We start from the raw sequence: 72,089 nt of genomic DNA, 5'->3' as shown, positions 1-72,089 counted from the left end.
CAAAATAATGCCTCCACTACATTGACTGCTTAGTGTATCACCAGGTCAATGGCCCTCAGTACCAAAAACACTCTGAAAAGTAATTTTCTTCTGCAGGAAGGCCAGAAACTGTGCTGTTACCAGGAAGCAAGCAGTGATGAAGAGAGTAAACAAATCAATATGCATACAATGACAACACCCGAAATTGGCAGGAATGCAAGGCTTAAATTCAGTGTTTAAAGATAACATGACAAACAACAAACTGAGAAGCCCCTGTAATAAAAAACATGTTTGACAACCTATTATTAGGCAAAGAGTGAGACAGAGTGAGAGACATTCTAAATTCATAGCCAAACATCTCCTGAAGGAAAATGGCTGTGGAGGGTGTAAAATGATATGAATCATCTACTGTTCTACAACTACTGGTTGTCCTAGTTGCCAAACATGATTCCATGTACTTGATGAAATAGTAAAGGTGTTGCACTGTATATACTATTATTAATGTGGGCTTTGATGCCTTTACTCTTTTCCACTGCGGTGGGCAATGGACTAGATTCCCAGCTCTCCAATCCTGTCTTTTGTGGCACCCCCAAGATTGCAGTTCATGAACCTTGATGGTGGTGGTGGTGGTTGCTGCTGCTGCTGCTGTCATAGCACAGAAATATATGTGGCACTTTACAACAAATGAGAGTACAGACCACCGGCCACGAGGAGCTCACCATGGACAAACAGGCACAAGCAAACAGAAGAAGCAAGTGGCAACAGGGAAAACAGGTGTCGAATAGGTGATTATTTTGGTACTAGGGTATTTGTGTCCTGGACGATTGAGTTCCTGGTCAAATGCATTCCAGTCATTGGTGTCTCTGGACATTTATGACTGGGTTTTTTTGTGTCCCATTATTTGTGTTCCACTATAACTGGGCAACAAACCAACTATTACTGGGGAACAAACACCATGTTATATATGCTAAGCTTCTGATCCCAGCCGGGTAGATGGGACTCGGGTAGATGGGAACGGGTAGATGGGACTCTACCATCTGGGAAGGCAGCTCATCTGAGAGAAGGAAAACTCTGATCCCAAACCTCCACTGCCTTGTGGCTACATCCAGTTATGGAAAAGGCTTCAGGAGTCAACCTCGAGGCAAAATCCGGAGCCGGAGTCCCTGAGGCAGTTCATGGCTGAACACAGTCATGTTCTGGCAACTCCTGCGATGCCGCTGGAACCAACCGTATTGGCCTCTGCCTTTCCATTGGACCATTTCAGTGACGTGGAGAGGGGGGATTTGCTGCATGGGAAACAGTCTATCCTCCATATCTACTTTACCCAGGCTTTGCGCACTGGAGAGGACACTCTGTTCCAGAACCACCATTCAGAGCGCGATACCATAGTCTTCCAAGACTGAAGGATGCCAACCATTGATCCCAGCCCTAACCCTAAACCCATTTTAAAACCCATTGTGTTTTAAAAATTAAAAAGTATATCTAATACAAATAAATGTATATTGGGACACAAATGTCTGGGGTGCAAAAAATCCAGGATGCAAATGTCCAAGGATGCAATGACCAGGATTCATTTGGCTGGGACACAATTGTCCAGGATGCAATGGTCCTGTCACTTATGCTGCATTATTTCATGAACATGTATTGCTTAGTTGCAGCAGGAGATAAATTTATGCCAAAGGATTCAAGATAAAGTTGGGTTTTGAGGAAATAAGAGAGAAGACATTAGGGGCGCAATCCTAACCCTTTATGTCAGTACTTTCCAGCACTGGCATAGCGGTGCCAATGGGGTGTGTGCTGCATCCTGCAGTTGGATGTCACTCACAGAAGCCTCCTCAAAGTAAGGGAATGTTTGTTCCCTTACCTCAGAGCTGCATTGCCCTTATGTCAGTGCTTTCCAGCACTGACATAAGGGGTTAGGATTGCGCCCTAGGTTGGTGATAATAATAATAATAATATACAGTATTTATATACCGCCTTTCTTGGTCTTTATTCAAGACTTTATTCAAGGCGGTTTACACAGGCAGGCTTATTAAATCCACGCAGGGATTTTTACAAATTGAAAGAAGGTTCTCTCTTTCAAGAACCACCACATTCAAGATGTTACGCTCCGATCTGGTTTAACATTCTGGCCTCCATCCTCCCACGCTCCGAGCAGATGGAACAGCTCAGCTGCAGCTTGCCAGCTGCTTCAAGGTCGCACGGTGCCGGTGGCCTCGAACTGCCGACCTTGTGGATGTTAATCTTCAGGCAAATGGAGGCTCTACCCTCTAGACCAGACCTCCTGCCCTGATCTGGGAAGACATCCAGGCATAAGAGAGAGCAAGAGAACATAGTGGAGTCATGCATGGTCCCTCTGCCATGTTCTATCCAAACTAAGCACTTTTAAGTCCTGATCCAACAGGAGACCTTAGGCATGAGCTGAATCTCATTCTTTGTTTTCAGCATATGTGAATCAATAGTAATTCCCTCCCCCTCCCCCAAAATCAGAGATTTCCCAGTAATTATTCATTATCTGACTTTTCTACTACTTGCAAGTGGTTGGGAAGTGGTGGTTTTTAAGTAGCCCTCAGGAACTCTGGGGCAGCCCTCAGTGGTGGTTTTTAAATAGCCCTTAGGAACTCTGGGCAAAGTAAGGAGCCCTTAGGGTTAAGCCTCAGTTTGGGTGATGAGAAAGAACAAAGTAGGGGGACGGGTGTAGAGATGGGACATTTCTTTTTCATGCATCTTGCGACAATATGGTGTTCTGTGGAGCGCAGAGCACTTGTAATATAAGTCAGATGAACTATCTAGTGGAGTCTAATTGAGTAAACAAGGAAAGAAGGAAAGGAAACACTAGCTTAGAAAGTGGCAGATGATGTCTGTCTGGGGATATTATCAAAGGTTTCCTTTGAAGAGCTGGATTGAATCAGATGCTTGATGGGGCTTGGAGAAAGGAGCAGAAGACACATCACCCAGGCTTAAAGCTGAAGCTAAGAACGTAAGCCCTGTAAACTGTTTGGATAAGAGACCACCTGAGAACAATAGGTAACCACACTCAACATTTGAGAGAAAGAGTAGGGCACAAATATGATAAAAGGAAGTTAACAATTACAAAGTGACTATTGGATAGTCACTATCACAGAATGTCAGTGTATTTTTGTGCGATAGATCTATCCATGCTGGCCTTCAGCAACCTTCTGAGCCAGTATGTTGAGGACGAGCAACTTCCCTCACTCTTTTATCAGTCATTTCTAGCCATATACTAGCAGAGCAAAGAGTTATGCCATTCCAATATTATGAAATCATTTCTATGTCACATTGCACTTCACAAAATACTGACTTTTTTCTTTTGCCCATATAAGACTTCATATTGGGGTTTTCATCTCCCCCCCCCCCCCAGATGCCTAGAGAGCAGCAAAGGTAATTCCAACGAATGATTTTTTTAAGTGCAAGTGCATATCAGAATTGCCATATTTTCTAACACGATAGCTTAATTTGTGTGTTTTCCAGGTACTGGATCAAGTCTCAGTACTGCGGTTAACCAACCCAAATCTCTTCACCAGGAAGTTGAACATGTGTCATCATTAATTCTATTAGTGGATTGCTAATTCCGCTGCTGTAAGTTCCCAGCAGGATTGGTGCAAAATAGATTCATCCAGAAGGACTGAGGGAGGGAAGTGAGATTTACATGCAGAAACTGGGTGTAAACAGAGAGCATTATTCTGATGTTACCCCATTCCCCTCTGATTTTCCGTTCATTGATGGTGCTTATATGTACATGTTTTCTTTTAAAATGAAACCCTAGGATCCCAACCCTGTTCCGATATGTGCCCTGCACTTTCAGAAATGCAGAGAATTTAACTGATAATGGAGACAAAGTTTAGAATCATATAATTTAATTATCAAATTGTTTTGAGAATCAGGAAGAAGTGAACAAAGTGTCTGTGCTGCAGTTGCAGTGCCTGACTGAGCCCTGAGGATAATTCTGGAGAACTAGTGCCAATCTCAGGGTGTGTCTGGAGAGGAAAAATGGATAGTGTGCTGCTCCACTCCACAGGAGTAGGCAATGAAGCCGAACCCTTTAATTAAAACATGCCTTTCTTTCTAATATTTTCCCTAAACACTCTGACTACAAACACACACGTTTTCCTTATCTTAAAATGCAGTGGTGTAACTGAGCTGAATTTTGATTAGTGCTGGAACATCAGTGAGATCTAATACAGCTTTCTGGGTGTTCCTGATTTTTTAGTATCTTAGGGCATGATCCACCAAGAAATTCTCCATACAAGTCCCATTGAAATGAATTGGAAGGGGATTGGAGAATGGGAAAGGCCAGTGCCACTGATATCCTAAACTTCTTCCTGGGCCCGATCCTGCAGCATGGGTCAATGCGGACTTGCATCAGCAAAATAGCTGGTCTGAGTAGATCTCTCCATGCCATCGAGGCTTACCTTTGGGTAAGGGAAAAAATGTTCCCTTACCTAGAAGAGACCTCTTCAACTTCCACCCCCCCCCCTTCCACCATAGGATTCAGCAATCATTTTGGCACTCCTGCCTTGATGGGGGTTGGAATGCATCAGATTGGGCTGTAACTCACTTTCACCAGTTAATGAAAAGTCAACTCATAAGCCACACCCATCTGGAGTATTTCTGTGCTTGGTACTTTACTTTCTGCTCTCTGGTTTATAAAATAGTCTCAGTACAGGCCTCAAATATTTCAATGTTATCCTTGACATCTCAGATGAAAAGCGCACACATGGTATCTTATTGCTGAATTAGTGGCTTAAAACTCAAGAATAATGCATCATAAAAGGGGCTGCAGTCATCTATGGGACAAATGCTCAGGATAAATTATTAAACATAATACTCTTTATCATACAAGTAAATGCGTAATGGTTGGTGAGGCAAAAAAGGTGACTCATATAATTTGTATGATTTCATTAAAACATTTTGGTGTAAAAGTGATCCCAGAGGTTGCACTTTTGAGAGCATGTTTAAGGGAGAGACTGCACATTTTGATATTTCCCTCCCCCCTCATAGGAGCTGCAAGGGGAGTCCAATACGGACAGCATGTGGTTGGGCACTTTAACTATTGCCCTGAAATGACCCCCCTCCCCACACAGAGTGGGTTGCCATTTGCCCCATGAGAGAAGCTTCTACTGATGCTAAAAGGAGCAAATAGTAACCATAAAGCTGGCAGGATTGATATGAATTTGGACTGTGTTGCAGACAAAGAGTGAATGCCTTGGTTCTGATTCATATCTGACCTTCTTGCTGCTGCTGCTGATTGGGGGGAAGGGAACAAATACAGCATGGCCTTGTCATGACATACAGCTTCTTCTTGGAACCCCCCCCCCCCATATATTCTGGTGGCAAAGCACATGCCTTTCATTTAGAATGTCCAGGTTTGATCTTGAGACAGTGCCTTGACTATTTAATTGCTACTGCTATTTTAAATCACCTGGAGGAGGACAAAAACTTGGTCTCACCCAGTCCTAGTGTGATTGCTCCAACACAATTCCAAGGGAGAAGCTAAATACTCAGCTGTTATTACTGAGGAAACAAATTGCCTCTGGTATGCTATTTAATGGAGATGCAGTTAAGATGACCCAGGTGCTAGAAATGGAAAGACTTTTGCCTGCCTAGACCCTGGATAGCTCCTGCAAGTCAGGTTAAACAATACTGAGGTCTGTACATTTCTTGTATTCCCTGTCAATTTGGGAATTTGCACATTCGGGCTGTATGAACCCCAGAGCTTGTGCAACTTGGACAAGTGGAGGGGGGCAGCTGGCTGAAGACTTGGAAGACATGTACAGATCTCCTGTTTGCAGGGCTATCCTGGTGTGATGCTTGTGCAGGAGAAGGGGACAAAACTGGCCTTTGTTGCACTTAAGGCATGTTCTTCAGACACTAATTGCACAGGAAAGATTATAAATCAAGCCTCTAATTCAAAGTAATATCCAATTTTGCATTTTAAAAAGGACTCTTAATGTTTTTTGCACATTCATATGATAATGTTTATTCAGTGTAATGGTTTTTCAAAATTGGGTGCTGGGAGAGTTAGGACAGACAAAAGAAAATATTTCTTTACTCAGCATGTGATTGGTCTGTGGAACTCCTTGCCACAGGATGTGGTGATGGTATCTGGCCTAGATGCCTTTAAAAGGGGATTGGACAAATTTCTGGAGGAAAAATCTATTATGGGTTCCAAGACATGATGTGTATGTGCAACCTCCTGATTTTAGGAATGGGCTATGTCAGAATGCCAATGCAAGGGAGGGCACCAGAATGAGGTCTCTTGTTATCTGGTGTGCTCCCTGGGGCATTTGGTGGGCCGCTGTGAGATACAGGAAGCTGGACTAGATGGGTCTGTGGCCTGATCCAGTGGGGCTGTTCTTATGTTCTTATGAGTTACATGGTCCAAGGGACTTGTGGTGTGGGGGCAGCAGGTGAGGAAGAACCACTCCATTGGAGCCCTTTGAAAAATGCCACCACTGCTGCCGCCATGTGAGGTATGCAAGTTTTCAGAACCCATATACTCTGAACAGTGGCTGGAGTGTGTGGGTTGTGGGTAGCTTGCACAATCATAGCCACAGTGGTGGCACTTTTTGAAGGACTCCAGGGGGCAATTCTGCCTCACCTGCTGCCCCCACACTGCACATCCCTGGGTGCTAAGTCCCAGTGAGTTCACTGGAACGTCTCTCCAGCGGAAATCAGTGTATCTTGACTCAATTATGCTTCGTAAGAACAGTGGCAAGCTGCTCAGTATTACTGAAGTCTATCCAGACATGAAACTACAGGTTTCAGTGGGAGTCACTTCTAAAGTGAAGTGGGTGGGCCACTGTGAGATACAGGAAGCTGGGTGGGCCTTTGGCCTGATCCAGTGGGGCTCTTTTTATGTTCTTTGTTGAATAAGACTTCCAGCCAGATGAAGCCCTCTTCAATGGAAGGTAATGGACATTTTGACTCATGTGTTCTAGGTCTAGAGTGATCATTAAAACACATCTCACAGGGGCTGGTTGCCAGAAGCAATATATATGATTCATCCAAGCTTCTTCAAGCACATGGTTTTAGATGGTTATAAAATGCCTCATTTCATTTACATTGCCTGTTCGCGTTGTGGGGAATAAGAGTAAGAAGTTCAAGAATTTTCCACCCATGTTAATGACAACCTGCTTAAGTAAACCATATGGAGCATGTAATTAGGGGTTTCTACATATAATGGCGGCCAACTTCTTGGTGTGCCACAAATCAGGTCTTGATGCAGGAGAATGCCACTCCAGCACAATGCTCCAGTACATGTGCATCGTTCCCCATCTACCCCCTCCAGAATTCTATGCTGTAGTTTTGCTTCAAGTATCCTGAACTGGGAAGCAGTTTGGGAGAATGAGAAAAGGGTACCGCCCACCTTGCCAGGGCCACAGTTCTCCTTTTCTTGTACAGGAGACTTCCACAAATTACAGCCGCCTATGCCACTTGTGGTATCCATGCCATAACTGGCCAGTCACCTGTTTACTAAATAATCTCCATTCCAACATCAGTGAGATGACCTCTCTGGTTATCTCTGGTCACCTGGCCTGACTCTCTATTGCAGCATGGAGTATACTTCTCTGACTTTTGTCCACACCCCACTGAAATGAATAAGACTTGCTAAAGGGCTTCCTGTTTTGATCTCAGTGATGAATCTTTCCTTGTAAGGAAGTTGTCCAAATCAAGCAGCCAATTCTGGAACACAATAGAACAGTGCACATGTATACTGTATGATATTGTTTCTACAGGGCAAGAGGAGATGTGCATGTACCAGAACAAGTAACCCCTTTCAGAGGCAGAGGGCATTTATGACAGGTAGGGGAAGCAGTGGTGTCCCACTCTTCTTCTGGCAGTGTCCCCAGTCCTCAAATTTTTCAGGCCACATGGGGGTTTGAAGTAGTTTACCTCAGTGCATGCACAGAATACCTTGCACAGTCCTTGGATCCCCGTCATTATGCACTATTTTCATGCCAAATGCTTCTCACGCTCTATCTGAGGTCCAACTGAAACGTGAAAGCTGGTATGCCCTCTTCCTTTCTCTCTGACATGGTGGTTTTCTATGGAGAGAAAGCATCTTTTATTCTCACACATGAAGGATCAGTGACACACAGTGGTGCATGCGTTGAGTTTTGCCTCTTGATGGAACTGAACAGTCTGCATAATCATTCATTGTCAGGAGAAGAGAGATTCTTTTTTTTGTTCGTTTGATCTTAAGGTTTTGTATAACATTGCTGAGTAAACTCATATTCAGAGATGACAATCAAGGCTGAGTGAGTGGCTGTGGCCTTCATACCTGCCAGTGGCTACGCACTGAGGACAGCTCTGTTCAGTCTGTTCAAAAATCTGCTTCTCTGGGTTATGAGTTGGTCCATCACTGGTTTAGAATTAACTCAGATGCTTTGCTAATGCAAAGCACTTTAAACTAATTCTGGAAACCTAGTATCTGAGAAAAGGCAGGGTATTTTGTATGAAATCCAGTAACAAGAGTAGAATTTTAATGTGTTAATTATTCATCCTCAGCTGGTGTTCGTTGAATGTCTTCCTGTACGGCACATGTATTATGAATGGCTTCTTCTATACATAGAAGGGCCTGGGAGGCCACTGCTTCAATTACCTGTCATAAATTAGCTGCCTACTGCCTTGGAGAGGGATTACCCTCACTGTGGAGGAAACATATGGACAGTGTGGAGCGACGGCCTCCAAAACAGAAGCACTTTTTAAGTGCCAAAGTCAGATTAGACATTAAAAGTAAGTTTGTGTGAAGATATGAAAAGCTTTTAGGTCTCATATGTTGCGTGCCTCTTATTATGAGACACCTAAGCTAAGATGTGTCAACAGGAATTAAAAAAACACAGTAAAGATCTGTGGCTTTTTTTCTCTGTCAGATATCCAGCACTGGATTTATCTGACAACCATTTTTCTCCATCATGGATTTGGAGTTGTGGTGGCCAGGGCACTGGTGGACTCAGGCATCAGTCAAGTAAGAGGACATAGGATGAGTCAAGAGTGAAGATGGTGATTCATCATAGAATCTGTGAAGAGACAGAGGTGGGCTGAGTAGGTCCTCTTTGCAATACAGTTGTATGGCTCTGCACTGGAGCACTTGTTTATTTTTTTGTCTTTTTAGACATTTACAGCCCAAATCCATTAAAAAAAAATAACATCAACAACAACTGGGTATTTAAATACTGCCTTTCTGGTCATCGGATTACTCCTCTGACTTTATTCAAGGCAGTTTAGATAGGCAGGCTGTTTCTAAATCCCCGAGGGGATTTTTACAATCAGAGAAAGGTTCTGTCTTGCAAGAACCACACAACATTTCAGATGGGTCTTTCTGATCTGGTATCACTTCTGGCCTCCAGTTGCCTCCCACGCAGGCTGACAAGCAGCTCCTTCATCTGTCAGTTGAAGGGCAGCCAAGCTCGGCTTGTCAGCTGCTTCAAGGTCTCGCCATTCCCGGAGCTGCCAGTGGCCTCGAACTGGCGACCTTCCAATGTTATCTTCAGGCTAACGGAGGCTCTACCCTCTAGACCAGACCTCCTGCCTGGTCCTCCTGCCTATTTTTTTTAGCCTCCTGGAGTTAAAAAATAACTCCATTCATGCGGACATGCCACTGGAGAGCAGGCTGCATCCTGTGGAGGGCGTGCAAAGCAGCACATCCCCCTGAAACACCTAAACAAGAGGGCAGGGGTGCTTGGATAGTAAGGCAAATTACTGAGAAGGACAGATATTTCAATTGATTTGGCCAGCTGTTTGCCTAGCCAATAGGCTGTGTTCTGCACAACATCTAGCACAATGATGATGCAGAGTTGTGGAGTTGCCCATGCACAGCACATGCAGCCAAGATGCTCACTTGGAAAATGAAGGGATTATCCTTAGGGATGCCAGTGAATCTATACATGACCAGAGAGGAACACTCTTCTGGATTCTGTACTGTACTATGCCGAATAGAGAGGTTCAATTCATTCTCCGATTGTGTACAGCACCACATGATTTACGGATCATCCCCTAGCATCCCCGTGACAGTGCAAGTGAACACCTTGCCAATCATGCTATGCAGTGCAGCTGCTTTGGCTGTCAAAAGAGCCCTGGGCCATTGCTGCTAAGCAGATGTTGAAATGGCAGTAATCATAGGGGGAGTGCCTTCTGTCAAGGAGACATTCTTTCATTCTGAGTCCCAACCTCGTGAAATCATACAGGACCCGAGGGGTCAAGCTGGCACTTGATACAGCATTAGCCTAAAAATTAAACATGTCAATAAAAGAGAGGTGCTGGATTTTCCCGGCTCTCCAGGGTTCCACACCCTATTCGTGACCCTGTGACACACTTTACCGCTGCCTGTATGTCAAGCCAAGAGTTCATGCCAGGTAAACACCCTGAATGTCCATCTGCCAGTTTGCCTGAGCATCAATGGGTCTATATAGTTTACATGTCCAAAAACGATATTTGAAGAGGGGAAATTTGTTTCTCTATTATTCTTCGAGTGATGTTACAGAAGTCAATGTTGCAAGCTACATGACATCAACATGTAACATGTTATAGGAGATGGATACAGTAAGCAGAGAGCAGCGTGCATTAGAAATGAAAATCAAGCTATTGGATATTTTTATCCCATTTGAAAAATAAAAGAAATAGAGAACCAAATATAGTAGAGATGCATGAATCCCAGCCAGGGGAACAAGGGCGTTTTGTATCCTGAAAACCTTGGAATTGGGAAAACAAACACTTGGCCTAGACAATGGCCTACCCAATGGCCTCCAGACCCCTCTCTCCTCACCTCCATCCTCCTCCATGAGAGTATGAAAAATGGGGATAATGCAAGCCAGCCCTATCTCGCAATTATCTCCTTTCGGTGAACTGTATATTCCATAAGTATTTAGACGATTGGTTCCCAACCTGTGGTCTGTTGGACCCTGAGAAGTGGTCCACAAGGTCTCAGAAAAAAAAGCCTTCCATCACTTCCAGTGTCTTGCAGAGGTAGCACTCCTTCATGGACCATCATAAAGGGCAGAGAACAGACTGCCCACAGCTGGCAACAAAAGCAGCAACCCACATATCTCCTCTATAATGAAGAAATTGAATAAATCGCTAATAAATTTTCTCTAATTATTACAAATTTAATTGTATTTTTTTGTGTGCTGTGGGTGGGGGTTACATGGGGACCACGGCAATTCCAATTTTTACTTCAGTGGTCCACGGGCTCCGAAAGGTTGGGAACCACTGTAATACAAAAGGGGAGAAAGGAAAAATCTCTTTCACACACATGTCTTCTTGCTAGCCATAAATTAACCCTGCTTCACACGTTCATTTGTCAATCCAAAAGAGCACCTGGGAGTGAGATTTCTTGGAACACATCAGATAACTGCCTTGCAATGAGAATTGCTCCTTCATTGTTAACCTTCCCGAGAGCCCTGAAGACGTTTTTATTCCAGCAAGCCATTGATGTCTGATGGCTCCTTTTAATTGTTTTTACTGCTGATTTTATTGCTGCTGGTTGTTTTTTATCTACTTTATTGCTGTTGTTTTAATGTATTTTATGACTTTTAAATGTTGTTAGCTGCCTTGAGTGCCCTCCGGGGAGAAAGGCGGATTACAAATCAAATCAAATCAAATCAATCAATAAATAATCATAGGAGATACCTTATCTGAAAGGGGGATAAAAACAAGCGTGTGCTCACTGTTTTACACACTCATGCAAACTCATCTTTTACGGTCTAAGGACCCAAACTGATCCCCCACCAGCTCACTGCATGAAGAGCTGTTAAAGGAGCATGCAGTGGGGGAGACAAGAAAGCTTAGGAGAGGTAAGTAAAAATCTTTGTTACTTACCTTCCCATAGGCCACCTGACTGCCAATAGATCTCCCTGGACCTTGGTCAGCTATTTAGCTGATGTAAGTCCAAGGAGTCTCAGGGCCCAATCCTATCCAACCTTCCAGTGCCAATGCAGCCACAAATGCAGGCCCAAACTGTTGTTCCCTTACTTTGAGGAGGCCTAAGTGATTACCCCCCACTACAGGATGCAGTGCACATCCCATTGGCACTGATGCATCAGTGCTGGAAAGTTGGATTGGCCCCTCAAGGGAAGGTTTGAAAGGGGGAAAGTGCTCTTGGCATGCATGACTGCAGCTGAGATCCTCCCCTTCCTGGCCTCCATTTAGCACATTCCCTGCCCTTAACTGCCCCAATCCTTTCCCAAACTGCCCCTGCTGCCAATCTACTTCTCTGGCAGGGCACGTGTGAGCCACTGTTGCACTAGTGGGGCCTTTGGCCATTTGGGCTGGTATCCTTCGTGATTTTCTCTGTAAACTGCTTTGTGAACTTTTGTTGAAAAGTGGTATATAAATATTGTTGTTCATCATCATCATCATCATCATCATCATCATCATCATCCCTAGTGTGCATGAAAGTGGCACAGCTATCATGCCATCGGACCAGAATTTATGGTGCTGGATTGCTGCCACTGTAAACCCTGGATAAGATTGGGATGTTAGTTGTCTGGAAGGCTTGACCTGCTGTAGCCAATTAGAAAGTGGAAAGTGAGGAGGGGGGAGGGAGGGAGCAATGTTGGCTGGAATTTGTTCTGGAAGAGGATGCAATTATAAACAAAGAAAGTCTCGTCGCCATCATTACCTCTGTATCAGTCTCATTTGCAGGATGTTCTGTGTGGCTCCTGCCTTTGGTGCTAAGAATCTAATTCATCAACTCCACTGCAGATGGTGTCATCCACGGGGAGCTCAGCTGGTGCCATCATTAACACCAGCATCTTCACTTGAAGAGGTGTGGAGGGGAGGGGAAGTGAATGCAAGCTTTCCACGTGGTCTGGCCTCCAGACAGAGGGAGTCCCTTTGCTTGTCCCTTCTTATGGAATTGATCACCCAGAGTGCTGCCACGTTTAAGGCCACATTTGAAAGCAAAACATTTTGGGGCAGGCAAAACATTTACAATCTGGTACCTGTCTCATTAAGAAAGGGAAGAAGAGACACCTCCAGTTATGGCAGGAGGGTGAGCCAGTAGGGTAGCAAGTGGATGCAGCTGCCTCTGCTTTCCTAATGCCTTCCCATCATTCCTCAGTAGCCATGGCAGCATGACGCAGCACAGTCTTAATTAAGCAGAAACCTGCGAGAGAGAAGCTTGCAGGACATGCCTTAGGTTTGTGAGAAGGGCTGTGGTGAAACCTCCTTTTCCCAGGCAACTTAATTCCTTAGGGGAGGAGGGCAGATTTTTGCTTTCTCCTTGCTGACTGGTATGTCAAATATCCTGCAACTATCTTCAGGAAAGGCCCTGCACATTTCTTGCACAGAAGCAAAGCCTGTGGCGAACCAGAATTGATGTTGGTGGGGAGGAATGAAGACAACAGGGCAGTATTGGGAGGTGTACGCAATATACTAGAAGCATCTAGGATTTGTGGCCTCATAGTTCAAATCTATGCATTTTCTAAGTCGAAAGGCAGATGCATAATTTGAAGTTCTTTCCCCAATTCAGATGAATGAATTCTTTGAATAGGGGTATATCAGCTTCCAGTTCCTTTGGAATTGTCTTTGCCGCACTACTTGTTTGCTACTCAACCATGATGAACTATTTTCTCATTGAATATTAAACAGGTATGTCTCCTTTCTCCTGAGAAATGTCGGAGGAAATGCCTGGGCTTGAGAAGACGAGTTTAAAATTAATGGAAAGTGCAAACCTTCATTTTCCAAATCTACTGAATCTTTATAAAAAGTATGAAAGAATGACTCAAACGCGTGATGAGAATGACCCCTTTTGCCCAAGTCCTCCTTCATGTAGGGCCAACAGCTGCCCAATGGTTTACTGATCCAACTGGTAAAATTGGATTATGGATGATAATCCATACTGGGGTCTGAACAACCAGTGAAGTTCATAACTGGCCCAAGAATGATTTTGGGGTTAGAAAATAGCTTACTTTCAACATGAAAACATGATTGCACTCCTTCTATCACTAAGAACCCCAGGCAACTGAATCAGGCTGTGGCAGTTGAAACCAGCAGTATGCCTTTTGAACCTGGAGCTTCCACAATACTGATGGCTCCTGAACTTGTTTATTTCTTGAACCTATTTTCATGTGTTGGTATAATATATATGAAATGTTTCATAGTCTCATAATTTACAAAGCTCTACAGCTGGCAGCTCTAGGAGTTAAGCACAGTAATGCACTTTTATGAAGGACAAAAAAAAAGGCACACATCAAAAATCCCAAATTTGTAGTGAACTGTGTAAAAATTGTGGTAGATAAGGTGGTTCATTTTAGTATGAAAGAAAGAAGAATGAGAGAAAAGAATCCTTATCTTTCTGCACTCAATTTTTTTTTTTTTTTGATAAATCAAATGTTACTGGAAGTGCTTCCTTTCCTAAAAGGACTATAAGCATGTTGATCAAAGATTAAAGCACTTTTAAGAAATGAAACGATAACCTCTTTTGTCCCTTGCTCAAAAGCATCTGTTTGGCTGACTGTTCAGCATCTGTCTCGTGACAAGGGGGCCCCGGGTCATCCACTGACACAGAGTGGAAGGGGGGCGGGAGGAGATGGGATGGACATATGAAGCAAGATACAGGATAAAGTTGTTTTTTCAATGTATCACAGCTGGTGCTCTCCATATCACATGATACACTAAAAAGCTCTGTGTTTTCTTCCTAGTCAAGCCTTTTAGATATATGAGCACTTTATGGAATTTACACATCTGTTCAGTGCATAAAATTTGGTCTGTGTCAGTATACAAGGAAGGGTGCATAATAAACCCAATTGAACTTGTGCACAGACATAACGGGCACAATCCTAACCCCTTATGTCAGTGCTTTCCAGCACTGGCATAGTGGTGCCAATGGGACATGTGCTGCATCCTGCACTTGGGGGTCACTCACAGGCCTCCTCAAAGTCAGAGAATATTTGTTCCCTTACCTCAGAGTTGCATTGCCCTTATATCAATGCTGGAAAGCACTGACATAAGGGGTTAGGATTGCGCCCTACATTGAACAAAGTCAAGGAACTGGAATAAGGATGCGAAAGACTACGTAACTGTAACTACAGGGAAGTACACTTCAGCTGGACATATCGAGATCTGCCTGGTACTAGAACTATCTGCCTCATGTCGTGGTGGGCCCTTCCAGGCAGAGACTGGACCACCAACTGCCAGGGATGCTTTAGCAGTTGCTTACACTAAGCAGGGGGTTGGGCTAGATGACCTCAAAGTTACCTTCTAATTATAACATTCTATGATTCATACATGTAATTTTAGCACGTAAGTGAAGTACACATCATGGTTATCAATCCACAAAGAACTAACAGGCATAAATAGGCAAACTGACTCAGATACATGCACTGCTTCCTGGGTTGCTGCCTTGCTTAACCTGCATTATGATTAAATTGGGCTTCCAATCACCTCTGTGCAGGTAAACATGTGGGAACAAATGTATCATCTTTACTTGCATTCAACTGCAATGTTTCTAGTTATCACTTAAGTTGCTGAAAACCTTTGTGATCATTTCTTTTATGAATTTTTGAATTTGGGATGGTGTCAGGAGTTGGCCTGATTGGACACTAGGCAAGGACTCAAACCACCAGGGGGGTGTTACCCAGTTGGGCTGACCCCATATCAGTCATTGCCAATGGTACCACTAGGGTCCAATGCTCAGTCCAAGGGTGGGGAGGGATTCCATGCAGGGCTTTGCTCCCTATTGTTCGCCCTACCTCTGAAGTGTCACTTTCTGTATGCTTTGCTTTGATCCATGGATTGTCTTCAACTGCTTACCTTATACACACATTTAGCAGTTTGTGTGAATGGTCTGCCTGCGTGATCAGTGATCAGTACTGCAACTGCTGATATTCTGTGAGCAGGAAGTAGTTGTGTCTATGGATGAATGTGCCCTGCTGTTGCTTTGAGGGGCTTTGAGACCCATTTTAGCCACCCAGGTTATTGATTCTAAGGACTAGCTCCTGCTTCTCTTTTCCCTGCTCACATCTTTCAGAGATGCAGAAAGAAATCAGGGAAAAACAGGCTGAAAACCCAAGCTTTTGAGATGTGAGAATGGTGAGATGCAAGTGTGATGCATACAGATGGCAAAGCGTCTCTGGACCACTGGTTGCATGTGGCAGATTGTGATCAGCTTGAAATATCCCACCATGATGCAATCTGGGCTCCTGGACCACTTCCTCCCAGCTTTTCCGCACATGTTTCAAAGACGCAAACAGAAAGAAGCCAGGTCAAAGACACCCTCAGGAACAGACTCCTGGCGGAAAACGGAATGTGCCTCTGTAAAGCATATAGTTTGGGCCATGATCGTTGCCACAATCTTAAGCTCTTTTTTCTACAACAAAAAAGCAGTAAAACAGTTCAGGAACACCAGAAGAATTTATGCTATGCATGTAGGTGTCCCCTGGCTTTGCGCCAGCCACTTTCCTTATTTGTGGAACTGGAGGTCAGCGCCTGCAGAAACATGACATGAATTTGGACTTATCTCACAAAGGAGCTATGAAGGAAAAGCACACTGCCGTGCTTGAATGACTAGAGCAGCACCGCCCTCCCCTTTGCAATAATGCAACATTAGACACTTGCAACCAATTGCCTTCATATTCCATAGGGCTGCTCATCCATAATGTTGAAATTCTGAGATATGCTCTACTGCAGTGATTTTCAACCTTTTACATCTCAGGGCACACTGACAAGGCACTAAAATGGTCAAGGCACACCACCAGGTTTTTGACAATTGACAAGGCACACCATGCTGCCAGTGGGGGCTCACATCTCCCATTGGCCCTATTAATAAATGACCTCCCCAAATTCCTGTGGCACACCTGTGGACCACTCGTGGCACACCAGTGTGCCATGGCACAGTGGTTGGAAATGGCTGCTCTACTGTTTTTGAGTGAGTCATGGAGTATGAAGCAGAAGAAATAAAGCAGCAAGAGAAATTAGAGAAATGATAGGCTATATAGTATCTCCTGTAAAATACAGCATACCTACATCGCTCCTTAGGTAAAGGGAAACAAGCTTGCATGTCACATCTCTCTTCAAAACACAATTATTTATTTATGCATTTATGCATGATTGTATTCAGAAGCAGGAGGCAAACATCACGGAAATCATACAGTATTGCCCCAATTCATCAAGGGAAATTCTGTAATGCAGCTGACGCAGACGTGCCCTTCTGATGTTCTGGTCCCCATGGAACTCTATGGATGCCTCTGAGATGAATGGGGAAGCTGGTCTCCATTCGAGGCCATTAGGATGAAGTTGCTGCATAATATTGGACCAATGGAGTTGAGGAAAACGGGATTTTTGAAACAGCATTTATTTTGAGTCAAATCTTCAGGAAATTTGTATGAGTTCCCTCACATACTACAGATAACACAAGCATCTGTGGACACACACACAGCACACAAGTTTCTCTTTGGTATGTCCGTGCACAGTAAAAATGTCCTCTCCTGACATTTCATACGAATGGATGCAGCTACTTCTGTTTCCTAAAAAGGGCATTGTCCAGCCTTCCAAAGTGAAGAGAAGAGCAGTCCTGCAAAATGTTGTCTGCATTCCCACAGTGAGGGATTGTAGCACAGTGGCCAAGGCTGACCCATAACCTTCTGACACCTGAGGAGGCATGCCAAATACTGTCTCCTACCTGATGATGCCCCAAGCTCTGCCCTTCTCACTCTCCAATGTTCTCACTTGGTGCTTCCTTCCCCTTCACGGTTCCTCCCCCCCTTCCACTCTTTCTTTTCCAGTCATGGGAGCAGAAAGAAACAGAGGAGCAATGGAGGCATGTTGGTGGACAGAGATGGGCACCACCCACCAATCTGCTGCCTGACAGTGGCAGAGCACTTTGCATGCAGAAGACCCCACATTCTTGGCACCTCCTGATAGATTTGGAAAAGGCTCCATCTGAAACCCTGGAGATCCATGGTGAACTCTCATTCTGAAAGTCAGCAGAGATGATACTGACCTAGAGGGACTAATGATGGGACACGGCTCCCTGTGTCATTCTTTGGAGCCCGTCCTCCAGGAGCATATTTAGAAGTGACTCCCTACATTTTGGGGCATGTGAAAGGCCACTTCTTTTCTGTTTTGGCGGGTTAAGACACCAATAGCAAAACAGCTGTCTGTCTTCTGTTACGGGCACAAATCACACTTTTGTTCTTCACACCCCAACACACACTATGGATCTTTGTGGCATCATGCTGATCATAGCTCACGCAGTCAGCATCACTATAACCCTTCAAAATGTTGGTTGCCTGAAGTTGCTTAGCTGGCATATCTTTCCCCCTTTTCTACATCAATTTGTCACAGATTTGTCCATGAGATGGTCGGTGGGCAAAACTGCTGGCAACCACTGTGGAGAGACTGGCGGGTACAAGGAATTCCAGCCTGTACCTTTCAGCGCCAGGAAATGGAAGCAGCGGTGGGGGAAGGATTGCTGCGGGCAGCACCATAATAATACATGGCTATTGGCTGGATAGGCACCCCAGCCAACGTGCCTGTCCTTGGGCACCAATTCAATAGAAACCATGCTCCAGGCCCAAATGAAATGGTGGGAAGTCTCTGCCTCCCTCAGTTGCCACTTGGGAGCTGTCTATGCTTTTGCCTAGCAACCCACCTCACCAGTCACCACTGACCACATTGTCTCTACTAACTGCAATTAACTTGCAGACCTAAACTCATAACCATTGGAGCATAGGGCAGCCATGGAGACAAGCCTGCCCATGCTGACCATCAGCTACTCCTAGCCCACAGAAAGCCATTCATGTACACTTCTGGTCATACACGGCTTCAGCTTTTAGTACATCATCCTTAACCCACATTAGTGTGGCTTGTGTTTGCATGACAGAAGTGAAATCCTGCCGGTCACCATGAGTGCACATAGCCAACATGCCAGGAATGGGAGCGGCTTAGGTCAACATGAGCAGGCCTTGGTTGAGAAAATAGGCCTGTAGTTGGCCCCTGGTGTTCACTAACAAGAGACTCAAGGTCGGGGAGACTGAAGGAAGCAACTGCCTGCAGACTGGAGCTGACAGTGGTGGACTGCATGGACTCAATATAAAAGAGCATTATTATCATTCATAAGGTTTGGAACTGATAATAACATCTGAATATTCACTGAAACCAAACTGAAGTTTTGTTTATCACCAGCACACTGTTTACTAATTCAATTTTCCTTTGCTGTTACTTCTGTTCTGTTTTTCTACTTTGGCACCAAAACCAGTCGCCTTCTGTATAGAAATTGGCAGTGAGGCAAGACTATCCTGAGCATCTCAAAAGCAGCTGCAGAAGAACATCCATAAACTAGCTGCAGGCTGAGGAATGTGGGGCTTCTTTGGGTGCCCATTTGAGCTGTCACTGATGCTTTCATAATGTAAAAGTCCTCCAATATATTTCCATGCTGCATTCCTAATCATTTACAATCTTCTTCACTTATCTGCTCAGACACCTGAAGTCTCCATGTGCTGTCTTTTGCCAGATTAAAAAGCAAGTGACCCTCAGAAAGGGAAAAGAACTCACTGAGCTGTAAACAAGCTTCGGTTTGATGACACTAATTTGGGAGCAGAGAAAGAGAAAAAACAGTGTTTGACCTACATTTCTCCTGAAAATCAAATTTTTCAATGACAAAATAGATGACGGTAATTTTCTTACTTTCAGTATTGAAAATATTTGTTGTAGCAACTGGTTTTTCCAGGGAATCATGAGTTTCTACAGGTCCCTAATTGGGTGTTCTCAAAGAGAAAAAGACTCATGGTGGACAAGCACCCCTGCAAGATAGCTTGCCCAGTACTCCTGATTTTGTGTGTAGCACAGATGAGGGCAGGGCTTGTTCTACCTGCACTTTTCTAGCACGCAAGGCAATAGTAAAGCCCCACAGTCTGACTATGACATTGTAGCCTGTTCTGATTGCAGTCCTGAGAAGACTAGCAACACAAGGGGACCAAAGACATAGTGTGATCGTAGTCAATTACCGCCAAGGATTCAGGAACTTCTGCAGGTACTAAAAGTCTGGCCTATATGCCTTTAAAAGGGAACAAATTTCTGGAGGATAAGTCCATCACTGGTTACAAGCCATGATGTGTATGTGCAACCTCCTGATTTTAGAAATAGGCTATGCCAGAATGCCAGATGCAAGGGAGGCACCAGGATGCAGGTCTCTTGTTGTCTTGGGTGCTCCCTGGAGCATTTGGTGGGCCACTGTGAGATACAGGAAGCTGGACTAGATGGGCCTATGGCCTGATCCAGCGGGGCTGTTCTTAAAAGTCAGAGCCACAGAACAGACTGAACCAAACATGGCATTCAAGACAGACTCAGATGTAGTTCTAGTAGAGGTATGAGGGCGACTGAGAGATCATATAGCTACTGAAGAATTGAAGGCATTTAGTTCTGCACCTACTCCTGGGGAATCTGTTGTGGCTTAAAGGGCTCCTGCCTGATTTCCCAAGCATCAACTCCTACGGGGAAACTCTGACCCCCTTTCAGGTTCTTTCTAGAAGTCCTCTGAATCTGAGGACAGGCGTGGGTCTTCTGGCAAAGCAAAAAAAGAATGCAATATTACTATAATAGCCAGAGAGAGAGAGAGAGAGAGAGAGAGAGAGAGAGAGAGAGAGAGAGGCCACCTAACATAACCTGGGAAGGTCTGAGCAAGCAAGGATGTTCTTGAAGAATGCTGAAAAAATGAGGAACAGAATATAATGAACCTCCTGGGGAAGTAAATATGTTGTCACATCTGTGTCCACCACAGTTTTTTCTGGTTCTATCACTGCTTCCAAGCTCCATCTACACCCTACTTTGCTTCTAGGCTGGCTGCTACAATGGGCAGGTGGGACCATTGCAGGGATTTGACTCAAGGTATAGACTGTACTATTAGTCCTCTAGCCCCAAATTCAGAAGGTAAGCTTCTGTCAGTGCAGTATCATGGTGAGACGGCTGCACGTAGCTATCTGGTTACAGGCAGGGAGTCGGCACACACAGGCTTGTCAAGAAGCCACAACATACCCAATGGTCATGTGAACCAGCTCGAAATCAAACTGGGCAGAATGCCACCTGCATTCACCTTTTAGAAAAAAAAAAGAAAAGGAAGACCATATAGAAGGTGTTAAACATTCTGCCCATGTTTCTTATTTCTTAAGCCTTCACTCTGTTATCATCCTGAAGGATAAGTCCCTACGAGACGAGACTAGAGATGTCCATGCTGTGTGTGGTGGCTGAACTTTTTTCAAACATGAACACGCATTTCTGTTGCTGCAGTTTCTTGTCATCTGCTATGCCCAAAGCAAGCCGAGAGTTGTATTTACAGTAATGTAACGTTTCACCATTGTCTCCAGCTTACAGGGCATTTCCATTCCGCATGACCAACAAAACAAGAGCAGAATCAATGTAGGATCCCCCTTTTGTATGTGTGTAGCTGCACACTTGTTTCCTTTCTCTTTTAAAAAATTTCGCCCACTTGAAGGGAAATACTGTGATTTTGTTCCAGAAAATCCTTTGTGCTGAGCTGACACTGTACATTTAAATACCCACTGCTTCCTCTATCATTTGCATGTTAATGTTCCAAACCAATAATCAGGAAGCCTTCCATGGAGATGTGAAATAATATGAACAGGAAGATTTTGGGAAGCTCCCTTAAAATTATGCTTTAGCGATGGCAGCCAGTTAATAGACACTTCTAGAGGATGTTTAAATTAACAGGGCGCTTTTGGGAAGTGCCTGGATGACGTCAGGGATGTCTCAAGCATTCCTTTTCATCTGCAGTGCTGGTTCAAGGGCCGGGAGCATGTTCTTCCTGCAGATTTTTGCCCGATAGTACTATTTTTATAATCAAATTCTTTTTTGAATTTAGTGGTGGTAGGCTAGGCACAGGAAAACAATGCATACTGCCTAATCTTTCAGTGCTGACTTCTCTGAAAGCTGAAGGAGAGCTAAGGCAGGGAAGCTGATGCAAATGGGCAAAACCATTTTGCTCTGGTTTTGTTATTTTTCTGGGGGAAACAGGGAGACTCTCTGAGGTAAAACAAGAATTTGCAAATATTAAAATAAGGGCACAATCCTAACTTGTGCTGGAACAGGCAGGCTGAGTTGCCTGCACTGACTCTAGCACAAGGTAGGTGCGGGCCGGTGTGCAACTCAGAGTAAGGGGATTTTATTCCTCTTACCCTGTGTCATGTGTCCGCCAGTGGCCACAAATCTAAGCGGCCGTGTAACACTGGCCAGGTTGGGGTTAGGATCTGGCCTGCGCTGCCATGGCCTTAATGTTTGTTCTCCTTCCTGAGTGCTGCATTGTGCCTGCCTCGATCCTGGAAAGTTGGAAGAGATTGGGCCCTGGGATAATACATTTATCCAACTGCTTTTATTCCTTGAACAAAGGAAACCGTATTGTCTGACAAGATCCGAGATCATAAATGCAATTATACTGTAAAGACTGTAATGATCACAATGACTACTACTATACTTATGTTTAACTTTGTAATGGCTGATATGCCTGCAGGTACACTAGTAGTATAGGTAGACTACCCCTAATCCAGACATCTGAAATCCAGACTATTCCAAAATCCAGATATTCTTGTCCAAGACTTATTTTCTGTAGCGTGAACACTAGAAGGTCCTGTGCTCATTCTTATGTACCATGCAGGTCAGTTCTATTATCTGTTCTGTGATGTGTACCTGTACAGACATTGTTGAAAAATGTTAAACAGGCCAGCAGGCATCCATATGGATAACAGTGAAAAGAGCAAGAGGAAGCATTTCTCTTTCTATTTATGCAATTATTCCAAAATCCAGACAAATCCGAAATCCAGATACCTTCCCATCCCAAGTTGTCCAGATAAGGGTACTCAGTCCCAGATAAGGGGTATCATAGTAGCAGAAACAGCAGTAGTCTCTATTGTTTAAATTTGAGATCATGTCTTTAAAATATCAGACAATGGGATTTATCTGAGGATTTTATAACCTAATGAACTGAAGGTCAGTCCATATTTGGAAGTAGGTAAGACACTATCCATAGAAACAGATGCAGATATTTTTCTTTTGAATCCCATTAGTGCTGGTTATTTTCCTGTGGGATCGTGGATGGTAGTAACATTTAGCATTTATATAGCACTCTCTGCGGCCCAAATGCTAACCCACTTTCCAGCACTGACATAGCTGTGCCAATGGGTCCTGCAGTTGGGGGGCACTTAGGGAGGCCTCCTCAAAGTAAGGGAATATTTGTTTCCTTACCTAGGAGCTGCATTGTCCTTATGTTGGTGCTGGAAAGTGGGTTAGGATTGTGCCCTGAGTGTCCAGTGAGGTTCATAAGAACATAGGAAGAGCCCTGATGGATCAGGCCAAAGGCCCATCTAGTCCAGCTTCCCGTATCTCACAGTGGACCACCAAATGCTTCAGGGAGCACACAAGACAACACATGTGTATGATTGTGTTGTAATCATACTTACAACCCTATAAGGTGACGAACAGTACAAGCCTTTGTATGTTTATGCTGAAGTAAACCCCACTATATTCAGTTGGACTTACTCTTAGGTAAGTGTGTATTGAATTCAGGTTCAGCTGTTACCCTGCACATGCCTAATCTTGTCTGATCTTGGAAGCTAAGCAGGGTCAGGCCTGGTTAGTACTTGAATGGGAGACTGCCTAGGAATACCAGGTGCTGTAGGCTTATACCATAGTCTTTCGAGACTGAAGGTTGCCAACCATTCATTATTAGCAGCTTCATATTACAGTTGAGGAGCCGAGAGAGAATGACTTCAAAAGACTACCTAGTGGGATCATGGCAGAGGTGAAATTTGACCCAGGGAAATCCTGATTCATAGATTCTTGGCCACTACGTGATGTTAGCTTTAAACCTAGTCCTGGATAAGCAACCATTTTGCTTTATATGTGGCTTTACCATTGCTGCTTCTAAATGCACTGGCCATATCCTACCTCAGCTTCAGTAGATCTTTCCCCAATCCTACGACAACTGTGTTATAATCTCCTTCCCATCTCAGTGATTAGAAATGTGGAAGATGAGAAAAATTCATGTCTGCAAGGGACTGGAACTACCATTCCTATCATTAGCGCTTCATTCCAAGGCTCCTTCTGTGCCCTAAATAAATGGTAGGACCAGTCCTTTGGAAGATGAATTTTTCTCGTCTTCCACAAGGACTTGTATGCCACATGCATGCCATGATGCTAAGTTGACATTTGAGAAGCATGCTCTCATTTTGAAGAGATAAATTGTGTTGTAGGTGTCGGTTATTGTGGCAGATGGGAATGCTAGCTGATTTAGTATTGTAAAACAAAGTAAAAAAACTGCCTAGAAAAAATATTAAAAATCCAAGCAAAAATATAAATGCACACAATTGACAGTTTGCCCAAGGAAACTACAATAGCAAGGAATCCAGTATTCTCCATTGGGACCTCCACTCAGCTCTGGACCCTCTTGCAACACCCCAGGACCCCAGGATCAGTGGTGATGATAAATGCACACTGAAGCTTAGATTCAGGGACATATTTTCCATTTGGCCTCCCTGCTGTTTGGAGAGGATATGCACGTCACTTGTCTGCTCCAGGTTAGGTCTCTGAGCAAATCACATCCACTATGAAACCATCAGACCCTAACTGCTCAGGGCTGGTGCAGCGGCTCTGTGGGCAAAGCTCCTTACCATAGGGGGTTGCTCTGGCATTTTGGATTCTACTGTACTGCTTGTCCAGGCTTTCTGGTCAAGACCATGTTTTCCCTGTGTAGTTCCAGCCCCTGGCTTGTCCCAGACTCCTGCTCAGTTCTTGCTACTTATGATTTCTGCACTAGTCAGGGTTGGTGGAAATAGACACTGTGGCAGAAGTGCCACAGACGTTCTCCCACATCCATGTTTAACAAACTATCTACCAAATCAGATGACCATTGCACCAGCTCAGGTCTGGTGCAGGTTGGCCATTGTGAATTAATGAGCAAACTTAATGTGTGCTAGAAACTAGAACTGGGATCAAATTCTCTAACTGAATGCATCAAGCATGGTTGTCTCTTCTCATTAGAGAAGGCATCTGTTTAAAATAAAAATAAATAAGAGTAAGAGGAGAGAACACTGGGAAGCTCGTGGAGGGACAGAGTCATGTGAAGATTACAACCAGGCAGTCAGCAGGTGAGGAAGAACAGGCAGGTGGGCAAAACAGCAGGTGGTTTGAATGTCTGAGTTGCAGTAACTCACATTTGCATTTCAGTCACACATTTGATATTGTTTCCAGCTGCAGGGAATCTGGTTCTAAGGAACTGATTTTATTTTTTCATCCTAGATGCCTCTATTTCTCTCCCTCCCTATAGACTGCAAAGGTCAGAACCTGAGAGTTCTGCCTTTGCTAATACGTTTCTGAGATGGAGTATGCTTCTCAGTCTGCCTTTTGTACACAGGCATCTGCAAAGGACAGAACGATTAGCTTGTCTGCAGATGGGATTTGGGAGAAACGGCTGTGATGTCAGAGGCAGTTGGGGCTCTGATATTCAGCAGATTGATCGAGGTACAGTATATTCAAGGGCACGTTGACATATCCTCCAATTCCTGACAGGTTTTTAAGCAAGAAGAAATGCTTGAGGAGGTTAGAAGGGAAGCAGGGATACATCCTTTGGACGAAGCGGGATGGCAGCTCATTGCTTCGGCAGGCTGTCATTCATTACTAGCTACAGGCTACAACACCAGGAGGTCAGCACTGCAAATATCAGTTTATTAAAATTGCACCACCATAAACAACTGGGTAGAAATAAATCCTTTTTGGGGGAGGGGGGAATGTTCCTTGGAATAATAAGCAGGATGTGAATGCCTTCGTAAAGTTAAGACAAATCGATGATAAGGCCACACTTGGAGTATTGTGTCCAGTTCTGGTCGCCGCATCTCAAAAAGGATATAGTGGAGATGGAAGAGGTGCAAAAGAGAGCAACCAAAATGATTACTGGGCTGGGGCACCTTCCCTATGAGGAAAGGCTACAACGTGTGGCCCTCTTCAGTCGAGAAAAGAGGCGGCTGAGGAAGGACATGACTGAGACATACAAAATCATGCAGGGGATCCACACAGAGTGGATAGAGAGATGCTCTTTTCCCTCTCACATAACACCAGAACCAGGGGACATCCACGAAAGTTGAGTGTTGGGAGAGTTAGGACAGATAGAAGAGAATATTTCTTTACCTAGCATGTAATTAGTTTGTGGAACTCCTTGCCATAGGATGTAGTGTTGGCATCTTGCCTGGATGCTTTTAAGAGGGGATTGGACAAATTTCTAGAGGAAAAGTTCATTACAGGTTACAAGTCATAGTAGGTATGTGTAAGCTCTTGGTTTTAGAAGTAGGCTACCTCTGATTGCCAGATGCAGGGGAGGGCAGGATGTAGCTTGTGTCTATTGTCTTGTGAGCTCCCTGGGGCATTTGGTGGGCCACTGTGAGATACAGGAAGCTGGACTAGACTGGCCCTTGGCCTGATCCAGCGGGGCTCTTCTTGTGTTCTTATGAGGCAGTGGTCCAGATGCTCCTCTGCCTTTCTCTGGCACTCACCTGCATATAGCTGCATTGTAGCAAATGGGGTGTCAGTGGTGTAGCTAAAAGAAGAGCCCCAAAGTTCCTGATTCAAATCTTGCCTCCTTCAGCCACCAACCTGCCAACTGACCTTAAGGCAGGCCTCAAGCTACCTTGAGACCTCAACTGGCCTCAAGCCTGCCCTCTCAGCCTTAGCCCAACAGCTGTAATATGAGGGTAATCAGACCATCACACCTTACAGACAGTTGTCAAGGTTACTGAGAATTATGGGTTGGATTAATCCTTCCATGACTTAATGGTATCTTCAAGTCACAGGAGGTTAGAAGACTACACCAAAAAAAGTTGAGTAAAACTCAAAGATAGGCTTATGTATGTGCACGTAGATTGCGCAACCTCTTGAACAAGCTAAGCATGAAAATGGCTATGGAGTCTAACATTTACAACATAGCATGAATCTGGTCCAAGCTCTTGTGTTGGATTTAAGGGAGTTTTGACTATATGTGATTTTGACTTTATGTACTAACCCTCAAACGTAACGCTCACGCAAGGCACAGGCCATCTGTATATAATGGCTCATGCAGTTCATGTTTACTTAAAAGTAAGCCCCACTTTGTCGTGTTCAATGAAACTTATTCTCAAGGATGCTGAAGACTGCAATCTCAAAGTAGAAAACAGTATCAAAAAATACTCCCTGCGTAATATTCTACCTTAGCTAAATGTTCATATGAAATTGTACCCAGTGTTGGTAGTTTTCATACATTTGTGCTGAGAAAAGGGGGAATTCAGAAGATGAATGTATGGCTTCAACATGGTAGTGTTGGTGGCATTAGATCAGGGAATGCAGTGGGGCAAAAAGCAGCTTGACTACCCCTGTGTCACAATTCAAAGTCACTAACAGTGGAAGCTCTCCGCCAGTGCAGATGTGCTTGTAGTACACTTTCTGTGACCATGCAGGGTGAACCAATACAGTCTAGGAACCACTAGTGAGACTTCTCCACATATGCAACACCAAAACCCAGGCCAGCTGCTGAATGTAGCTGCTGTTGCTGGGTGAGCACCACAAACCACAAATAAAAGATATCCATATTCCTTCCTGAAATATCCAGGAGTCAAGACTGTATATTGTTTTTGAAACATCTTTCAATGAACTAGGCTTTTTGAAATCATGCCTATAATGGCCATGATTTATAGTCAGAAAATCCTATGTCACATCAGGATATTAGCCCAGAGATAAATCATTAGGAGGAAATAATTAAGCTTTGCATTCCAGCAAGCAATTTAAATCTCTCAGGTATGTATTGATAAATAATGTGTAATTGTAACAGGTTTTTCTACAAGCGAGAGGCCATTATTCATTCTTATTTGCCAGAATATGTAAAAAACCAGTCATTGGGAATGTGCAAGAGACCAGCCCAAACAAAATGGAATAGTCATTGTCTCCCACTGACAATGTTTTCACAGAAATATCCATTATTTTTAAGTGCAGTTTTTTGTTGCAGAATCTCCACAAAGCACATTTCTCAGCCATAGTGGACTGATTGGCATACTGGGACATAACAAAGCTTATACATTCCCCACTTCCAAGGCTGCAAAATTATCTTAGCAACAGATTCCTTAACTCTACCTTTGTTTTCAGCATGTGCCTTTGTTTTGATCACTGTCTTTGTGCTACTTTCAGTATTTTTCTGTTCCAGTACATTCTGTCGGGTTTTCTTTTTTCAGTCTCTATTCAGACATTTTCAGATCTAGGTAGAGAAATGTCACCCTATTTAAACTGACCAAAAGGAGATATTGTAGGACTGAAACTGAAATGTGGCACCCCCCTCCCCAGTTAAGCCACATGTGATTAAATGGCTACTTGTGACTTCCGTGTTTTGTATTTAAAATAACAGTCATGGTGGAAGAGCTCATAAGGGGTGCAGGGTGTAAATTGTACCTGGGCCCAGGGTCAGAAAGAGGGCCCAGGAGCCAAAGGAGGGGGCCCGAAAATTTCCTGGGATTTTACATGTTCCATTCTACACAGATGCAGACTGTGTGCAAGATGGAATGGTGTGTTACACTATTGTGCCGCTGCAATAAGGAAAATTATAGCTTTCGGAGACAAGCAATAATTATATTAGCTGCAGTTAACAGCATCAGTCCCTTTGTAAATCTACATCTTTAAATCATGTCCTTGTTATTTCAGTAGCTTTCTTAGAATTATCACAAGCTATAATTGTATTAACACTTAATATGTCTTCCAAAATTTTTGATGACTGAGAGCCCAATCCTGAGCTGCCCAGGGTGCGTGGCTGCAGCACTGAAAGCACATGGCAGCTGCGGGTGGCACCTCGGGAGAAGGGGACTTTTGTTCCCTTCCCCTGGGTAAAGGGAGTAGCCTTTAATCAGGTAAAAGCCTTTTACAATGGCAAAAGCCTCTGTGATGGCAGCCTCCCTCCTGCCACATTCCCTCCTGGGCCTGAACCACTCACCCCCAACCCTGTGCCACCCTCTCCCCTTCCCATTTCCCCCTTTTCCCACCCTCCCTGGCCCTCTTCCTGCCCCCAAATGCCTACCCACTGCTAGATGGGGAACTTACTGTAATCTGTGCCTGCTGACACTGCCGCCGGCATGAAGGCTCAGCCCCCACCCATGCTAGCCTCTGCACTAACATCTGCTTTTGCTAGGCTGCCACAATGTGCTTTACGGCACTTTTGCAACAGCCATTGCCAGGGCAGTGCACTGGGACCAGCACTGCAGCCCTGGAGGATGGGGCTGCCCATGACAGCTGCATTGTTCTTGCAGTTAGGTATACTGAATAAGACTCAGTTCACCAATATTTGTTTTGCATAAGAAAGATGGGGAGCATTGTCTGTTCTTGCACAGATCTATTTGTTTCCTAAGAACATGTGCAGGAGATCTTCCTGATGGCTTTCTTTCACAGATCTCCCTTTCACTCTACTTTATCCTTCAGAGGATGCCGAGGGGAAATGCCATCACAGTTAATGAAGCTAACTAGGAGCAAGAGGGTAAAATGCATAACTGCCAGCCTCCGGCTACTCAGCACATTCAAGCAGAGAGAAAGATGTGTCTCTGGTCTCCTAAGAAGCTGACAGTTCCTAGTCCCTCAAGCACAGACCTGGTTTCTGAGCATAGAGGTTCTGAATACAAGTTGGTTTTCACAAAGTAGCTATTTTCTCTTTCCTGTGCACATGTAACTATTCCATGCACTGATTCTGCCTGCTGTATGAAGAATCTCCAAAAAGGAGAGGCAGGCTGAGAGGCAATAAGTTCTCCATGTTTCAAAACTGACAGCACTTAGGCGTGACAAAGGATCCTAAAGGAAGAGATTTTTTAAAGACAACTCTGGATATATCTCCGGAGGAGCTACTTATTGCATTCCATATTTCAGCCACAGGTTGATTTCTCTGACTCACACCTGAGCACGGAAGGCAGATAGAGATCTTGTTGCTGAATAAGTAGCATGCGTCTTCAGACACCTGGGCCTCTTCAGGTGTCCTGCCACTTGTCGGTCTACCTGAGAGTCTGTGGCATATATTACTCTTTCAGACACCTGTGAATACATACCCAGGCAAAAGTGGGCCTCCTGAGAATCAACTCAAACATGAATATTTCACAAGAGACACAACAATGAGAATGAATTCTATGTGTTCTAGGAATAACTTTCAAAAAATGTAGCTCCAAAATGGATCTAAAGATCACCTAGTCAAGCCTCCTGCTACTTTCATTTGTAATGTTAATGTTAAAAAATTATTTAAAAAAAATTACCCCACCTTTTCCTCAATTTGCTACACAAAGGCACCTTACAACAGCATAAAATATACAACAGTGTAAAAATTTCGACACTCACAGCATGCTACACTGATTTAAAAAAAATATTGGTATTAGTAAATGAATTACTAAATGTAAGTAACTAGATAAATTTACTATCTAAGAGTGATCTTGCCTTGGAGAAAAAAAATCAGGAAGACATTCCAAGGAGACAGTGCTGTAGTATTAGGTGACTTCAAATACCTTCACCTATATGGAGTAAATTCATTTTCAGTTTATGACAAAGAGAGAACATTTCTAGAGTCCAGGGCAGCCCTATCCGATGGAGGGTCTACAGTGGCAGATCCTGCAATCCGCTGCCATAAGTCATTTTACAGCATTGCAAAAGGTACTCTGCTGTCTTACATGGCGCATGTGTGCCAGTGGCTCCCAGAAACCACGCCAGAGTAGATAAGGTGGCAGTGGGCGCCATTTCGGGTGTTTTGGTGGGGATTTGGGGGTGGGAAGGGGAGGATCTCAGTAGCAGCAGTGCACACCAAGATCCTATCCCCCCTTTCCGGCCTAGGCCCTCCCCTAAGAGTCTCCTTGGACTTGTGCCAGCAAAAGAGCTGGTGTAAGCCTGCATAGAGCAGCTGGTGACCTGAGGAGAAGTAAATAAAAACTATTTTCTTTACCCATGGATTAAATGGAGTGAAAGTGGTTTTGGGACAAGTGGGAGTACCTCTCAAGGACACACAATGAATTTTGCCACAAAATGTGGTCATTTGCATTGGCATAAATCACTTTCACCACCACCACTCCAATTTCCCCTCACATCAATAGTCATGGGTAGCTGCTAATTTCATTATCCTTGCCAGTCCCCTCCATATCCCCCCTCTGACTCTTTTCCTGTTGTGAGAAGTTAAATTTATCCTCTTCAATAGCAGCCAGCAGCTCCCCCTTTCTCTCCTTCGACTTGCACCAGCTAAGGAGCTGGCGCAGGTCTGAGGAGACCCATTGCAAGTTGAGGAACTTACAGGGAGAGAAGGAAAAATGTTTTCCCTTACTGCTCACAAGCCCTCCTTACCGCGCTGATCTGCTCCCTCCCCCTGTGATGCAGTTCATCTCTCCCTCCCCCCCCCCGGTGTAGCCAGTGATACACTGGCTGCATCAGTGTATGTGTGGGTAGGAAGAATAGGATTGAGCTGTTACTCTTGTCTTCTATGACTTTGGTAGATATGTCTTTACCATGTTTGCTTGCTCCCCCAGCCTTTGAAAGAATAAGAGGCCCCTCCATGAGTTTTGCCTGTCAGCATGGAGCAACCACGTCTGTTGGGAAAGACAGAACAGATCTGGAGTTAGAGTGGGATTTAAATAGCTTGTGGCAAAATCTCACACGGCCACACAAAAGGAATAGCTCTAGGATTCATTGTTCCAAAGTCTAGGACCTGTACAGCCAACAAAGATGCATGTGCTTGTGTGAATTGTATTTTAAGTGTGTTTTTTTTCTTTGAAACCTTTTTCTTGCTCTTGTTTTCCTGTTAGCAGTGACCTCGAAATTGATGAGGACCAATTGGAAAAAAGGTTCTATATCATTCCACTAAATTTACACCCATAGACCTCTTTGTCCAACAAATGGCAGTACAGGGGCTCAGAAGAGAACATATGGAAAGCACGGAAGGCAGCCGCCCTTTTCACCTCCCTAGTAAGTCAAACTGTGTCAAGGGATAGCTATTTCTGTCATGCCATATTTGCAAGTTTTCCAGGGATGTTTGGGTGGCCCCTGTTGGAAACAGAGAACTGATCTAGATAAATCATTTATATGAGCTAGCAAGGCAATTCTTATGGTTGCTATGTTCAAATCTAACTGTTGTAAGGAACCTGCCCAGCAGGCATTTAGAGTCCCGCATTTGCTCACTAGAATGCTGCCTGCAATAAAACAAATGAATGACTTCCCACATGACTGCAAACAACACTTGCAACCATTTCGTTTCTTTCCGTTGTTACTGTTATTGTCAGGAAAGACAGAGCAGATCTGGAGTTGGCGTGGCATAGAATAGCTGGCAGCAAAATCTGATCAACTCCATTGGAGCTGCTGGAGAGGTCTCACTGAAGTGGAGGCTGTGCTGCTTGCTGCCTCCATGGATCAGTGATAATACTGATAGACAGGGCTGCTGAGCTTTGTGCCAAGCGCCTGCATTCATAAGGCCTGGGGTTTGCTGCCATCTGGAGAAAACAGCGCCTTGCATGTATGGCACTGACGTCAATTCTTGGCATGCCCACCTGTATCGTGTACACCATTTGTCCAATGCAATAGGTAAAGTAGAAGTTTACATGACCACCAAGCACAATCCACCCTTATGATCACTGGTTTGTACAACAGCCACAGGAAAACAGCAATACCACGAGGCCCAGCAGAGCCACAATTTTCCTTCAGAAACCTCCTGGGCACTATCTAACTCTGTTTAAAACACCTCAGGCGGTGTGGCTTTGAGAAGCCTTCCCCTGAGAAACAACTCCACAGTTTAATAGCAGGCTCTTGCTTTAACTCTCTGCATTTCTCTGGCTTTGGACTGCTGTTTTCGATAGTCGAGTTATGCTGCAGCAGCCCTTTGACAATAACAGACTGTAATGAGTATCCAGAGAGCGATTGAACTAGATGGTGTTCTAGGATGCAAGGACAATAACCACTTGAAGATGACTTTATATAGTCTCATTTTGCATGGTGACACTTTAAACTCTCAGATCACTGTGCATGGTTCTGTCACATCTATTGCATGAATGCTTGCAGCTTGTCCTCCTGGAATGCACAAGGGTCCTTTTGTACTGAGGACAGCCTCCTAATCGCCCCCTGATTTTGTGGAATGAAATTCTGGCTGCTGGCTGACATGGACCCTAGAGAACATGGACAGAGTGTTCAGGTGCATCTAGGTGGTTGGGGAGGGGCATAATTGATCAGGCCAGTTTGTGTGGCAGAGTCCCAAAGTTCGCCAACTTGTACATAACCATCTCCTGTCTCAAAATATGGGACAACACCAGAGACAGCTAAAAAATGAAACAGAGCAAGCCTGAGTTTGCCTGGAAATTTTCCGGGTTTTTTTTTTCTGTCCCACAGGATGTTTTCTATTTTACCTTTCCCTCTCTTGTCAGTTAAATCCCTTATGCTTGAAGCTGTGGAAAGGTGGAGGGGGGGGGGGAAGGTAACAAGACATTCACCAAAAAGGTTGTTTTAAAACATTCAGGTCCCATTAGTCAGTCGTGTACATGCAGTAATAATCTTGCTAAGATAAACTGCTGTCAGCATCGTTGTGCCGTCTCACAAATTGCTCTCGCTGCTTCCCCGAGAAGTTCGACTAAAAATAGCTGATGACAGTGATGAACGAGGCAGAGTGGAAAGCTGGCACCAGCATGGATCCCTCTCTCTGGCACTGTTCAAAATTGCTACTAGGAATTAAAACAAAAGAAAACAAAGCAAAAAAAAAGTATGTACATTCACGACAGTCATCACGAGCAAGGCTATTAGCCCAGACAATCCTATTGTACAGTACAGTATTTTGCTTCCCGCTCAAGATGACATTCCCTCCTCCCACTCCAAGTTCCTTGTAGCACATTTTGCAGCTGAGAGGCAGGGGTGCCTTTGAGGAGGACAAAGGGCATTCCTCCCTGCCATGCCTCAGGCCACTGCTCAGCATTCCTCAGAAGCACGAGAATTCTCACTGATTCTATGCACTAGGTGTCTATTGTAACTGTTTAAATGGGCTTGTGTCCTAGGAAAACCTTCCCCCCCTTTTCGTAAAGAGAGAATTTGGCCTACTTCTCAGAGATGAAGCAGTAAACCAGATTCTAGGCAGACTTGATAGATATAAATCTATAGGCTGAACCTCTTCAGACTGCAAGTGGGAAGTAATAAGATTCAATATTCTTCCTCAAATGAACCACAATGAGGTGATGTCTGGAGTGATTGAATTGGAGAGACCTGGGTTCAAATCCCCACTCAAGCTCACTGGGGTGACCTTGGATTGGTCACTGTCTCTCAACAATCTCCTTCACAGGGCAGGTCACTGTTTCTCAACACAGGGCGCAATCCTGAGGCGCCCTTGAGCCGGTGCAAGTCCCCTGTGCCAGCCCAGGAGGCTTGCAAATGTGCCATAAGCCATGTTTGCACCTCCTCGTGAGTCTGTTAGGCCAGCATGCAGAGGTGTGCCGGCCTGCAGAGGTTGAATTCAGTCTCTGCACTGACAGAGGGACCGAGCCTTGTGTTGGCCAAGCTCGGCCAATGCAAGACTCTGGGGTGGGTGAGGAGGAGGAAGGGAGGAGGTGGAAGGGAGGCGTTTTGGGGTGGGGGGAGGGTGGGCAGTGAGTGGCCCCAGGAGTGGGTGGGTGGGGAGCAGGAGGCAGGAGCAGGAGCATTCAGCAATTATGCCGAATCCCAACCCCCAAGCAGTGCAAGGTGGTGCAAGTCCAAGGAGACCCATAGGGGCTGCAGTGGTTTACGCAGGGGTAAGGTGAAGAGTTTCCCCTTACCTTCAGCTGAGCCACTGTGGCACTGGATACAGTGTAAGCCTGCTGGCTTGCCTGTTCCAGCGCAAGATAGGATTGCGCCCTTATTCTCCTTCACAGGGCTGTTATGAGGATAAAAGAGGTAAAGAAGCATATATGCCATTTCCTTGGAGGACAAGAAGAGTAAAAATGTTATATGTGAAGAACAGTCCTGTTCCCTTCCCCCTGAGCCTTCCCTTCCCCCTGAGCATGTGAAAGAATGCTAAATGGCAGTGATTATCACCTTCTCCTTTCTTTCACCCATGGCTCTGGGAGAAGGGAGGGATTGCTGCCTCAGAGTGAAGCTTTTCTAAGTGCCTGGAGAGAGACTGATTCTCTGCTTGATGCATTACAAATGTCAGCAAGGCTGTTTTCAAATCGCCTAGCAAAGGGACATTGCTTTTAACTGCATTTGTTTTAATGTGACTTTTGCCATCCACATGAGTTCTGGGAATAGAACCCTCACGAATAGCGAGACGCAACCTGTAATCTTAAAGAGAGGATACTTAAGAGTTGCTGTGAATCTTGCTGTCCATTTTACTGAAATCGTAATTTTCACCCCCACAGAAAAAGAGAAAGTGAAAGACCTAGTGAAAAGTTGCCGGGAAAGGCGGAACAGTCCTATGAGCATCTCTCTGCATTTTGGGTAACTGGATCTTGGGAGAAGCATAGCGTGCAAGGTCTTTATTCTCATTGTTTGACTTTTATGCCTATTAGTAAGGACATGGCTAATTAACAGCAGACTAAATGACCCTACTAATGAAACCAGTAAAACTGTTACATGGATCACAAATAAAGCAGACGACTGTGCCTTTAAGGCCTATACGCATATGGATTTTTCCCTAACCCGCTCCTGATATCCCTACCAAAACCCAAATCCCAGAATATTCTTCCAGAAAGTATATTTTGTCTTTCTGATATATTATTACCTGACAGTTTCTTTGCAATGAAGATAAATCTAAAGAAAACAGTTTCCTGTAGGACATCATCTTTAATTTTTCTTTTTGTTCTAGTTTTTATCTGTCTGTTCTAACTCTCCCACATCCAATTTGAGTGGATGTCCCTGGTTCTGGTGTTGTATGAGAGCAAAAAGAGCTTCCCTCTATCCACTGTATGTATCCCATTCATAATTTTATATACCTCAGTAATTTCCCTCCTCGTGTGCCTTCTTTTTAGACTGAAGACTCCCAAACGTAACTTTTTTACTTACTTCATGTTGCAGAGTCCGAAAATGTAATTTTTTACTTACTTCTGGTTTGCCTTCAAGTTGTCTCTCCCACCAACCCCCACCAAGTTGTCCCCGTTCCCCACCCCCCCACCAGAAAGTGCTTGCCTGTTTGGCACAACTACATGCTGGGGGCTAGGATTGGGCTCGTGCAGTGCAATCCAGACTGCGCGTTGGGCCGGCGCAAGTCCCTTGTGCTGGCTCAGGAGGGTTGCAAACATGCCTTATGGCACCTCCTCGTGAGTCAGCAAGGCCAGCCTGCAGAGGCTGGCAAAAGCCTCCATGCCAATGGAGGCTCCGAGTCTTGCATCAGCCGAGCCCAGCAGACACAAGACTCTGGGGTGTGCGAGGAGGAGGCAGGGAGAAGGCGAGAGTGAGGAATTCTGGGTTGGGGGAGGGCAGGCGGTGGGCGGCCCCAGGGACGGACAGGTGGGGAGCGGGAGGTGGGACTGGAATCTGGCAGTTATGCCGGATCCCAACCCCCATTCCCAAGGAGCTCAGAGTGGCTTCAAGCTGCTCTGTTCTCCTCTGACTTGTGCCATCTCAGGAGGCAAGTCTGAGGAGACCCTTAAGAGCTAGGGTGACTTACTCAGAGGTAAGGGGAAAAGTTCCCTCTTACCTCTGGCTGAGACACTTTGGGCCCCTATCCTGTGCTGGATACAGCGCAAGTCTCTTGGCTTGCCTGTTCCAGCGCAGGATAGGATTGCGCCCTTAGCCCCCTGCTTCACAATTTCCCCCCTTTAAGGTTCCATCACTGACTTTTGACCTTTCAGTTGGCTTTTGACATGCTTTGGCTGCAGAAGGTCTCAGGTTGTTTTGAGTGCTTTCAGAGGCATCTTGTGGGCCACTGTGAGATATAGGAAACTGGACAAGATGGGCCTTTGGCCTGATCTAGGAGGGCTCTTAAGTTCTTGTCTAAAGCAACACGAGAACTGGTTTCAAAGCTTAATCCCAGAAAGAGTTGGCTCCTGTGTCTGGTTTCAGGAGGAGGATTTTAAGGGCAAAACATATATTGTTTTTGATATATTGATATATTTTTTGTTTTTGATATATTGTTTTGTGTCCCCCAGCCCCAAAGTGGTAAGAAGTTCCACGGGTTTTGATTTCTGCCTTCCTTGGGAGAAGAGAGCACTAGAGTTTACAATGTCTTTGTAATATTGTCTTCATTTACAAACACACACATTGAGCATGAGGTGGAGGCCAATGACATGCACACTCTCACAAGTCTACAATAAATCACATTAGTTAGAACCTCAGAATCTACAATCTGTAAAACTTCTAAAACAGCTTCACTCACAAACAGGGTTTGCCCATCCATGAGCCTTACTGAGGCAGCCACCTCAGACAGCAGGTTATGGGGGCACTCAAGCCCACCACTTGCCTCCTTTCGTCCTACTCCCTGGATTGGAAAAGGGATGTAGAAGAGGAAGTACGGAAGAGAGAAAAGTAGTGGGCTGCTAGAGCACTCTCCTCTCCTCCACACTTCTTCTTCTGCTTCATTCCCTCTCCCTTTTCCAGTCCAGGGAGTGAGAGGAGCAGAGGCTGGCACATCCACAGATATGGGAGGGGGGAGCAGCATTTTCAGTGTTCCCAATTGTATGGAGCATGGTTGGGTGGCATGGTTTATGGAGCATGTATGGAGCATGGTTGGCAACCTTCAGTCTCGAAAGACTATGGTACAGCACCCGGTATTCCAAGGTGGTCTCCAAACCAAGTACTAACCAGACCTGACCCTGCTTAGCTTGCTGTATGGAGCATACAATTGTGCAAAACAGACCACACACTTTCAGTTGCGCCTGCAGCAGCTCTCTTGTCCTGCCTTCATCACCTCTTGGTCTTGGGTCAGCCCTGCTCACCAATCAGCCATTGCCATCAGCTGCTCGGGAATAAAGATAGGATACTGTACATGCTCGGAGAGCTTTTCACCTTCCAGAGAAGTCTCCTGGATATCTTCCACTAAGGACCACTACCAGTAATTTGCCTAACAAAGAATTGGTTAACCACCATTTATTGCCCCACCCTCATAACAATATATTGTGCTTTCAACATCTGAATATACATCATATAATCTAATATAATTCTTATATAGAAAATGTTTCTAGTTATGTGTTTCAGAAATGCTCGTGTCAAGGCAACAATTCGTGGTAAGGCAGCAGAATCTTATGGTACGATGTGTGAAATGTCACAGTGATAACACCTTTTCCAGGGAAGCCACCAGCAATTTGTGGCACCCACAACTGGGGTGTTATAACAGACCAAAATCAAGAGGTATTTGGTGACATGGAACAACATTCTGTGGGCTGGTGGCACAGCTCAGTGAGGGCCCAATCCTATCCAGTTTTCAAGGGCCAGTGCAGCGGTGCCAATGGGGCACGTACTCCATCTTGTGGTGGGGCAGCAGTCACAGAGGCCTCCTTAAAGTATGGGAACATTTGTTCCCTTACCTTGTGGCTGCATTGCAGCTGCACAGTTGCTGCAAAATTGGATAGGATTGGGCCCTGAGTCAGTCATTCCAGCTGCTTATCAACTTTGTGGAACTGAAGCAGGAGCATAGTCTTAGGTAAGGAAGGCAAGTCTAGAAGTGTGAAATGAAGTGTGAGCCTCATTTGATACTTATGACACACAGACCTGCGTGCAAAAAAATGTAATTTTAAAGATAATCCTTTTTTCCCCCTCCCTATCTTATTTCTATTTCAAGAAATTTCATACGTTTAGCCCCAGCTTAAGATGATTTTGAAAGATAACCATGTTATAATGCAGCATGGGCCAAAAGTATGAAACAGAAAATGGAGTCTCCTAAGCCAGCATGACCATCAAATATCCGTTGTGTTCTCAATGGTGAGCAATTGTAATATTTATATTAAACAAATTAAGAAATTTCTGCAGCTGAGGAAAATTTTAAGTAGTGTCGGACCAAGGCTACTAAAAGTATTAACTCATTTAATTGAAGCAGGTCGTGGACAAGCCTGGATATGCCAGTCAAGGAAATATATGGCAGCCTTTTCTGCACAGCATTCCCAGGACCTGAAATATAAATCAAGATTGGATAGACTCCTTACGAAGGGACTGCCCATCCACTAGGCAAGCTCATGAAAGTTGCATCAGAGGCTGATTTCTGGGGGTTGAGAGGGTGCCCCGCCACCCGCCCTCCAACTTGCCACAGGTGCAGCCTGTGCTCATTTGCTGTCCGCCCACTAAGGCAAGCAGAAAGTGAACCACTCACCCCCTTACCATGTTCCTCGCACAGTTTCTTCACAGAAGTGCAGGACTTCCAGTTCGATTTACAAGAACTGCGTGAATGAAAAAGCTCCTTATTAGCACAGTCCCTTCAAATGGAACATGGAAGCTCTACGCTCAGTTGCATAGCTGGGGGGGGGTGCCACAGGGATGCTGTGACCCTGGGCGATGGTCCATGGGGGGATGGCAATGCTGCCTCCCCCACCGAGTCCTACCCTCCCCCTCACTTGCAGCTGAGCTGCTTGGAGCGAGGTTGCCCGCTTTGGCTAGCCTTGCTCTAAGCAGTGTGTGACCGTGCCAAGAATGTCTGTGGGGCAGGCAGGTTTTTCTTCCCGCCTCTACAGTCGTTCTCAGCTTGGTCACTTCCTGAGCGTTTGGGAAGTGATTCGGGAAATGAGGTCATCATGTCACTGCAATTACTTCCAGATCAGCAGGGGAGGTGCAGCAGGACAACCGGCATGGCCTGGAATGGCCTCTGGCCTGCTACACCAATGCTTGCTATGCCACTGTGACTGAAGAGACTGTGCAAAGAGCATCCTTTAAAAAAAAATTGTGTAGAGGCAGCAGACCCAAGGTGTCATTGGACGGCTTTCTGGGTTACACTGGCACTGCTGTCCTTATGGCAAAAGAAGCTGAAGGAGATGTCAGATGCTTATCATAGTCTATAAACTGTTCACTCTGGACAAAGTTCAGCATAGCCAAACTATATCATAACAAGTGTCAGACACAATCATGCTATCCTTATGCTTGCTGTCCAAACGCCAGAAGTCTTCCTTTGGACACAATTTCACCTGCATGGTCCAGCTGAGTGTTGTCTGTTCCTGAGCCAAATGATGTGTTATGATATGTTCTCTCATATCATATTCTTTTGCATGATGATTGCAAAGCACTTCTCATCTCCAGCGATTTCCTGCCCTTGTTGCAAAACCATTTGCATTGTTGCAATGCACTTCTCCGCAGCACCATTTCATTCCCTCTTTGCTCTCGCTGCCCTTGGCTTCATTTGCCGCCATGATGATTAAGCCAATTGTCTGTAACAGCCCACAGAACGTGGTGGCCATTATGCCATTATGTCAAATGGGATGATGTCGCAGACAAATAAGATCATATGAGTTGCTGCAGTTAGTAGGGATAAGGGCAGTGTGGGCAAATGAGGGCAAAGAAGAAGGAAAAGGGCCGAGAAGCAGTTGCTTCCAGGGAAACAAATGGCTTAGAACAGCATCAAAACACTGAAACAAAATGGTTGTTTCCTTTAGCACAGCCGAGGAATTGCTTTTCTGCAATTAGATAGTTGTGGAATTAAAACTTTTGTTTAAATCCTTTTGTTTACAGATTGTGCCCATTTATTTGCTTCCCAGGTCATCATAGCTGAAGGATTAGTGCTGAATTGCCCCTTAATTTTGCTCCTTACGTAGTCCGTGTTTGTTCTGACTACAGAACAATTAGAGTGTTTGGCATTCCACTACAGAACAAACATCACCAGTGGGTGGTGATGCTAAATTACTGGCTTCTTTCCATTTCCACATATACCCTGATAAGGATGTCTGGCTAAATAAGAGTCAAATAAGGGATAGTTAAGCACAAATCCCCCAGCCATGCTGATCTGGGAAACAAATACGCTGAATTGTACAAAGTTTGCCATTTAAAGGAAATGTTTTCCCTTAAAACCCCAGCGGTGAAAACCCAGATTTCCCCCTATTTTTTATCTATGTTTCTCCTATTCTGGACCTCATTATCCCAGAGGAAACCACTGCATAGAGTTCAGCATTACAAGGAAGCTGCTGAGTCATCCAGACGCGGCAACCATTGCTCCTTTGTTGCTGCTGATCTCCTTCTTTTGCCCAACCTGACAGTAACCAAGAACTTGGAGCTGAACCAACTCATTGGACTGTGAAGCGCACTTAATCCCCCAGCGTAGGAAAGTAAATGACTCAGGAAACACCACCCCCAGTATTCAGTCTCATGGGTGAATTTGGGTTCATGTTCACAGACGATAAAAAGTGAGGTGGTGCATCTCTTTGTGCATTTGCCCTGATCTGATGTCAGGTGCATCCCGATGCTTTGGTGGGAGCTGCCACCAGCTTAACTAAGTAGGGTTGCCAGGTCCAAGTTCTGGGACTAGCATGAGTATGTAGGTAGGAAAAGTACCCAGAAAACTCATGTCACTGGTTTGTTTTCATTTTGCTTTGAATATGTTTGCCAATCTTTGCCATCACCCCTTCTCCCCTTCTTATTTTTCTGTTGGATTAGCCATGTCTTTTTATCATTGCATGTTTTGTGTCCATTGCTTGTTACTTTCTACTGCCTGTTAACAAACTTGGTGCATTTTTACTGTTTCGCCTTCCTGACCTCCAGCCATTTGGGAGTGTTAGAGCCTCATATTCCCAGACAACCAGCTTTTGCTTCTGTCCAAGTCTGATGGAAACCTCCAAGGATTTGGTGGTTCTCTGTTTTTCTGGGAGGGGGTTATCCCCAAGGCAGCCTTCTTCTGGTTTCCCTTGGCCTTGGTTGCCATTACTGCCTGTAATGGCTCCAATAATGAGTGGGAGGGGCCACTTACACAGTGCATTGTGGCGCTTTCAGTACTTACCATCTAGTTATGGCAGATAACTAAACTAAAATGGCAGATGCGCTTCAATGTCAGTAAGTGTAAAGTCATGCACATTGGGGCAAAAAATCAAAACTTTAGATATAGGCTGATGGGTTCTGAGTTGTCTGTGACAGATCAGGAGCGGGATCTTGGGGTGGTGGTGGACAGGTCGATGAAAGTATTGACCCAATGTGCGGCGGCAGTGAACAAGGCCAATTCTATGCTTGGGATCATTAGGAAAGGTATTGAGAACAAAATGGCTAATATTATAATGCCGTTGTACAAATCGATGGTAAGGCCACACCTGGAGTATTGTGTCCAGTTCTGGTCGCCACATCTCAAAAAAGACATAGTGGAAATGGAAGAGGTGCAAAAGAGAGCGACTAAGATGATTACTGGGCTGGGGCACCTTCCTTATGAGAAAAGGCTATGGCGTTTGGGCCTCTTCAGCCTAGAAAAGTGACGCCTGAGGGGGGACATGATTGAGACATACAAAATTATGCAGGGGATGGACAGAGTGGATAGACAGATGCTCTTTACACTCTCGCATAACACCAGAACTAGGGGACATCCACTAAAATTGAGTGTTGGGAGAGTTTGGACAGACAAAAGAAAATATTTCTTTACTCAGCATGTGGTTGGTCTGTGGAACTCCTTCCCACAGGATGTGGTGATGGCGTCTGGCCTGGACACCTTTAAAAGGGGATTGGACAAGTTTCTGGAGGAAAAATCCATTACGGGTTACAAGTCATGATGTCTATGTGCGACCTCTTGATTTTAGAAATGGGCTATGTCAGAATGCCAGATGCAAGGGAGGGCGCCAGGATGAGGTCTCTTGTTATCTGGTGTGCTCCCTGGGGCATTTGGTGGGCTGCTGTGAGATACAGGAAGCTGGACTAGATGGGCCTATGGCCTGATCCAGTGGGGCTGTTCTTATGTTCTTATGTTACACTACTGCAAAAACATGTGATTTTCCTGCATTTCACAGGGTTCGTTCTCTTTTTCCCTGTAGAACCTCTCTCCCCATTCCTCTTCGAGCACCTCCTGTCCCCATACAGTATACCCATTTTTTTGCAATAGGAAGCAATTCTCTGATTTCTACCAGGGCCAGCCTTAGGAGCTGCAGGGCTCTGGTGAAATTGTTTGTGCAGGGCCCCAAGTTCCCAGCCAAGGCCTGCAGAATGTTAGAGATATAAATAAAATTTATTATAGACTTAATATCTCTAGGATAGAATGAAAAGCCATCAAAATGTGTGCTTAAAAAGTGTGTGTATGTTAATGGACCAAATGGGTCTAGAGGGGCCCCCTTATGTGTGGCGCCCAATTGGGAACAATTGATCCAATTGGCTTAAAGCTGGTCCTGCTTTCAAGGCTTTTTGAATGACAAAGATACAGGATTTGCGACACCACGCTCAGAGAAGGGTGGCCTGCCCTGTGTTTCTTTGGAAGGCTTGCCTTGCCCAAACCCATTTTTCTAATTGCCGATGCTATGCTAATTTTCATGCACAGGGACCGGAGGTTGACAGAACAGATGCTGCCACTAGTTCTTTCCCTGTTATCATCTCACTGCCAGTGATGCTCCCTGTAATCGCTTCATTGTAATGTTGCATTTTCTGTAAAGCCAAACAATGAATAATGGATGCAAAACTAAGTGGTGTTTCAAGTTCATTAGTATGCATATTGTTGGGAATATGTTTCAGTGGGTGCTGTGAAGCCCCTCTCCCTCCTTTTGTCTTTGGAGGTGTCTTTGCTTCAGGCTCCGCTAATGTCATTTGCTATTCATTCATTTGTGTCTGAAGTTTTACCTGCATTGTGTAGGTTATTGTTATTATTTGTGGAATCTGGTTTAATTTCCTTGAGAGAACATTTTCTTTTGTCTCTTGGGGGTGTTTTTTCCCCCTTCTCTTATTATCCTCTTGGAGAGCATTAAAGCCATCATGCTGGTGCAGCATAATTTGTTTTTCCGAAAAAGAAAAAGAAAAAAGAGAGAGACTATCTTAACCATGCAGGGCTCAAGACTACTCCTGCCTTGGTTTTGAAAAACCTTTCTTGCTCTTTCTGCTGGAGTCTAGACTGTCACGCCATTTTCATTCCATTTCTAATCTCATACCTCCCCGTGAATTCTCCTTGCCCATAACCCTGCAAATTCTTGAAAGCTATACATGCATCTTTCTCAGTCCCTTAAGTACCGCCGAGTTGGACGCGCAGAGTCAAAACTCTGGATTTTATTTCCTTAGAAAGAAGAGGAGGAAGTTGGTATATTGGTTATCTCTCCCAGCCAGTCATTTCTGCTTATGTGACATGCATATTTTATTGTGCCCTTCCACACATTGTTCAAAAGAAGGCCATTATTCTCCAGCAGCTTCATAACAGATAAAACATTTATACCACCAGCCCTATTTTTATCTCTGATCATGTCTGACTTCCACACACGTATGCTACTCACTAGCAAAGAGTTATCATTAGACCTTGCCTCTGGCCATCATTACCAGAGAAGAGATGAAATGGGACGGATGTTATGGAAAGGCTCACTGAATACAACTTTTATCTTCCTCAGCATCCCCCATTCCTACACTACACACTGCCCTGAACTGTCATAGAGTCCCTAATTGTAGAGGACTTCCATTAACAGTAGGCCATTTCTAACATGACGTTTTTGCAAGTTGCATCCTGTATTATGTAGTGGCATGAGGTTTCTCGCATGGATGCATCGTTGAATGCACATTTTTTAGAGCCCTTTCTTAAGGGACTGTATCCATCCCTCTGTTTCTGTAGAGATACATTAGCAGGTTTTGACACCAGTGTAGCATCTCCACATACCTCAAGTGCTCTTCAGAGCCCAAAATGCTTGGGGTCGTTGTGATAGTGAAAGGGCCATGTGGAGGCTGTGCTAAGCAGAGGCTTGCAGAGTGGGTGCCTTTACTTCATTGACTGCAATGGGGCATCACTTGCTGGGAAAACAGCTAGAGCTTGAGTTCAGTAAGCAAGAGGTTCATGAATAAAGAACACTGCAGTGCAAGATACAACTTCTGTGTATTTAAGATGAACTTTTGTGATTTATTTATTGCACTGACATACCTACTCTTTCTTCAAGAAGAAAAAGTGGCTGACATATGGTTCAGCAGCTGACATATGGCGGCTGACATATCTGTAAGGAAGACCCAGGGGTCTTCCTTACAGATAGTTTACAGGGCCAGACCTGCTCATCTTCAGCAGTAAAATTATGCTATGTGCTTTCAGAATCCCCACTTTGAGTTGCAGCTTGAATTCTGATTCAGTGGGGGTGCACTAAGATCAGAAGATCAGCACTGGGTCTATGCTTGGATCCTGCCACTGGGTTGGAGACTGTACCTGTCAGCCAAGAGATCCTGGATTTGGAGCTCCTCAAGACAGCACCTCTTGAGTCTGAGTCCCTTGAAGGACTGGCCTCTTCCACAACATAAACCCCACAGTATCTGCACACCAGCAACAAGTAAGAGGGAATTGATGGAGAGAGGAGTGGAAGGCTCCAGGTCAAAAGGTGATCCTTTAATTCAGTCAAGCTAGAGGGACAGTGCCGGGGGGGGGTAGTTTGGGCTCTAGGGATGCCCATGGGCTCAGTCAAGCTCCAGTATGCACCTTGTTGGAGCAAGTTGCTTCCTGAGGTCCTTCCATTCCGGCCTTCACTAATGCCCTTTTTTGTTTCAAGGGTTCCTGCGCATGGACAAGGCAGGGCACCAGGTTCTAGTCCAATCATTGTTTTCTCTGGTTGGTTGGCAACCTTCAGTCTCGAAAGACTATGGTATAAGCCTACGGCACCTGGTATTCCAAGGTGGTCTCCCATCCAAGTACTAACCAGGCCTGACCCTGCTTAGCTTCCGAGATCAGACGAGATCAGGCATGTGCAGGGTCTATCCTTTTGGTAATAATGTTACAAATGTCTCATTCTCCAGCTCAGTTATCACAAGCAACAACTTTCATCTCTGAATGAATTTAGGGGTTTTTGTATGAGATTGCCACTCAAACCTGGAGATGTGTTTTCATTTGAAAGTGTGTGTTTCATTTGAAAAAATAAAATTTGGCATTTCATGGAAGAATCCCTTTCTCTCCACAGCATAGGGTTCATTGACAACACTGACTTTTTCACTGCAGCCAAGTGATCATCTCATGGCTGGAGAATCTCAGGATTGCAGAATAGCAATCAAGCCCTGGGCCACGATGTCAACATGCCCAGAGCTCGGTTGCACACACAAAATCTCAGACTCAACCTAAATGCAGCAAAACGTATTCCAAGGAATGGCACGTTCACACACAAAGAAGTGCCTGGGTGGCCAGTGAACAGGGTGACAGAACTGCTCAGAATGTCTCTAGAACAGGAGTGTCAAACATAAGGCCTGGAGGCTGGATGCGGCCCATGAAAGCTTTTTATCCAACCCTCAGGCTCTCAGCTGCTGAGCAGTGCTGAGGTGTTCCTGCTGAAAGGGCAGCCCACAAGAAAATTGGGCTCTTCCATATCTTGAAATATGATCAAGATTTGCATATTTTCTTCTCTGTCATTTGCAGCCAATGAGTTCCTAAGTGAGAAAAAAGTGCTTATTTCTTGTCATGACTTGCTTAATGACATCACTTCCTGCCTAATGAAATCACTGTTCTTGCCCTCAGCAGGCATCATGAATGCTATTTGGCCTGTTGTATGAAATGAGTTTGACCCCCGTGCTCTAGAGCTTCCACAAAAGTCCCTAGAGGGCCAAAAGGGAGATGGTATTTATTGCAAATGAACCTGAATTTAAAATTAAATTGAACACAAATATGGGTTACAGAGACCGCCCAGCCTGCCCTTGAATGCTGGCTTAGCAAAACTACAGTGGATCCAACACACAATTGAAGCCACTGTGACTTTCAAGGACTTCATGTACATAATGCACCCATAGCTTCACAGTGGCATGCCCATAATGATTCATCTTCCACCCATTATGACCACAGCAGATTGAGCATTGCATGTTCATTAGGACAGCCTGGCAGGATAAAGTGAAAATCTTTCATCTGAACCATCCCAAACCCTGTAGTAAATACAGACAAGCTGTTCCAAGTGACTTGCCAGTTAAGTTACTCACTCTTTCCCTGCAAAAAACACACATGCCGAACGACCAAATTATGCTTCAGCCTCTCAATCTGTTTGATTGTTTTCTTTGTTCCGGGGAAGCATTTAAGAAAATAAATGTCGACACTGAGCTCCTGCTGCAATTAAAGTCTGAAACTTGGCTTCAGTGAGCTCGGGTCTATTATGAAGCCTTGTCCATTGATTCTTAAATTGTAGACTAATGAACACATCAATTCATCACAGCACTTCTATTACCCTACTGCTGTTGTGGGATGCAGCACTTGTCGTGTCTAGAGGCATCAGGAAGATCTGTTGCTACTGCCTCTGCTAGAAAAGCAATCACAGTCTCAGTATCATTCGGCATTCTGGCTCTTGTGCAGAATGTGGACCTATAATGCTTTTTCATTTAATTTGTCTGGAGTGAAGAGAGATGACATAATTTATTCTTAATGTTCAAAACAACAACAACAACAACAGTATTTATATACCGCTTTTCAACAAAAAGTTCACAAAGCGGTTTACAGAGAAAATCAAATATCTAATGGCTCTCTGTCCCAAAAGGGCTCACAATCTAAAAAGATGCAACACCAGCAGACAGCCACTAGAAAAGACACTGCTGGGGTGAGGTGGGCCTAAAACAAAGAGTTCTAGCAAAATCAGACCAATTGATATTTTGCATGATATTGTGATTGAGTGGTACAAACCTGATGGGCCAATTCTGTTGAAAGCAATTTGAAATTGTTCTGCTGGAGCTGTGTTCCACTGGTGCTGGCTGCCCCCAAAGCCCCATAAAATGCTTTGCAGCAGCGCAGGGAGTGGGCACACTGGCGGAAAATGTGCTTGCTAGTGGAATGATGGAGCCTCATTGGAGCAGGCGAACCTAGCATGGGTGCAGAATGGGTAGGGGACGATGGGGGAGGGTAGGCAGATCATGCCCAGGAGGTGACAGGTTTAGCAGTAGTGGCATACACCAAATTGTAACCCCCTTCCCAGGCCTGATCTGCCTGTAGGGATCAACTTGAACCTACACCTGTGACATTGCTAGTGCATGTCCAAGTTGACCCATAGCAGCTGCTGGTGGACAAGGACAAGTGGAGAAAAGTCCCCTTGCCCCGAAAAGACCTCCAACAGCCGCAGGGCTGCCCATAAACAATACTTGCTTTACACATTATGGGGCACATACACATTTAAAAATACAGAACAGCCTCTGTCATGTATAGCTTGGCCCCAAATTATTAGCCTCTTATGATACAGGAGGCCTAATTAGGTAGATCATGAAGTGGGGTGTATATTACATCATGCAGCAATCAGTAGCAGCAGTGGCCCTAGCACTGGGCAAACGGGGCAAATGCCCTGGGCACTGAGTCTGCCTGATGGTACGACTGCGCGGGAAGCCTTACTGAGGTCGGAAACTGGTTCTCCAGAAGTGCAGCTTTAGTCCGGGGAGAAGCCTCAGAGTGCTTCCCCATTCGGTTTAGAGGTTGCACAAGGCTCCGACACACTGAATAGGTAAGGGGTGGCATCATGCGGGGGGCAGCATCTCACAGGGGAAGCATTGCACACCTTTGCCCCAAGAGCGGGGGGGGGGGAGTCTGCCAGTGATCAGTAGCAGCTCACGTGAACAAAACAGTTGCCAGGATGTCATCTTAGAGCAAACAATTACTACTACAAAACAGAACCATGTTTTGAAAAGTATACATGGAAGAATACAGCCATATATTTTGAGTACTTATCTGAAAAATTGTTTTGTTCATTCAAAAGAAATATTTGACATGGGGTTTTAGTTGCCAAGGTGTTTGGAAGAGCTCTGACTGGTGTAACTCAAGTTAAAGGCAGTTCCTTATGATTGTGGAATTTTTGTGAGTAGAGTTTACATTTAAAAAAAAAAAAATGAAAATATCCATCAAGGGGTGTTTTCCAAGCTATGTTATGTCTTTCCCAAGATAGAAACTGACCTTGATGTAACCTTTATCATTCTGTGATTCTTTAAACTGCCACAGTGTGTATAAAATGACACCTTTGCTTAATAGCCATTTTCCATGGGTGACAGCACACCCTTCCCCCTCCTGTCATGCAATGCCTGCAGCTAGAACAGCATCACATGGCATAGTGTTGAGTTGCTTCATCAAGGATATTTTTTTTAATAATGAATGACTGACTGAATGAATACACGCCCAATGAAAAGAAGAAAAGAAAAAGCTACCCACTTTTTGCAATAAGGCATATTTCTACAAGGATCATGTGGTAAGAAATGGTGAGAACATTTTCAGGAGAGCATCCTGTGAAAGGTATATGTTTTGGCTGCCCCTCCCTCTGATAGTTCCTCAATTATGCCTAAAATCCTGAAGGCTTACCCTGAGATGAATCAGGGCCATTCATTCACGGCTGGTTGCATCGCCTCGCAAGCTACAGCATGATAATCACCATTCACCAATGTAAGAACCAGGCACAAACCTGAGAACTCATTGCAAAACCCAGCACTAATATGAATGGGGCCCAGTGCATTTAGCTTAGCTCTGCAGTGAATGACAGCCAATTGTTGCAATGTGCACAGTCATTGTTCTGTGAGCTACGGCAGGCAGAGCTCAGTTCATGAACTGAGCTCTTGTTACTGGCATAATCAACAATGGGAGAATCCCACTTCCATATTGAAGAGGAGAACAGTCTAGGAGGTGGACCTAGGTGTGCAGGAAAGGGGGAAGCAGGCAGAGAGCGGGGAGAAGGCTGGGGGGAGGCATGATGGGGAGGTGGGAAGCATGCCAGGGGGAGGGAGCAGGGAGGGAGGGAGGACCAGTGGAGCTTTGCTCCACCAGATCCAAAGCCTCCACACCAGGCTCAGCACCTGACACAAAGGCTTTCATCTCATCGCTTTTTACCTCACCCATTGCAGAGCTTCTCCCTTTACCCAGGGGAAGGGGACAAAAGTCCCTTCTCCAGAGGTGCCGCCCACGGCTGTCTTGGGTGCGCAGGATGTGGTGGCAGCCGTTTTCGGTGCCAACACAGCCGCGCGCCTCAGGAGCTCAGGATTGAGCTTTTAGACATTCTTACAGTGTGAGCTCTCTAGAGACGATAGAGACAGGGAATGGAAGGGGACACTTTCAAAGGATATGCCCCCCAGGCTGCTCCGAGGAAGGCAGAGAGAGTGAGACTCTATCAAGACTTTTTGTTTCTAGAGAGTGATGGTTGCCAGGAATGGAATTCATGAGGACGTAATTTCTTTCTTGAGCCATCAGGACTCATATTTGTCTTGGGGCCAAACTAGCTGTGACACATGAGATTCATAAGTTGGATCGAATCTGGTTTCTTATAAGGTTATAGCAGCCATGACTTGGGTCAATGCCACAAGACTGCGGGAGGGAGGATTAACACTTTTGCTCCACATCATTTTCTTGAACTAAATTGCCCCCCACCATGCTTGGGGAAGCATAAAGACACCAGTGAGCAATCCGCAGGGGAGGGGCAGTGAGATGCAAGCATCTTGTTGTTCATGTGCTCCCTGAAGACATCTGGTGGGTTGCTGTGAGATACTGGAAGCTGGACTAGATGGGCCCTCAGCCTGATCCAGCAGGGCTCTTCTTATGTGGTGGTGGTGATGGTGATGGTGATGATGATGATGATGATGATGATGATGATTTATATATTGAGTTCACAAAGTGGCATACATAGTAAAATAAACCTAAATCATTTGCCTGCTAGGCTAGGTAGCAATCATACCATGAACAATGTTACCTATGAGTAAGTCCAAAAAGCATGGGGGGGGGGGCAGGATGGGAAAAGCATCACTTGAACTACTTTTACATCTTCTGTGCCTGTTCCTTTGGCAGGTGGCTTTTCATAATATTTTTGCCACAATGAGATTGCTCAGTCTGTCAGTCAGTCAGTCTGTCTCTGCCCAAGATGCTCACTCACCGCAGTGTCCAGCAGCACCAGGATCCTGGATTCTCCCGCCCAATATCACCAGCCACCATGACGGAGGCACCAGCAGTGGATACTGCCAGGGACCCAGGTGGCTGTGGCTCAGTAGTGACAACGGCAGAGTTGCTGTGGGGGTTTCTGGGGCAAAAACCAGCGCCAGCATTGGGAGCCTTGGCCCTTCCTCAGCAGTCTTTAAGTGAGCTGTGCAGTGACACTCCTGGGAGCAACCTTGGCTGCCGGCAGCCCCAGAGCAGGGCAAGGCACAGCTAGAACAAGTTCCTGGATGGCTAGGGAAGGGAGGGAGGGTTTAGGTGGCCAGGTAGACAGGAAGGAGAGGGACCTGCTGGAGGAGCCTCCCTACACAAGGCCAGTGCAAGCCGATGAGGAGGGGGAGTGGAGCCAAGGGTGCCCAGCACAACAACAGCTGGGGAGCCAGTGAAGGCTAAGTGGAAGCTGCTACCAGGGAGGATGGAAAAGGTTGAAGGAACCTCCTCCCCCATACGAGGCTGCTATTGCTTGGGGCCCCATTGCGAGAATGCAGAGGACTCCTTCCTGCAACCTCCCAGGTGCCCACCAGGGCTCCCTTTGATGTTCCAGCCACCTCAGCACTGCCCACACCAACCCCGCCATCACTGACACCAACAGCCCAATCCTAAGCATGTCTACTCAGAAGTAAGTCCCATTAGAGTCAGTGGAGCTTACTTCCAGGAAAGTGTGGATAGGATTGGGCTGTAAGGCTGAAGTCTTAACCACACTTTCCTGAGTAAGCCCCATTGAACAAAATAGGACTTACTTAGAACTGGTTAGGATTGTGCCCTTAGACATTAATTCTAACATTAAACACTACTGACTAAAATATTAAAACATTAAAACAAAGCAAAACAAAGCAAATGATCTATCTTACACCCAGGGCAGCAGCTGTTGCCTCTGGCAGACAGAAAGCTTTCTTTCTTTCTTTCTTTCTTTCTTTCTTTCTTTCTTTCTTTCTTTCTTTCTTCAGTCATATCATGGAGGATACAGATCCTGTGCTTTCATTATATCTTTAGTAAATAACTCTATCCCAACCCTAACAGCAAAAAGAATTGCTTGATGTAGTTTATTGTATTATTTAGTTTATTTCAATGTTGTTTATTTTATGTTACAGATACATAGTTAAAAATGAGAACAACAAACATTTAATTTTATAATTCAGCAACACTTTATACCAAGGGGCACAGCCTTCATTTCAGCAGGAACCCAAGCAAGTATATTTCAATCAAAAGGACTTACTGAACACTGTTCAAGGACAGAGTGAAAATTAAGTCACGTTTCCATTATTTGAGACGCATCACGCTGTGAAAATTGACACAGAAAGGCAAGATTATGTACTGAATGCTGAGAAAAAGATTTTCTTACTACAACATTGTCATCCATATGGTAATTGAGTACCCATGTGCAAGTGAATAAAAGATTTCTGAATTAAAAGGCTCTGCTGAATGGTTATGTCCACTGAAAAGGCTGAAATTCTTTGCTGAAAAAAATGAAAAAAGAGAGGAAAAAAAGAGTTCCAGTTGGGGGGAAAAATGCATGAGAGTAACCTTAAAGGTATAAAGCAGGCTGATTTTTTGTGCATTACATTGTTATCTCTACTGATGGATCTTGAAACTACAAAAGTGAGACTATCAAATTGTACAGGTGTGTCAACATTCCTATTGACGAAAGCCTCTGCACTGTGGATTTTCAAATACTGCCCTAGTCAGTCACCCAATTTAAGAAAGCAGCTCTTTAAGCCTTCTCAAGAATGGCTTGTACTTAATAAAAGCAGGCTATTTGGTTATGCTCCTCACTAAGGGAGGAGGGAAGCAGGAATGAAAAGTGAAAGGAAGAAAGAAAGCCGCATGGGCCTGGAGCAAGCTGGGGCCTGCAGAGCCAGGGAGGAGGGCACAACAAAATTAAATGCCTTGCTGAAAATCAATTGGCTGATTTCTCTCCACCACTAAGAAGCGTTAGGAGGACCGCAGCACTGTTTTGCATGGCGTAATGGACCAACAGTAGGAGAGCACTGTTCTGAAATGTGGTAGCAGAAGCAGAAGACCTGTGAAGGAGGAGAGTTGCTGTAACTTGATGATCAGTGCTTATGTGGCACAGGTTTTTGTGGTCCAGATCCACCTTTTTCAGTACAGAGGCCAGCAATGCAAGACAGCAATAGGTGTTTTATAGCACAGTGCGGAGTGCAAGTCAACACGGAATTCACTCAAATCAATCCAAGACTCAATTTGTGTGTGACCCACATGTGGCTGACAGCAACAGGTGACTGATACACATAGAAAGGCCAAGCGGTTGTGCAGCTACACGGGGAGGGGCCCAGCACTAAGTTTTGCAGGGTGCCTCAATGCGTGTGCAAGCTGCCCCTCCCCCTCACCGTTTGAGCCATTCCCAGCTGCAAGAGCAAAGCAGAGGCGTCGACTTTGCTCTTCCTGCCAGAATGGCTTCAATGGCGAGGGGGAGGGGCAGCTTGCACGGCTCATGGAGGCATCCTGCAAAACTTAGTGCTGGGCCCTCCCTGCAGCCATGCTATTGAGACCAAGTGCAGCATAAATAAAGTATACTTGAATTTAGAATGGCAAGATATAAATTATATAAGCTAACAAGCACCTACATAGGTATAAATGTGACACCTTTCTGTAGTAAGCTAGGCATTCTCAAGGTACGCAGCAATCAAATTCCAGGTAATAATTTGCTAATGAAATAAAATATAACCGTTTCACTCAGAAGTCTGCCTTTGAAATAATGTGCATTGGTATTCTCTCCCCCCCCCCCCCGGAGTGTGGCAATTTTAAGGTCTGCTACAAAATGTCCTAGTAGGTTTGAAATAGTCCCCACAGATTTTCTCCGTGTTTCTATTTTTATTGCCCAGTTTGTGCCTATTTATCCTCCTGAACAGAGACGAATCTGTTTGCTCTGTGGAAGCAGCAGCAGGGCATTGCTGGCAGAAGATGATGTAGAGGGCATCAGAAGTGTATTGGTGAAGGATGGCATGGCTGACCTTCTTTAGTCCCTTGACCGTGTCACCCAGCTAGACTTCTGTTTGGTGTACATTGTTCTGGGGCTGGACTGTAGCCATTCAGATGTCTTGCAGGGATCTGACATCCTCAGAAATAGTCCAATCCTTTCATTTCAAAAAAGAAGAATGTCTTTAGATCAGTGGTACGCAAACTTCTCAGAAGTAAAACTCCCAAAGAAATTGGCAGCGACACGATCCCCAGGATTGTGCCGCTGCAGGGGCAGGTGGGCTTTTTAAAAACATAACTTACCTCCTGCCAGGGTTCAGGGGTGTGAGGAGCCCTGCAGAATGCTGAGCAGGGCTCCCCTCAGCTTGTAGAATGTGAGAGATCACTATCCACTTGCCGGATTTTTTCACTTTCTACAAGCTGCAGGGTTCCCCGCACCCCATGGACCCTGGCAGGAGGTAAGCTTTTTAAAAGCCCCCTCTTCCCTGCAGTGGCGTAATCCTGGGGATTGCATCACTGCTTTCACCTTGACCCCACCTCTTAAAGGGAAAGGGGCAGTGGTTCTCAGGCTGGTGGGTCACAACCCACCAGTTTGAGGACCACTGCTTTTGATCTTTTATTTGGGAAACTATAAGTTTTGTTCCTCTACATAAGAACATAACATAAGAACATAAGAACAGCTAGCTGGATCAGGTCATAGGCCCATCTAGTCCAGCTTACTGTATCTCACAGTGGCTTCCTGTATCTCCAGCTAGAGCTGGTATGAGAAAGATCCAGGACCAAAACCTAGAAGAGCCACTATTATAGCACAACCCTATGCATGTCTACTCAGAAGTAAAACTTACCATATAGTGTTTGATGGGGTTTACAACCAGGTAAGTGCATATAGGATTGTAGCCTTCTGGCCCAATCTTATGGTGGCCTTATGCTGACAGATTTTGTGATCCATCAATGTAAGGCCATGGCTGCAGTTGCTCAAACCACTCTGACAGTGGGCAGCTCACTGTGTGGAAGCAGGGAAGCCCTACGCTGGAAGAAGCTGGCTGCTGAACCCATGCTGGAGCAGGTCAGCGGCAGGGGTGGTTTGGGAGAGGATCGTGGGTAGTTTGGGAGCAGGGACCTGGCCAGGGTGATTTGGGGACAGGAGGGGTGGATCTTGGTGGCAGTGGCAGCCAATGATATTCTACCCCCTTTTCCTGGTCCAACACACCTCTTGACTATCCTTAGATTTATGCCAGCTAAATAACTGGTGTGGGTCTGAGATGACCCATTGGAGGCCAGGTGGCCCACAGGGAGGAAAGTAAAGATTTTTAAAGATTGGGCACAGCCATCTTGGATCTCAGGAAATTTTGTAAGATCCAAGATGGCAGACTTGGGGGAACAGGTAGGAGGGGCCCCCAGGGATATCCCATGCCACACCTGTGAGTGTGCCATGACACCTGTGATGCACACTTTGAGAGTCCCTGGCTTACATATATGTAAGTTTCAGGAGCACCATTTAAAGAGTGCATCACATGTATGGGGCTTCCAAAAGCACCTCTTATTTTATTATAAAAAAGTGCCACATCAAGTGAAATCTTCTCTTTTGCAATTTAATTTTGAGTAGATCCATGAGTAGCCCTTTGTTTGAAACTTGCGGTAACTTAAGAGCATAAGAAGAGCCCCACTGGATCAGTCCATAGGCCCATCTAGGCCAGCTTCCTGTGTCTCACAGAGGCCCACCAAATGCCTCAGGGAGCATGCAAGACAACAAGAGACCTCCCTGAGGGGGAAGGGCCAGCCAGCACTGAGCAGACATGCCTTTCTTGGGCTCTTGAAAGGCACTCTGTTTTCCCCCAAAAACTGCAGATCTGAAGAGATCCAAGGATTGTTTGTCAGGAGAGACAAACTCCTCCATGTGATGGCACGATTCCTGAGGAGATAAAAGGAGGGGCTTTCCCAGGAGATTCCGCCGTCTTGGCAGCAATGGTGAAGAATTCATTTTGAATCAAGCTGAAGGCCCCTGCAGGGAAAGACATGGAAAGACTTAAGTAAGTGTTACTTCATTTGTGTATGCCTGGTGTGAACTGAGTAATTTGATTGCCTGATTTGGTGAGAAGAAGAGGAGGGGGGAGATTCCCCCCCAGCTGTTTATCGGTGTGAGGAGAAATCGTAGAAGAGATTTACCAAGTTTGTTATGGTTATCTGAAAATATAATTATAACTTTACAACTTTGAATTTCAGTGGATTATAAATTAACTGTCCTTGGATAAAGTTTGTGCATTGGAGTGTTTATCGCCTTGGTTTGCTACTATCGTTTGGGAGTGCAGCTGGATGTTTTGACGTTCCTGCGGATTGAGGAATGCGGTTGCCAAGGCTACAAGTATAAACACAGTAGATAAGAAACAAAAATAAAACAAGAACAGTGTACCAGTGACATCTAGTGGATGTAAAAAGACATTGCAAGAACTGGATTTGTGTTTATAAGTGGAGCAAGGAAGATAATACACTGAGGACATCTAGTGGTCTTAAAGAACATTAACAAAGATGGCGGCTAAAACAGCGAAAGTCCGAAGCTTGCCAGCGTTGGAGATGGGACTTGGAAAATTAATACAAAAGGAATCAAAAGGGAAAGACTGGAAACAGACTATGCAAGATAATATGGAAAAACTGTTGGCAATGGTACAGCAACAAATAAACCAATCTGTACAGACCTAAGCCAGCGTGGATGCTTTAACTAAACAATTAGATGAACTTATAAGAAAAGATCAAGATAAAATATTGGAGACAGAAGAAAATCAGCATAATGCAGAGACAACGTTAATGGAAATTCAAATGGATAGTGCAGCTTGAGTGGTGAGGATACAAAATATACCAGAAGAGAAAGGAGAAGATACATCACGACGGATTGCCAGATTAATATGAGAAGGGATTGATACATCATTGGAGGAGATATTTAAAGAACTGGATCCAGTGAGAAGAGTGAGCACTTTTTATCTGAGAAAACACAGATTACCAAGAGAAACTTATGTGAAATTCATCAGGACCTTTTACAGAGATAAATTACTGAAGGCCTCACAGGAAAAGGAATGGATAGCGGATGACAGTAAAGTTAAAATTTTGAGATATGTTCCAGGGAGAGTGAGGAAGGAGAGAAAGAGAAAATAATGATTGTGGTTTTGGATCACCAGCAAAAACCGACACAAATTGAGCAATGGAAACCTTTTTATGCTTGGTTGAAAATGAAGTTTTAGAAATATATGATAGGGCATTTAGATGATTGTATTATATATATAATTAGATATGATATGATAGATGAATGAAAAATGATATTAAGAGATAAATTTAGAAGAGGAAATTGATTAAAATATGTAATGATTTATTAGTTTTAACGATATATGATGATATATGATTTCCTGCACCCTCAAAAAAAACAAAAAAACAAGAGACCTTCCTTGCACTTTCCCACCCAAAGTAAAATGATGACCCTTGTTAGCTTCTTCTTTTAATTTTAATCTTAGCTAAATTCTTCCAGTCATAAATTGCTCACTGTGCTCTCCAGAACAATACCTGTGATTCATCTTAACTAGTGACGTGGAAGAGCAGGAGGCAGGGAACCCCCGTTCCTGGGGAGTTTGGAGCAGCTTCAAGCTGCTCCACTCTAGTCGGACTTGCGCCACCTCAGAAGGTGGCCGAGGAGACCCATAGGCGCCAGCAGCCCTTACCCAGGGGGAAGGGAAAACTTTCCCCTTGCCTCTGGCTAAGCCACTTCTGGCCACAGTCCTGTGCTGGATACAGTGCAAGCCTCCTGGCTTGCCTGTTCCAGCACAAGTTAGGATTGCGCCCTTAGTCTTTTAGTAAGCAGCCCACCATACTTCTTCCAAAAGCAATGTCTGATGCAGGCCAGAAAGCTTTCACAGCACATGGCTAAAGTTTAGAATTAATGTCATCCTCAGATTCGCTCTTCAGTCTCTTTGTCAGCATCCCTTCCATACTGTAATTGCTACATTAAAACATTCTTTACAAGCCCAAGGGTTTTCCTGAGGGTTTAATAATCAAAAGGTGTTAGCCGGCTCTAATTTCACCATATGTTAACGGCTTCAACGTTTGCAGCTGTATAACATGGCTGGCAAGTGCAGGGGGAATAATATATTTTTTAAATTAACAATTAGGCCCAGTGTTTAAAATGTATTACCGCTGTTGCTGCTGCAGTTATTGTCTAGTGTCTTAGAGCAGATTTTAAGTGAAATCATGATTGGATGGATTAAAGCCCTATACTTGGTACAGTTAATGTAGACACCTCTGGACATATATTTCCTGTAGTGGTGCTTGGCCATAGTGACCGCTGTTCCAAAAATCATTGGTGGCAGCAAGTATGTTCGTAACACACAAATGCCCTTTTTTTTTCTTGTATCTTGCTTAAAATATCAAAGTTCCTAAATAGGATGGAAGAGACATGATAATTGAATTACACCATATTCATTTATAAACCATAAATAAAATAAATAAACCACAAATAAACCAGAAGGCACGTTTGCACCTCCTCGGGAGGAAGCCAGGCCAGCACTCAGAAGAGCGCCAGTCTGCAGAGGCTGACACAAAGCCTCATGCCGGCTTCCTCACTGAGGCTTGTGTCAGCCCAGCTGGGCTGACACAAGCCTTGGGGTGGGTGGGGAGGAGGCGGCAGGGTGGCGTTCCTGGGCAGGGGAAGGGCGGGCAGTGGTTGGTCCTAGGGGCAGGTGGGTGGGTGGGCAGCGGAAGGTGGGGCTGGGATCCGGCAGTTATCCGGCAACTCCCGTTCCCAGAGAGATCAGAGCGGCTTCAAGCTGCTCCAGTCTCCTTGGACTTGTGCCACCTCAGGAGGTGGCGCAAGTCCAGGAGACCCATTGGGGCAAGGGCACCTTACCCAGGGTAAGGGGAGAAGTTGGCCTCTTGGCTTGCCTGTTCCAGGGTAGGGTAGGATTGCGCCCTAAGTCATTATCACTGTTCCCAGCCAAAACAGGGCCAGTTACCATATTGGTCACTATTCTGGTTTCCAGACTGCCAAGATGCAATTAGTGAAACTTCTCTGCCTTTTGAAAAATCAAAACTCCACACACCCATAGAACATTCACCCATAGTTCATTCCTATCCCATGAACATTCCTATCAGCCTATAGTTGCTGCTTCAGACAGGATATTTCCCAATCACATGATTAGGAATGAACGTGTGCATATCTCACTCCCCTTCCTAATGCACTATTACAGTTCACGTAATTGCATGGGGGTGCGAAGGATGCATATAAAATGTTCCCTCACACTCAATTAATATGCTACCTTAATATAGCATTTAAATCATGTGAGGCATTTAAACATGTGAAGGGGGGCAGTTTAGACAATCCAACTGCCACATGATTACACAAATTGGGACCGGGAGAGTGAGTTGGATGTATTTGCCCACTTACCAGGGTGACCAGATACAATGGAGGACAAAGTGCCTTTACCTTTAACCACTGTGTAGAAGAGGGAATTTTAGCCGATGCAGCTCAACATGGAAGGGCTTAAAAATTCTCTGTTCTATACAATGGTTAAAGCAGTGATTTTCAACCTTTACTATCTCAGGGCACACTGACAAGGCACTAAAATGGTCAAGGCACACCACCAGGTATTTGACAATTGACAAGGCACACCATGCTGCCATTGTGGGGGGGGGGGGAAGACTCACATCTCCCATTGGCCCTACTAACAAATGACCTTTCCCCAAATTCCTGTGGCACACTTGTGGACCACCTGCGGCACATCAGTGTACCATGGCACAGTGGTTGAAAATGGCTGGGTTAAAGGTATAGGCACACTGTCCTCCATTGTATCAGGTCACCCTGCCCCTAACCGTGCAGAATGTAGAGCTGGTTGGACATGTCATCCAAATCAGGAACTGTTACCCTGCAGATGCCTGATCTTGTCTGATCTCGGAAGCTAAGCAGGGTCAGGCCTGGTTAGTACTTGGATGGGAGACTGCCTGGGAATACCGGGTGCTGTAGGCTTATACCATAGTCTTTCGAGACTGAAGGTTGCCAACCAGGAGTGTATGAGGTGAACATTCTATGTGTATGAAGAGTTTAAATTTTCAAAAGACAGGAAATGTCAGCATTTTGCATATCTGCTTTATGTGATGATATGCCATTTTTTTCCTCACTACATCTCAGCTAAAGCTTAGAGCCAGAACCACATCCTGAGTTATTCCATGTGGGTTCTCTCTAACTGCATCAATATCTTGACATCCTGAACAAAATATGTTCCCAACAGTCCTACCCAGCCTGAATCTTCTTTGGTACTAAAGATGCTTACCCAGATATCTTCTCACTGTCAGGCTTAAACAAGGCAGGGAAGCTTATCTTCCGCTCACTGATCTATGTTTTCAGAGAGGTGGCCCCATGCCACATTATCTGTTGCTTCAGCTTCGCTCCTGCACTATTTCCATTAACTGCTTCAGCTGAGATGTGTTGTGCCCTGTTTACGATGAATATACCATAAATTAGGTCTGAAACCAAACGAACTGGAAACAAACTTCCTCCTTAGAGGGACGCAAAACAAGGTGAAATACTGGTGGAAGCCAATTAGAAAGATACACTGCACACTGCCAGACACCGTGGAGCCAGAAAGATGCGCAAAGATATACGGTATGTGCTTTTTGTAAGTGGCAAGTACAGCCAACAGTTGCCGTAACTCTTCATTGCTATTCCCGTGAACTGTAAATGCTGAGTTGGTGACAGGCGCACAAACAGAGAAGCTGCAGTTAGTCATGTCCCAAGACAGGCAAAACATGTCTGCAAAGGGCACATATTCATTTTGCAGAAGCAACATGTTTGCTCCTGCACCCCTGATTCATCATCCCCCCCTCATTATCATCTTTGAGAGCTGGTTGCAACATACTCGTGAAAGAGTATTGGGCATTTAACAGCATCAAAGGCTCTTTATGATCATTACATAAGAACATAAGAACAGCCCCACTGGATCAGGCCATAGGCCCATCTAGTCCAGCTTCCTGTATCTCACAGCGGCCCACCAAATGCCCCAGGGAGCACACCAGATAACAAGAGACCTCATCCTGGTGCTCTCCCCTACATCTGGCATTCTGACTTAACCCATTCGTAAAATCAGGAGGTTGCGCATACACATCATGGCTTGTACCCCATAATGGATTTTTCCTCCAGAAACTCATCCAATCCCCTTTTAAAGGCGTCTAGGCTAGACGCCAGCACCACATCCTGTGGCAAGGAATTCCACAGACCGACCACACGCTGAGTAAAGAAATATTTTCTTTTGTCTGTCCTAACCCGCCCAACACTCAATTTTAGTGGATGTCCCCTGGTTCTGGTATTATGTGAGAGTGATTATTATCATTGGGCATACAAACTCATAAGCATTTTGCATAGTGCTTTTTTTCCCCCACAGAGTGGAAATGTTCACCAGTGTTTGATTCCTCCGCATGCAAAGGACAACCGGTTCTGTCGGTTTGTACCCCTCTGCTGAGCTTCCGTTTGCGTTCTGTGGATCTTAACATGCTGTTTGACTGCATTTGTGGTGATATTGTTTTTGATTGTGGGCGTTTTTCAAATGGAGTGCAGCTTAAAGATGTTGAAATAACCTGCAAATGTTGCCACAGGCACAGTGCCATCCAAGTGGTAAGGCAACTGCTTTGGTTGCTACTTTTCTGAGCCAATATGGTGCAGTGAGCAGAGGGGTCAGATTTTGACCATGAAGATCTAGGTTGAAATCCCTGCCTCATCAGGCCCTCCTTTCCTCCCCTTTAGCTCTCTCCCCCACCCCCCCCATCTTCTATCCTACCTCATAGGGTTGCTACAGGTATAAAATGGGATAGACATAGGGCACAATCCTAACTCTGACTTGGGCCGGACCAAGTCCCATCGGCTGACCAGGGAGGGTCGCAAACGTGCTGTAAAGCACATTTGCGCCTCCTTGAGGGGAAGCCAGGCTGGTGTTCTGAGAAGCGCCAGCCTGCGGAGACTGACAGACGCCTCTGCACCAGTTTCCCCTCCAGTGTTTGCGTTGGCCCCACAGGGCTGATGTAAGCAAAAAAGGTAGGCATGGGGGGGGGTCGGGGAGCAGGAGGGAGGAAGGCATTCCTGGGTGGGGGGAGGAAGGGCAATGGACGGCCCGGGGGCGGGCAGGGAGCGGGAGGCAGGGCTGGGATCTGGCATTATGCTGTATCCCAACCCCCGTTCTTGGGGAGAATGGAGCGGCTTCAAGCCTCAGGAGGTCGCGCAAGTCCAAAGAGACCCATAGGCACCAGCAGCCCTTACCTGGGGTAAGGGGAAAAGTTTCCCCCCTCCTCCCTTCCCAGAACGCATCCTCTCCACCCCCTCCCTGCCCTTGCGTACTATGCCATGGCTCAGCGGTCTTGAGACCGCCAAGCAGTGGAGGCCAGACGCCCACCCATCGCTAGCCTGGCACTAGCCCAGCACCAGCCAGGGCTGGGTTAGCACGGGCGGTAGCCCAGCAGTAGGACTCGCAGGCGTGCCTTACGGCATGTTTGTGACAGTGCGCAGTGGCATGAAGCCGCTGCGCCGAGCTCAGGATTGGGCTCTTAAACATTTATCTCCCTATATTTACACAAGCTTACAAATTGCAGGAACTCAGCTCTTCGCAGAGCAGTTAGCAGCTATCTGATTTTTGAACAGCCTCAGGGCTTGAGGCAATTAGTTATCTGATCTTTCCATCACTCTGTTTTTCATTGGAGGCTCTTCAGGACCCACCAAAAGTTGGCTCCCAACTCACAGTTTGGGAAGCATTGGTCTATCTAGCTCCACATTGCCCATGCCGACCCATTGCAGTTCATTGGGATTCCAGAGAGGGTTCTTTCCCAGCCCTAGCTGGGAAAATTTGAGATTGACCTTTTGCATACAGAGATTGACCTTTTGCATACAGTCACATGTGCTTCTTCTCTGAACTATGGCTGATCCCCTAAGCTGCACACAGCCCCATGTGATGATAGATACAGGGTGCAATCCTAACCCCTTATGTCAGTGCTTTCCAGTTCTGGCATAGCGGTGCCAATGGGACATGTGCTGCATCCTGCAGTTGGGTGTCACTCACGGAGGCTTCCTGATAATAAGGGAATGTTTGTTCCCTTACCTCGGAGCTGCATTGCCCTTATGTCAGTGCTGGAAAGCACTGACATCAGGGGTTAGGATTGCGCCCACAGATATATATTTAAGGGCGCACTCCTAACCAATTTTCCAGCACTGGCATAGCAGTGCCAGTGGGCCATGTGCTGCATCTTGCAGTTGGGGGGCAGTCATGGAGGCCTCCTCAAGGTAAGGCAATGTTTGTTCCCTTACCTTAGAGTTGCATTGCCCTTATGTCAGTGCTGGAAAGTTGGTTAGGATTGCAGCCTAAATGTCTGGGGTCAATAGACACGGCTAGAAAAAAAAATAAGCAGATGATGCTATGAATAAATCAATGTCCAATTTTTACATAGCACATCTATAGACACCATGAATCAATGAGCATATCAAAGCTGGGTATTGGAATGCAGAAATATAGACTACAAGCACTATTCTTTGTATCCCATCCATTCTCTTCATCACAGACTGTCAGGCTAGGAGGTGGCTCCACTGTGTGCTGTTTTTGCATTGCTCAAGTACCTGTCAAGTCTGCTGATTCGGGCAAGCTTGACTCCATGGGCAGTGCTCTTTCAGCCCCCTCCGTGGCTCAGCCTTGTTAACTTTTACAAAACATGCTTTGGTGCATAAATCTTTGATACTATGTAAGACAGCAGGGGCAGGGCCCTTACAGTAGAAGATCTTCTTTTTAACTATTATAAAACTGTCATGACAAGATTACGTATCCCCTCTGTGTCCTGCAAAATAAATTATTACTTTTTTAGCTGACATGCTTAACAGGATCTTGATTAATAATATACTGTATACGACTTAACAACAAGTTGAAGAATTATTTCTGTGTTCAGATCTTCAAATGCATGCAGAGAGATCTTCGAAACAAAACGTAACGCTAACAGAAGAGAACAGATGCTTTTCGCTACAACCCACTGCTGTAGGAAGGCCCAACCTCCCCCCCCAACACCACATTCTGTGTCGGTTTCTCTTGGATGTTCTTCGATCCTTGCCCTCTTGGTCTCATCATAGCAATTTATGCTGAGGTTAGACAGAACTCGTGCAAGGAAAGCGCCCTACAGGTAGACCACAGCTGCGATACAAGGACATCGCAAGAGGGATCTGAAGGCCTTAGGAGTGGACCTCAACAAGTGGGAAACCCTGGCCTCTGAGCGGCCCGCTTGGAGGCAGGCTGTGCAGCATGGCCTTTCCCAGTTTGAAGAGACACTTTGCCAACAGTCTGAGGCAAAGAGGCAAAGAAGGAAGGCCCATAGCCAGGGAGACAGGCCAGGGACAGACTGCACTTGCTCCCGGTGTGGAAGGGATTGTCACTCCCGGATTGGCCTTTTCAGTCACACTAGACGCTGTTCCAGAACCACCTTTCAGAGCGCGATACCATAGTCTGAAGGTTGCCAACAGACACTGGAAATGTATGGATGTGCTTGCACTACGTACAGGCTTTTCAAAAAATGTCCACCAGTTCTATGAATGGAGAATGACACCACATTTGCAAAGAGAAGCAAATGACATGTTTCAGTTACAACAGTGTTCTTCAACTTGCAGGTCGTGACCCAAATGGGGTCGCTAAGCCTCATTTGGGGGGTTGCAGCAATCTTTCTAAGCCTGTGCGAGAGAGGGCTTGGATTCAATCCAATGATGGCACTTCTTGATTAGAACAGTTCTTCATATAATCCTGCACAGCCTCTTCTCACTGACTTGCCCTGCAGCTCCTAAGACTGGCCTTGCTCAGGTTGCTAACTCACAGGGTTGTTGTGAAGACTCAAGAGGGGGAAATGGGGTGGGCTGAGGAGGGTGGTGGGTTGATTGGATCCTGGCTCAGCAGTGGGTCCTCAGTCTCATACTTGATTTATTTATTGGGGATGTGGCATGATTGAGTTTGAAGACCACTGAATTACAAGAAATGTCCTGTGGATGATGAAAGCCCTAAGAAATCTAGGATCAGGATAACGTAAGAACCACTATCTCTTGTATGAACTTACACGTTCAAGCAGGCAAACTGCACTGCTGGCCAGAGGATTACATCCCTCAATGGCCCTACTAATATATGATCTTCCCTCAAACTTCTGTGGCATACCTGTGAACCATTTGCAGTAGACCAATGTGCCATGGCACACTGCGGTTGAAAATATCACAATATGTGATAGTGCAGCACAATAGTTAAGAACAGGAACAAGAGCCTTGGCAAAGTTGTTTTGGTGCCTTGCAGGAAGCGCTTGGGGAGTCACTTGTTCTTTGCTGTCTTTTCTTTCTTTTAGTCATATTCTTTCCAGTTAAGGTTGAGTAACTAAGAGCCCAATCCTGTACTCGGGGGCATGGCTCCGTGCCGCCGAGTACAGTCGCAAATGTGCCGTAAGGCATGTTTGCGGGGCTCACCGCTGGGCTCCCGTCTGTGATAGCCCAGCGCCAGCCAGTGCTGGGCTAGCGTGGGGCGGTCGCCCAGGTTCCGCGGCTCAGCGGTCTCCTGGACCGCCAGGTTGTGGAATGGTAGGCGGGGCAGGGGTGGGGGCAGGGGTGGGGAGGAGGCATGCCGGGGGAGGGAGGGAGGGAGGAGGATCTGCAGATCGGAGGATCCAGGGTGCTCGTGGAAGGCTGCGCGCCCTACACAAGCACCTTTTCCTTATCACTGACCTTTTGGTTGGCAGTAAAGTGAGTAGCCCCATTGCGGGGCTGCTTCCCTTACTCGGGGGAAGGGGATGAACGTCCCCTTCTCTCAAGGCACCTCCTGTAGTAGTGGAGGAGACACTGGATTTGGCGGCACCCCTTCTTGATGCCGCCAAGCCTGGGCGCCCTGGGCAGCTCAGGATTGGGCTGCCCATCTCTGGAATGGGTTGTTGCGAAGCTTATTTGAAGGCTGGAACAAGAGCAAGATGGACAACTTTTGAAAAAAACAAAACACATCGCACACTCCTCCCAAATGTAGAGAACTTGTTGGCTTTGTGGACTGAGGGCCCAATCCTATCCAATTTTCCAGTGCCGATGCAGCTGTGCCAGCGGGGCATACACTGCATCCTGTGGTGGGGAGGCAGTCACAGAGGCTTCCTTGAGGTATGGGTACATTTGTTCCCTTACCTCGGGGCTGCATGACAGCTCCACCGGTGCAGAAAATTTGGGTAGGATTGGGCCCTGAGGCTGCAATCCTATGGACACCCAGGGCCCAATCCTATCCAATTTTCCAGCACCAGTGCAACTGCAGTGCAGCCCCAAGGTAAGGGAACAAATGTTGCCATACCTTTAGGAGGCCTCTGTGACTGCTGCCCCACCACAAGATGCAGTGCATGCCCCATTGGCACAGTTGCACCCACACTGGAAAACTGGATAGGACTGGACCCTCACTTGGGAGTATTTCACACTGAACTCACTAGGATTTACTTCTAGGTAAGTCCACATAAGATTGTACATTCTTTTCCTGAAACCACTGACTGTAACCCTCACAGAAGATATGAAGATGTGGCGTATCTGTGCCTATAATGGAAATGCACAAGATCCCTCGAGAAGATAGGATATGGTGTCAGCAGTGGCCCCTTTAAGGGTTAAGGCTGGAATTTCAGCAGAAGATGTGCTGCACAGCTGCAACTACTAGAGGCAATGAGGTCTCTAGGGATATAAGGAGCACCTGATGCAGGAAGGGTGTGTGGGTAGTAAGAGGAGGAAAGCTGGACTGGGGAACTTTAGATGGACTAACTGACATGGGTGAATGGACTTTGGAGATTGGTGTGTGGCTGCCATGCCCAAGACCTGTTGAGGACCAAGGTACTGCTATAGAGGCAGGAGAGGGTAGGAAGGAAGACCTCTGCAGATTGAACAGGTGAGCTACCCTAGTGGTGGGGTCTGGCAGTGCAGGGCAGAAATAGGACCATTGTTGAGGAAAGAAGGGGAGCTAATTAGCTTAAAGTGGGCATAATTCTCTAAGAAGCTTGGACTGGGGATCTGGGAAAACAGTTCCTCAATCTGTAAACTTCTCAAACAACACAGTGACATATGCTAACCAAGAAATCAGTTGCACATAAACCAAGGCAGGTCCAGCTGGATTTATACCACTGGTGTTGCTAGGGGGGTGTGGGACACACTGGGTGATGTGCTGGGGGGGATGATGTGCCCTGGGGAGGATATGCTAACATTGCGGTGTTAGGAGCTACCTTGTCATGCCATACACTGTTGGATGTGGAATGGCCAGCCGAGTGCAGTGCAAAAAACAGAATTGAAATCCTTCCTTCCCTTCAAAAGACATGGCCAAAAAACCAAAAGGAAAAAATGCATGGAGCCTTATGGGAAGTGAAAGTGAGCCATATAGTGTGTTTACATGTGAGTAGGTGTACTTGCCATAGTCCGTTGGAAAGGGAAGGCTGAGAGGAATCCAACAACACCACAATGGTCCTGATCCAATGAATGCAGCCTAAAAAAACCACCTGAGAATCTCCCCCCTCTCAGCTGCTGGTCTGAGCCTGAAAGGAAGCCACCTGGCAGCATTTACTCATGAGTAGGTGGACTTGCTTTAGTCAAAGCAGGCTGAGAAGCTCCAAGGACGTCAAAAGGGTCCTCATCCAATGAGTGCAGCCCCCAAAAACACTGGAGAAGGAGGTTCCTCCCTTCCAGTCTATGGAGCCCTATGGAAAGCAAAGCTGCCTCACAGTCATGTTTACTTGTGAGTAGGCAGACGTGCCTTGGCTGGTGGTCAGGCCAGGCAAAGGTTGAATGTGAGGACACCAGAAGGGTCCTGATCCAATGGAGCTGGAGTGCAACAGACGGCAGCCTCCCCCCCTAAAAAGAACAAAAAAGAGGCTTGAATGGTAAGGGGAAAGTTTTCTATTTTGCACTTGTGACGCCAGGTGGGTCTTTATTCTGATGTGCCTGAAATAGAAGAACTTTAAACTGGGCACTGGGAGGGCTGGAAATCTCACTGATTCTTTTTGGTGGGTTGTTATTGCAGGCAGACTACAGAGTAAGCTCCATTGACCGCTATGGGACTTAGGATTGGGCTCACAAGCTGCAATCCTACCCACACTTTCCTGAGAGTAAACCCCATTGACAACAATAGGACTTACTTCAGAGTAGATTCACTTGGTGGAACAGGACTGGCTCCCCCTTATTTAATTATTTTATTTTGCTTGATTAAATTATTTTAATTTGCTTGATAATGTCACTTCTGGCCATGACATCACTTCCTTCCTTTATTTATTTATTTATTTATTTATTTATTTTTTAATTAACACACACAGACATACAAACATAATATACATTTAGGAGTGCTAAATACCATATACCATTACTAATTAATCATACTACATATATCTCCTAATCTACTTACTCATCTGTTTCTACCTCTTATTGATTTATCCATATATTTATATAATATACAATAAATTTTCCCTAATGCCCTATACTATATATATTCACTTTTTACCGAGTGTAAACTAACTTCAATTGCTCATTAATATTAAAACAAAATAATCTAATTACCAAAATTATCACCTCAGCTATTTCAACTCCAATCTAATTGGACAGATAAGTAGTAAAGTTCAGAAAGATGACACTTGCAGCACCCCTCCAGAAAAAAGTGGGCCCTAGATTAAGCTTGGGGGAGCGGGAAGGGCCTGATCCATTCCAGAAGGGTGCAATAGCAAAAAGAGCTTCTTTATTCCAGAAGTAATGTTGTCAAGCATGTTCAAGGCTGTGGACCTCCAGTCTGGAGCTATGGTCTTCAACTGATCTAGTTTAGAGTACATGTATCTAGTATTGTGCTTTTTCCTATCGTTCTGATTTTGTAATTAATCTTTCAAAGAGCCTCCACTTGAAAATTATGTGTAAAGGAAAATCATACTTCAGCAACTTTGCCAAAGTATGTTCAACATGTGTTTAAAAATACAGGCTACATTCCTGGGCAGTTAGCAGCACCTAAAATCAGCTGATTTTAATGCAACATACGTACACAGGTAACAGTATGCTGCAATACAATCTTCCTGGACATTATATGTATATATAATGAAGGAGCCAGGGAAACTGGATTTGCTGTGGAACCAAAGCAGTGAAATTGGATATTCTAGAGCTCTGATATCAGTAGCAAACACATCCTATTCCTTGCTCTACAACCGCAGCAATTACACCCTTCAATATCACCACACGTGCATTGTGTATCTAATTTTTTTTAACAAAATGCACAAACCAGCATGCAAAATGCTTTTAGTGATATGATGGGAAAGTGAGTTTTCATATTTTAGTATCAAAAAGAGCATGAAGGGATAATTTCCTGTGATACCGCAGGCAGCTTTAAAGAAAATGCAAATATTAAAACTTCTTTAGCTACAGGCTGTCAAGACTCTGCTCAGCGTATTTGGGGATAATTGCTGGCCGTTCAAGGCAGTGGTAATTCATTCATAAAAGGTGATATTTTATTATTACAGTGAAATGCAAAAAGAATGATAAGAGGAAAAAATACAATTAAGTGTGATGAAGCAACATCAGAATGTTTCCCGTTTTCTTCAGCTGTATTAAGCAAGGGACTGCAAAGTATTCTTGCAACAGTACCACTATAAAGCCATGTGTGGCTACTTCTTATCTTGATTGATGCTGTAGTAGTTCCAGAAAGATTGCAAGAGAAAATTGGGAGCCATCATAACAAGAGTTATGCTGCCCGATCCTTGCTTACTAATTTACTCAGAAGCAAGTGATTCTAGTGTTCTCCAATGGACTCGTTGCTAGGTATGTACGCTTGGGATTGCAACCTTGAAATAATGGACTATATAGTTGTAATGGTCAGAAGATAGTTGTATATAATTTACACAGAGCACAAACCTCTAGGTTGTTTTCTTGTACAAGGCCCATTGAAATAAAAGAAAGCGGTGCAAGAGGATAGCAGATGGTGTTTTTGGTCATTTGGCCCATTCTGGAAATATTTTCCTACAATTAGGTAGTAACTTAAAGGATAAAAGTTTGTCACTTTAGTTATGCTGCAAATACGGGTCCCTAAAAAGCAGCATCTCTACCTTAGCATCAAATGAGCCATGCAGCAGTGGAGTTCCTGGGGAGAAGCAAACAGCAAGTTTCACAGGTGCTTCAATGTGCCATGTAAGAGGGCCCTCACCCTCATTTTGGAGCCATTCTGGGCAACAGGAGCAACATGGAGGAGTTTCCTCTGTGTTGCTCTCACCACCCAGAATGGCTTTGGAAGCAAGGGGGAAAGCCACTTGGCACATTGAGGTGCCCGTAAAACTTACTGTCATTCAGCTCTCCTTCCCCCCCCCCCCCCGAAACAGATGAATCTGCATCTCTCTGGTCCAAAAGCCTCCTGTACAGAGAAATCTTTTAAATAAAAGATTAGGAAGCAGCTTTACATCTTAAAGTATGGAAGTCTGCAGAGCACTCCTTTGCTAGAATACTGTGTCTTAGAGCCAATTCTACCCTTTCCCCCATGATGGTGCAACCATGTTAAAAATGGGTGTGCTGTATCCAGTGGGGGGGGGGGGAGAGTTAGATTGGAAGGCTTCAGAGGCAAAAGGGGATTTAAATCCCCTTATACCTGTGTAAGCCTCCCACTTCACAATGGGTCAGACCCGTGTCAAGTCCAAGGAGAAAAAGGTGGCCGGGAGGCTGCAGAAAAGGCGGATAGGATTCAGCATGTGCCAGGTCCACCTCCTCTTGCAGCCTCCCTGCCCCCTGTTTCTTCCCCTTTCCACTCGGTTTCACCCCCGCCCCACACCCTTACCATCTCTGGAGGGTGACTGGCAATCCATTGAGGAAATGGGAGTGTTGCCACCTTGTGTGGTAGTGCTTCCAAAATGGCCACTGACTGAGCACCGTGTGGTCCTTTGGCAACCATTTTGCAACAACTGAACTCACTTCTGCTGTCACGAAATCCTCTAGATAATCTAGTTACCTGGTAATCTAGTTAATTTGTTAAAATTTAAAAAAAAAATTGCAGAAAGCACCACATGCACACATAACATGAGGAAGCCATGCTCCAATAGTATGTGGACTTTTGGACACATACTTGTTTTGGACACAGGCTTGTTTGTTGCAGAAGCATATATTGGTAAAGGAGCAGGAAGAAGAGTAGTCAGTCATACAGTCCAGAAGTCAGCGATACAGAGAGGCACAGTCATGATAAGCACAGTCCAAGTCACAGAACAAATCAGCAGCACGACACGTAGAAATTCCACTACAGCAATCCACATTTGGTGTCTGCTCTTGCCCCCATATATACCGGGGCCAGTCAATCAGAGCAGGGCGACCTCATAGTCACGAGACAGTCTTGTGACCCACTCTGATTGGCTGTCCAGTGGTACATTGCACCACTCCACCATAGCCTATGTGACTCTGCTCACATACTCCCAGGTCACATGGCTCCCACCTAACACAGGTGCATCTGATTGCTAATCACACACATGTGCAGTGCTGCTGCTGTTCCTTCAATTACATTTCACACCGGGCCTGAACATCAAGGCCCCTCCTGGCACATCCTGGCTTATAACAATTCAGGGCCTGGGATGCCAAATGCCTGACTAATAAAAAGATATCATAACTTAAAGGATAAAAGTTGGTCACTGTCATTTTGTTTATGCTGCAAAAACGAGTCCCTAAACTTTGAGCACATTCAGAGTGTCTTTTGAATTTAGAACATTACTAAGTATAATAGCCACTAACTTTTTAAATCAGTGGTGCACTTAACAGTTCTTTTCCATGTCACTGTATTTTGAATTGACAGGTGTTAATTATGCATCTACAATTATTCATCTGATACCTTCACATATTTTGTAGGATGTGATTTAGTAGCCCCCGATGAGCTGTTCATCTCCACCTGCAGTGCCCGTAACCATGTAGTTTGTGTGGCATTCCAGGGTCCCAAATAAATGTCGCCATTTAGGCAGTATAACTCTGGTGGAGACCTTATGTTGCTCTGGCCATGTTACAGTTCTGCCACCCGACTGATAGTACTGTATTCAGTTTAGTACCAACCTTTGGGGGCTGTACTTAACTGGATGAGAATTCTTTTGCTGAACAGAACACTCAGGCTGTGGTTGCAAGTGCCTCCCTTTCCTTTCCATCCCCTTGTGAATAGATTAATTGTGATTCTCACAGCTTCTCCTCCATTTAGAGAGTTTTGTTTGGCTCCAGGCACTTTTACTATAAGAGCCTCATGCATTAAATTTTTGCTGCTCAAAAACTCACATTTTAGAA

This window comes from Tiliqua scincoides, chromosome 1 (genome assembly GCF_035046505.1).
Source record: "Tiliqua scincoides isolate rTilSci1 chromosome 1, rTilSci1.hap2, whole genome shotgun sequence".
In the NCBI taxonomy this organism is placed as follows: Eukaryota; Metazoa; Chordata; class Lepidosauria; order Squamata; family Scincidae; genus Tiliqua; species Tiliqua scincoides.
This window is presented reverse-complemented; position numbering follows the sequence as displayed.